Consider the following 72089-nt stretch of genomic DNA (forward strand, 5'->3'; position numbering starts at 1 on the left):
ATTGCAGTCATATAGATTAAGGGTTAGGAGGGCATTGGGACCAGATTTCGGTCCATAAGGTCCATTTAGGTCTGTAAAGTTGAAAGCCTTATAGCCAAGAGGTCTGGATAAAAAATGATTTGAAAACAAAGAGAATGAAGTCAGAGAAAAAGCCTGAGCCTGAGTGAGGTCAAGATCCAGGCCAAGTCAATGATGAGGGTTGGATGGGGAGAGCAGGAGCGAAGCCAGGCAAGGCTTTGCTTTGCTGCTGTCAGTTGGACATTCCACTCAACTGCCCCTGGCAGGCATTCCAGTCCACTGAGCATGCCCAGTTTGTGTGACTGACTTTCACCAAGTAGAACAATCAATAAGATCACCATAAAGGCTTTACCAACACCAGGCCAGTAAAGTGACCACTGAAAACCATTCCCAAATTTGTTCTCAATGGACCCAAGTTTAGGGAGAGGAATTCCTTTGGTTTACAAAAATGGTTTGAGTCCCAGTCTCTAACTGCTTCCTTCTCAGATACTCTGGTCTCCACCAAAGGGACAATATTCGGTGAGATGCAGCCATTTTGTTGGTCAGCAGGAGCTCAGAAGCAAGAAAATGTCATAGTGGTAGAATACAGCATCATCCTCCTCAACAGCAGCCCATCGCTGGAAGCTTCCAGATCATTGTGCCGATCAAGTGGAGGAGGGATTTTCATCTAGAGAACCTTATGTGAACCTTATATGAGAAACTGCCAACGTGCTTCTTCGATTTTTTAGCCTTACTATTACTGATATTTAGGTGCTGTCTCTTAGAGAGCCTGAAACAGCCAAAACAACAACTCAGGACATGGAGGAATCCATAGGTAAGCATCATCAGATCCCGAGCAGTTAGGTGTTTTGTCTGTGTGATCATATGCATAAGTCGGGTGGCGGACGGTGTGCGTCCTTGTGAGAGGTCTGTACACCTTAAAGTTTAATGAAAAGCTATGCTGAAGTAAGATTGTTTCTCTCTACTCTCCCTTTATTCCAAAAAATAAAATCACACTGATCGTAAAGGACCAATGATAGACTAGGAGGCTGACAGATGATTGTGCCTTACTTTCTTTAAAAACGTGTAGTCTGACCGAGGAGAATGTGGCTACAACACAAAGAAAGGCAGTTTCTCGTTTAATCTTAAATACTGGAAGAGTCCTTTGGAAATATTTTCCCTCAATTTTCATTTATGGTTGCCTTTCTGCTTTGCCGAAAGAGACTGTACTAAGGGGCTATGTTGTTTGATTTGGAGGCTTGTGGAAAATCACCACCTCCAAAATTATCTCTTACCAACTTACCATGTGGGCTGAAATTGCTCGATTCCTTTGACTCAAGTATTTTTTTCAGCTTTCCAGGGAGCTTTATTCAAATGCAAACATTCCTGGAAAGTGCAAGTCAAAAACATTTAGGTCATTATCAGAAAAGAGCAAGATTCCATGAGCATGAGACCAGAAGAGGGACCTGGCAGAGCCAGAAGGGAAGACGGAGGGAAAGAAGGTGTGGGAAAAGAGGACGGAGGAGGCATTGAGGAAGAAGTAGAAATAAACATAAATATCACACCCTTGCCTTCAAATGCTCAAGTCGGGTGTAAAGGATTCAGCTTATGGATTCTGAGAGCTGAGCCTTGCAACAGAGGATATATGTATAGGGTGATGCCTACATGACTGGAGGGATAAATAGGAACCTAGCATCTTTTATCTTCCCCTCCAAATTTAATTCAGATTTTGAAAAACATACTAAGCATCTGCTCTTTTCAAGTATGTCAAGTATATGAAGTACAAATAAGACACAGTTCCTGCCATCAAAGAGCTAGCAGTTAAGGAGGAGAGGGGGAAAGGTCAAGAAGGAATGGGAGAAAGAAAGAAGGAGAGAGGAGGGGGAGGAAGAGAGAGAGAGAGAGAGAGCTAAAAAGAAAAAACTTTTTGTAACGATTGCATAGTAATTAACAGGAGGGCGTTTCTGCACATACTCAATTCTTTTTCTGTGCATTTTAGAGACTTTTGGCGATATTAACCTCACTCTCAGCGTACTGAACAAGGAAGATAATATTAGCAAGGTAAGGGAAACAGAGAAAAAACCTCTTTCCCATTCACTTTTTCTGATACAGTTGTCGTAACATTTCATATACATCCTTCTTTGCTTCAACTTGCTCTTTTGTCTCTGGCTTCTTACGTGACACTCAATTTTGCAGAAAATGCAGTTATAATGGAAGTCATTATAATGTTTAAGCAGTGATATTTAACATTTGAGGGATCCGAGTATCCAGTTCTAGAAGCAGCAAAAGAATGTCCCTTTCCACAACTTTATACAGGCAGATGTGGAAAGAGAGGGAATGTCAGACTTACGACCATGTGGATTAGACTCTCCTCTTGTATAATTTGAGGGCTCTGGGGAAAAATCCCAAAAGATCTCCCCTTCTCATCTGTAACGCTCTTTCACAATTAGAGCTTTTTTCTCTGGGATTTGAAGCTTTCAGCAATCTTCTGTAAAATAAGAATAGTTACCCTTCATTGAACACTTATCTAGGAGGTAGAGAGCTAGAAGCTTTCCAAACAAGAGTGCATTGTGTTATATTCACTCCTCACAACTTTATGAGGTAGGTATCCCTATTTCCATTTGACAACTAAGAAAAGTGAGGCACAGAGAAGTTACATGACTGACTAACTAAGAATACAGGAGTACAGCCAAATGTAAGCCTGTCTGATTCCAAAATTATGCTCCCATTCATTATTTGATGTAGTTGAACGACGCTCCCTATACTTTTCTCTCTTAATCCAGTGGTTCTCCACGCTGACTGCATATTGGGATCCCTTACGCAAAGGGAGTTATTTCATGCCTTGAACAAGGGCACAGGACCTCGAGGTAGCAAGCTTGAGGCTGACGGAGATTTCAGATCACCAGTCTCTCACCTTCCAAGGCCATGTAGCCATCTAAAAGATTTAGAAGAGGCCCTCACATGCAGTGTCTGGTCAAGCCACACGATTCCCAGAGGCTGCAACTCTCTCTAAAAGAATTCACAGCTTTCTCTCCACAAAGGCAGGAATGAAGCAATGACCTATAAATCTCCCTTAAGATCTACTTGCATGGCTTAGCAGCCTCTTTGGGAATCACAGTGTGTTCCTTAATACCATAGTCTCTGCCTGGTGTAGGAGCAACAATTAGGGTGGTGGCCATTTCCATTCCCCCCAGTGCCCTACAACAGTGATTTTCGAGAGACTTTGATGTGTCAGGTAGTTTGCCCTTGCCTTCGATTAGATTTTGTCTTAGAAATGTAGTCAAGTTTATAGTTGTCAGAATAAACTTTGCTTTACATATAAGGCTTTGACTCCTAATGATGTATACCATGTTCAGGAAGCCCCAGTAAAGATATGTAAAATCCATTGTGTAGTAGAGGTGCATTGTTTAGTTTGATGGTGTTATTCATTTGGACTTCATCTGATTCTTTTAGTTTTGCAACTGAAATTTCTATGTATACCCTTGTGTGTTCACAGGAAGACATTTATAGTCATCTCACTTCTGTTATTCAGAATACTGACATCTTGGATGATGCAATTGTCCAACGGTTGATTTATTATGCTTCTAAGGACATGAGAGACAACAATGTAAGTTTGATTCTTGATGACGAATCAGTGTCGAGGCCAGCAACAGGGGACCCAGGTGCACCCATGTAGACATCCGTAAGCTTTTTCTACATCATTGCCAGGACCACAGATCACTTTTATTTGTTCTTCATGATAACTTAGATATTATCACAGTACCTATTATTTACGCCTTCACAGGAAACTGAGGCAAAGTGAAGAAAGACTTTAGAGATAATATTATCCAATCCACTTTTAGTTGAGGATGTCGAGGCTTGAAGAGATTTTTTTTTCAAAGTAACATAGCTATCTATTGACAGAACAAGCAACTAGAACTCAGCTTTCTTGGTTCCCATGTGAATTCTTATTGTTTCATATGCTTACTTATCATTGTATCTGAAAAATTATTTGTAGAAATAGTCTGAGTCCTAGGATAATGTTACTTTCTTCCAGAAGGAATTTTTCCTTGTGTTCCTGCCAAGGATACTAACAATCTATGGTTAATCTCAGGGCTTGAAATTTTGGGGGGGCCACTTTTGTGACTCAGAGTTGGACTACTGTCCACAGAGGGCCGATTGAAACTTTCATCTAAATGCAGCCCTTGGGAGCCTTAGACCAAAAAATGAAAGGTGGGGTGACCAGGGTCTCACCATTGGTTGGCCCTGAATTCTGGCTATTCTCACAAAATGCTGCAAAATAACCTCAAACGCAGGGCTTACTCTCTGGATTCCCAGTTTTTTCCAGATCTCAACTCAGTAATTCATTCCACTCTACATTGTGAGATCTTTGATGTTTTTATGGGTATATTTTTAATATCTTGTCCAGTTCTTTTTATTTTCCTCAGTAGTAAGGTTGATCAAATCTACCTAGTTGACCATTACCAAAAGGGGAAATCCTTCCCAATTTCTCCATCATCAGAGATATTAGATCAGGACAATACTAAAACCCAAAGCTTGAGACTCCTAGCCCCATTTTCTTTTCACCATTCTCTTCAGTCTTTCAACCACAGTAATTCATATCACTTAAATATAAAACATAAATCCTATGTTCATGGTGCCTGATCAATTAGCAAGAAAACCTGTATTGACCTCAAGTTTACAAGAACCCTATTGAAACCTAGTTTTACAGCGCATTCAAATTACCTGTGCTTTCCCAGGTACTGACACCTAGAGGCTTACACCCTAAGTTTGTAACAGCCTGTTCTCCCTCTGTTCCAAAGCTAGGAGAACTTACAGTCATGATGTGTTTCCCCTCTGCAGACTCACTCTGCTCTTCCTCTAGCTGTTATTGTTATTTTCTTTTCTCCCTCAGATCCTCAGAGAAATCAGAATGCTAGCTGGTGAGGTTTTGGTGTCTCTTGCTGCACATGATTTCAACTCTGTGATGTATGAAGTACAAAGTAACTTCAGGATCCTAGAGCTACCAAATGAATTTGTTGTGCTTGCCCTGGCTGAACTGGCAACCAGCTATGGTACGGAAGGAATACTCTCCACATTTTTCTGGGAAAAAACCACCCCTGACTAATTGTCTAAAACCCAAATGGGAGCAAACAGCAAAGGGGAGAGCATCTCTCTCTTCTGCTGTACTAGAGAACACAGATAGATGGATTTGGGCAGTTGTTTTTGACACAGATGAGTCTGTTGACCAGCCATTAGCCCAGGCTGCCCAAGTTGAATTTGGCTGGGCTCTCTCCTACCCTCACCTTCCCTTTCATCTGGCTTTGCGTTTGCAGAAGCACGTTTTCCACAAGGCATATTCTGCAAACCACTGAACACTTGCATGAAGTAAAGGTTTCTCACGATTTGTTTCTATACCACTTTATTTAACAAATATTTATTAACCGCATATTACCTGTGCTAGACCCTGGGGATACAGGCGAGTTCTGGTGGGAGGGATGAACATTAATACAATAATTACTCAAAAGAGTGATTGCTACTAAACAGCAGGTAGAGGTGGCTGTATTGCTAGTACATTACTTTAAGCCAACCCCTCCCTGGTTCTACATAACGCGACCGCCTGGCATTATGGGAGGGAAGGCATAGAGGAGAACATCTTTCTACGGCACCTCATCTGCCTCCCCTGAGCAGCCTTGAAATGCTTGCTGTTGACATGAGGAGGAGTCACAGAACTCCCCCTTGTGAGATGATAATTGCCTTTCTCCTCTCGCACCCCTCACTGCAGTGTCCCAGAGTATTCCCTTCATGATGATGACTCTGCTCACCATGCAAACCATGCTCAGGCTGGCTGAGGAGGAAAGGATGAAGGAAGCCTTCTGTGTCGGTGAGTATCCCTGTGGTTTCCTCTTTGTTAAGACCAGACTGTGAATTGAGCAGATGTCTTATTTTTCCTTTTACTCTAGTCATGTCCTTTCTAATAATAATAGCTACCATTTATTGAGTGCCTACCACATGGAGGGCCCTCTGCAGGGAGTTGTCTCTCAGTCCTCACAGGAGTTCTGCAAAGTAAGTACTATTAGCCTGTTTTACAGATAAGAAACCTAAAGTCATGTAAATTAAGGAATTTTCCCAAGGTGGTGACTCAGTCAATGAGATGTGGAGGTGGCATTCAAACCTAGGTTTATATGACCACACAATCTATATGCTTTCCACGATCCTATACAGCCACCATACCTACCAGCCTTTTTTAATTGGATCACACTTTCTCAACAATGATTATGAGGGCTTAACCAGCTCTTAGCAGTAGGCTAAATTTTGGCATCTCTTTATAATGCAATATAGTAATAATGATAAGTAAACAATCAAGTCAAAATGCAAACAATCATAAAATCAAAGAAAATAGGTAAACAAACTATGGTCACAAATCCCCTCTACCCAAAAACAAATACATCTACAGCAATCGAAGGTCTACAGAGAAGAAAATGCTCTGGAATTCCTAGGAAAAAGCATTGCCAGCATAGTGAGAGGTTTCTTGGATGAGTCTGGAGACCTGGACTCTTGTCTCTGATCATCCACTGGGCTATTAGGTGACTCCTCCCCTCTCTCAATCTCAGTTTCACCTCTAAAAATATCAAATAAAGTGATTGCTAATATCCTTTTCACTTCTAACATCTCAACTCTATTATTTTGAAATATTTTAAAGCCCATGCTGTCAGGAATGTCTTCTTTACCTATCAACCAAGTCTTTCGTATTCCATTTGCCCGTTTCCTCCTTGTTCTGTCATCAATGAAGGTAACATTTGTACCTGATACATACTGAGAATTTACAATGTGCCTGGGCACTGCCCTGGGTATTTTAAGATTATTATTTCATTTAACCCTCACAGCAACCCCATTTTACAGATGAGAAAATTGAGGCTCAAAAGGTTGAACAGCTTGGCTGTGTTCACACAGCTAGTATGTGGCAGAGCCAAGATTTGAACTATGACTCAAGGACTTGAGCAACTATACTAGATTAGCCCACTTTTCAACTTTTTTCTTTCCCTACTTACTATCACAGCTAACATTGTGTTCCTGCAAATAAATTTTGGTGCCTCTAATAGCATTTCTATCTCCAAAATTAACAACCAAGAAGGTAAAAGGAAATAAAATCAGAAATCATCATGGCAGTGAATAAGGGAATTCTCTGTCTTTGTGTTATAAAATTATCTAAATGCCCTTTGGTCCTAAGGCAACTTTTGCCTGACTGCCACTAAAAAAAGAAGTATACAATTTAGTAGCCATCCATCTATCCATTCATTCAATCAATCAACAAATAAGCAGATATTGTGTTTGCTACTTCGGATACCATCAGTGAACAAGACATCATCCCTTCTCTCATGTTGCTTATAGGCCAGTGCAAAACACACACACATGCACAAAAGATAATGATAAAGTTTAGCAGGAGATTATCAGAAAGAGAGTGGAGGGAATATGACTGAGCCAATAAATGGCCAGCTCTAAAGCCAAGATACTTGAGATCTTTTCCAGAGTATTCTTTGAATGTAAGATCTCCTCAAAAAACTAAACTACAGATTTTCTTTGTTACCTAATGAAAGGCATAGCATGAGGGCTAAAGGAAAAAAATAATATTATTTAATGCATTTAATGCAAATGGGTTAGTGGCCCAAATGATATTTTTGCAGGCCCAAGAGTTTTTAAAATTTTATTGAAGTAAGACAGACACAGGAAAACCTGCAAATCACAAGTGTACAGGTTGATGAGTTGTTACAAAGTGAACTTACCCATTTGACCACCACTCCACTCAATAAGTGGGATACCCCAGAAGGCCCCCTCATCTTTTATCCCAATCATCACACTCTCTGTCCTTTCCAAGGGTTACCCCAGTCCTGACTTCTAACACCAAAGATTAGTTTTGCCTGTTTGTGAGATTCATACATGTTGGTTTCTGTAGCTATAGTGCATTTTCATCTCTGTATACTATTATGTGCCTAAACTACAATTTATTTTCCCATTCTACCTGTTAGCAGATATTTAGACTGTTTAATGTTTGAGGCCATTAAGAAAAAATAAAGCTAATATGAACAATCTTGTACAAGTTTTTTTTTAGTGCCTATATGTTTGCATATCTAGTAACTATATACCTAGGAGTGGAATTTCTGTGTCCTAGAGAACACATATTCAACCTTAGTAGATAGTGCCAAGAGTTTTCCAAAACGTTTGTATTAGTTTGTACTCCCAACAGCAGTATGTGAAAATATAGGCTGTACTTTAGGCTTGTCAGCACTTGAAATTGACTGTTTTAAATTTTAGCCATTCTGAATAGTATGTAGTAGTATCTCATTATGGTTTGAATTTACATTTCACTAATGTGGCTGAACACTTTGTATGTTTATTTGGTACAGTCATAATACTTTATAGAAACTATTACCCATTTGCTGATCACCAGTACTCTCTTCTCAAATTATTTTATGGTCCTTCATATCTTTATATTTTTCTCAGTCTGTGGTTATTTTTAAAATGCAGCCCTTGAGAACTTCAGCAAGGCCATTTACGAGTATGTCAACCACTGGAGAGATTTCCCCTATCCCAGACTGGATGCCAACCGCCTGTCTGACAAGATCTTTATGCTGTTCCGGTATATAATGGACAAGTGGGCCCCCATGACCTCACCCATGAAAGTGAGTGGGGGCCTCAGCTAGCTCTCCTTTCATGCTGGTTCAACTCCCTCTTCTTTTTTTTGACTGGATAGTTAATCTCAGTTCTTTTGGAAAGTTAATGGGCTGTGTTTTATCAGGTTTATCAAATCTTTTTTCTTTCCTATTTCAAATCACTGTTTATTCATTCCTTCAACTAATATTTATTGAGTCCCCATGGCATGCTAAACACTGTTCCACATGCTGGAGATACAGCAAGGATTAAACAGACCAAAATCCCCACTCTCATGGAACTCACATTCCAATGTGTGGAGATAATAATAAACAAGAAAAAAGCAGTAAAATATATAGAATGTTAGCTATTCATGTCTTAAATATCATAGCCCATATTTGGGCTGAGTCATTGATTAGGAAAAACAACAGTCTGCAGAAATTGCCTGCATCTGTGAATATCACAGTGAAATAAAATAACATCTAAAGAATGTACTTGGCTGCTTCAAAATATTGTAATGCCTTATAAAGGATAGATTAAAAAGTGCATTCACATGTATGATCCCATCCTTGCTTTGCTCAATTGCTATAATTTTTTGAAGTAGGCTAAATTTTACTCTACTTAGATCTCTTTCTTGCTATATTATAAAATACTTAACACTTAGCTGCCTTCTCTAGTTCAGTTTCTTTTCTATACTTTAAGTTATTAAAGCATTTAATTTTTAACATGCTGGGGTAGTTAAATTATTAGCAAACATGGAACTTTTAGCTATCCTGTAGAAGTCTTTTCTTCAAGACACCTGGAAAACAAAATTCAGTACAAATTTGATGACTACTTTCCCAATTTCCCACAGGAGGAATTAGGCAAGTGACAAGAAGGTACACAAAGTAATAAAGGAGCACAGAGAGAGAAGCATGTAACTCCCGTAGTGAGCACTGGAAAGGCTGTGACATTGGAACTGAGCTTGCAGCCCATGAAGTTGTTCACTACAGGGAAGGAGAATTCTCTAACGAGGAAATAAAACCCATTGAAGCATAGGCTGGACATGGGATAACATGCACACTTGAGTTAGTCCAGTGGGAGAAAGGAAAGGGGAAGAGGAAAGGAGATATAGAAGCGGAAAGAAATGAAACCAGAAAGGTGGTCTTAGCCATACAATGAAGAGCCTTGAGTGCTACACAGAAAGTTGGACTTTTTTTTCTGAAATGAAACACCTTTAAAGGATTTTAAGCAAAGATTTGAGTATCAGAAAAAATCATTCTAACATCAATGTTAAAGGTGGATGGGATGTAGGGGTGGATTAAGACAAGACTATCAGTTAGGAATCTATAGAAATATTCTAGGTCATAAATGCTAAGGGGATCAAAGTATGTAGTATCAACGGTACTGGTCAGAGTCGTCAGATGCTGAAGAATACAATCAAGAAGTCTTGGCATCAATTGGGTGTTTATAATGAGGGAATTAGAGGCAGCTGGGATGACTCCTAGATACACAATTTGAATGATCTTGGGGCCATTAACCAAGATATGAAAAATCTGAGCTGGCCCAGTGGCACAGCGATTAAGTGCACACGTTCCACTTCAGTGGCCCGGGTTTCACTGGTTCGGATCCTGGGTGTGGACATGGGACCGCTTGGCAAGTCATGCTGTGGTAGGCATCCAACATATAAAGCAGAGGAAGATGGGACAGAGGTTAGCTCAGGGCCAGTCTTCCTCAGCAAAAAGGGGAGGATTGGTGGCAGATGTTAGCTCAGGGCTAATCTCCCTCAAAAGAAAAAAAAGATATGAAAAATAGGGGGAATAATACATTTAGGGCAATAAAAAAATGAATTTAATTTTAGACTTTTTGACTTGAATGTCCATGGGACATTCAAGTAGAGATATTAGTATGTTTGAGGATATTCAGGATTGGTGTTAAGAGAAAAGCAAAAGCCAGATACGTAGATTTGGATATCATCACTATATAAGTGACAACTGAGGAAATGGTTTGGGATGGAGTTGTTCAAGAAGAGCATACAGAGTGGAGATGTGCCAAAAGTAGACTTCCAGGGGCATCAATATTTAAGGAGAAGGCAAAGGGAGAAGAGCTCATGATGGAGAATTGGGAATATGCTGCTCAATGAAGAGGAGAACCAAGCAGAATGGATGTTAGAAAATAAGAAAGGAGGAATTTTCGAGAAGCAAAGAGACATCTAACAAGCCCATTGTTACAGTGCTCAAGCTAGAAAAATCTTGAAAAATGTCCATTGCACAGAAATCTTGTAGAGGCACCATCCAGCTGACACACGGTCTTGAGTGAAACAAATGGTTGTTATTACTGGCACTAAATTTTGAGGAGGTTTGTTGAATAGAAGAATTTAGGTGATGGATAAAAACTTATCATATAATATTAGGTAGAAAAAGCAGAATATAGAACTATACATTAAAGAATGATGCCAATTTTTAAGAAACTAAAATGCATACAAAATAGAAAGTTCAGAATAAATCAAATAAAGAAAGAACATATTAAAAATACACCAAACAGTGATTTTCTGTGAGTACTATGGGTACTATCTTTTCTTCTTCATCATAATTTTTGTGATTTCTAAATTTTTATAATCAATATATATTGCATTTGTATTTTGTGCTCATTCATTTTTGATGTCAACAAAAGCAGATTATAGTGGATTGAGGGGTAAATGGGAGGCAGGAAATGGAGATAGCGAATGTAGGCCACTCCTTCAAAAAGCTTTGCTCCAAGAGAAAGGAAAGAGAAACAGAACTGGGTGGGGATAATATGGGGCCAAAGTGACAGGGAATGAAAGAATTTGCTCTCAATATGAGGGAAATTTTTAATTTGTTAATATATCAAAAGAAAGTGACAGTTAGAGGTTAAAGAAATAGGAGAGAGGGGCAGATATTGAAATGAGTATCAATATAGATATAGATGTAGATACAGATATAAATTCTGCCTCATACCATGATTTTAACCTAAACATTTTCTAAAGTTGTTTGAAGAAATCTTTCCTGATTGAAAGCAGTGAGGAAAGTTTTGGGGGGTATCTAAAGCTCCTGTTCTTCTGAGAAATGTACCAAAGCATAATGAAGTATTAGAAATGGTATTTGTCTGCTGCCTCTGCAGACTTTGGCCATCATTAAGGCCCACGGCCCCACAGTGAGCCTGCTGCTCCATCGGGAAGACCTCTGTGAATACGCCCTGGGCCAGGTACCCTGGCTCCTGAACCAATACAAAGACAAAGAGACTGATTTCCATGTCACTCAGGTAAGAGCCACACCCTAAAGGAACTGATTTCAAAGAGTTGACTGGCAACCATCCCGGAGGATATTAAGTTTCAAGAGGGCCTAGGAACTTAAGTATCTGTTTGGGCAGCTGAATTTAAATACCTCTTGGGGAATATGCGGTAAAGAACGAAGAAGTTGGCATAGCTGGATGAGGGAAACTCCAGAAACGGATTGAGAATTTTCTTTTCAAGCTCCTGAGGCACTGAACAAGGTGGTGGAGTCAGAATCACCAAAGGAAACTGGTAACTGCAGGAAGGTTAGGGGTTTGCTCTCTTCCCAAAACATATTTGCCTTCCATATCAGGTGCTGCTGCTTCATGGGCAGCCTCAAAATAACCTTTGAGAGCTTCTGTTCTAGAGTCTAAAGCAAATATTGACTGCGGCAGTTCTTTATGATGTTGACCTTCCAAAGGGCTTGAGGAGAGCCATCTTTACCAATTTACTCCACCAGGTAAGAAGACCGTGCTGTCAAATCTGATTGTTTCATTTTCACCAGTTTTAACATCTACCCACCTGATTTTTCCTCCTCATTCATTCAGGTCTGCAGAGTTCCAGAACATCCAGTAAAGGAAAATGAAATTGAAGCTTCAAGCTGTTTTCTCATTCTAGGTAGGACCCAGCATCCAGATGCTTTGTAATAAAAATGTCTCCGAGTGATGATGATGATAACAATAAAGGGTGTGCAAAGTGTCCATTAGTTACTTTCACACACATGCCCTCAAAATGTTTCTTTGGCTCACAGTATTCTATGCCTGTCCCTATCCTACACGTTCCCAAGAGGAGCATAATAGATGAGGTGACCAATCATCCCGGTTTGCTTGAGACTAAAGAATTTCCAGGGAGATAGAAATTCAGATTCTAAAACCAGAAAAGTCCCAGGCATATTTTGGATATTAACCCCTTATCGGATATATGGCTGGCAAATATTTTTTCCCATTCCGTAGGCTGCCTTTTCATTGTGTTGATGGTTTCCTTTGTTGAGCAGTAGTTTTTTAGTTTGATGTAGTCCCACTTGTTTGTTTTTGCCCATACTTTTGGTGTCAAATCCAAAAAATCATTGCCAAGACCAATGTTAAGGAGCTTACTCTCTTTTCTTCTAGGAGTTTCACAGTTTCAGGTCTTATGTTCAAGTCTTTAATCCATTTTGCTTTGATTTTTGTATATGGGGTAACATAGGAGTCCAGTTTCGTTCTTTTGCATGTAGCTGTCCACTTTTCCCAACACCATTTATTGAAGAGACTGTCATTTCCCCATTGTATGTTCTTGGCTTCTTCCTTAAAAATTAATTGACCATATATGGATGGGTTTATTTCCAGGAAAACCAGAATGAGTTGGTAACCCTAAGGATAGGAAATGCTTTTTACTTGGTATCTGAGATTGTTTGAAATTGCGTCAAACTCAAAATCACCGTTTTTCCTCTCTGGTCATTTCTTCATATCTATTCCTTATCTTTCTCTCTCTCCTTCACTCTCTCCCTTTTCTTCTTGCTATCACATCACAGTCCTACCCATCATCTGGTTAGAATACCTGAGACAGGTTGTAGAGGAGCCATTGAGGTCCCAGGATCAGGATACAAAACTGTGTTCCAACATAGTCCCAGAGGACAAGGGACAAGAGCAATCTTACACCTCCCACACCCCCACCCTCCCCAAAATATGTCATTTCTACTACTTCATTACATGCCCTTCTATTATGCTCTGGTTCTCTCCTAACTGACCCCTCTATTTCTATACTTTCCGCTTCTCTATGTCCCAGCCTATTTAACTACTTCGCTTTACCTCTGACAGCTTGCAACCCAAACTGCTCTGCTCCAGCCAGCCCTTTCCTCACTCTTCCCTGATTCCTGCTCCACCTCTGCAGCTCTCTAGCTCCACAGCCAGTGAAGCATCACTCCAGTCTGTGTTCACAAGGTGTTCTCCCTGTGTCTCCTCTTCTTTTCTTATAAAGAAACCAGTCGTATTAAATTAGGGCCCACCTTAATGACCTCATCTTAACTTGAGTCCTTCTGCAAAGAACCTCATTTCCAAATAAAGTCACGTTCACAGACATGAACAGAAGTGAGCCCAGGTATAGAAAGCTCTCTTACTGATCAAACTGCTTCATTAATTCTACAATACTGAAGAAACACAGACATAATAAAATCTAATGACCAAATGAAGAGTGACGTTGACAATCCTCATAGAATTACCTTCTTCCTATTCACAAGTATTTTACCTAAGGTGAAAATGAGTTCTATGATCCCAATATTTCTTAAACCTGCAGCCCATTCCAATCCTGCAGACCTGATGGAATTTTTTGATGAACAGATGAGAAGTAATAATGAAGCCATTCGAATGGGAATCTTGACTTTGTTAAGATCAGCTATCAATGCAGACGGTAAGTGATAGGGATAAAGCTGGAGTGGTTTATTTTCTACCAAGAAGCACACTGAAGTCTATGCACTCTCTAATCCTGTCCTATGTCTTTGAGATATTTATAGAACATCGAATCCAAGCGAAGCTCTGTCTTCTCAGTCATCTACACTCTACTACTTTTAAACAGGCATTTTCAGTTACCTCTCTTCTTTCATGATATTTATGGATGCAGCCAGTTGAGAAGCACAAGTAGAATATTTGAGAATTGAATTTAGAAATTAGAAGATCTAGTAAGCTGGTTAATGGCCTAATAAAGAGGTGGTGAGAGGAATGCACAATATTTTAAAGATTAATATCTTTAGAAAAGAGCAGAATTTAATGAATTCTTACATTTTGTTAATTCCAAGAAGCCCATATTTTCATGACATTGGAATGCATCTTACAATTGATGGCATCTTTAATGATTATCAGCCACTATAGTTTTTTCTTTTTTGATGTGATATAAAATAATAAAATGATAATGCCTCATAAAATTGATAATATCTTGGATTTAAGAAAATATGAGAATTCATTTTTGCTCTACATTATTATAGTTTTTTAAAATTCAGTTAGCATTGGGGTTTACTGAAGAATCAGCAGACAAGAAATATGAAATAGTCTCACGAAATTTAAAACTGATCCACTGGGCATCATGCATTGAATCCACTTTGGAATCTAACATTTTAAACAAGATGAAACGAAATGTAATAGAGAGCAAAGAAAGCAATCAGCATCTTTAAACAGTTGGAAAAGAAAAGGGTAGGAGGGAATTGAATAACATAAAATGTTAAGGACAAGAGACTTGGCAATTATGCACCATAACTCTAACGGGTTTTCATCAATCCTAGAACATACAGTACCCCTATTGAATAGGGCCTCTCAACCACTCCCTCTGTCTTTCAGAGCCCAACTTGAGGGATCACATGACTTCGGTTGAAAGAACAGTCAAAGTCGTCATGAGTGACCACAGTATAAAAGTAAGAGAATGAATGGGGACTTTTATTTGGTTGATGATAGATTTAGGAATAAATGAAATGGTTTTGACTATTTAAGGATCTGCTTATGAGATTGCTTTATAAGGAATTCAGTGATCACCTCTATTTTTAAAATAACTTCATCTTTCTCCCCCAAAAAACCTATATCAAGGCAACATTCCAAAGTACATTCAGTTCAAGGGGTTCTCAGTAGAAAAAACAAATTTGCCCAGAGCATCACTATGCCATGCTCTTTGAATAGTTTAAAAATTAACTGTTAATTATAAAGATAATATATCCTCCTCCAAAAAATACTAACCCCTAAAACTTGTTCTGAGTATTGTCATCCTATTTTCCAACCAAAGAGCACCTAGAACAAGCCTTACACATAATAAAGTGCTCAGCATTTACTGACTTTTGATTAACGTATTCCACGTTAGGAAAGACACAGAACTTATGCCGGAACAAACAAGAAAATAACAATTGTATTTTTTGTATAGAAACCATATTTTATTTGGATCAAAGTCCTACAAAGAAGCCAGTGAAGGGGAGAAGATTCCCCTAAGATGCTTTGGTCACCAGTGACCCTGTTTAAAATAACAAAAACTACACAATAAACAATAGAGTGATTACATATAAAAACTTGACCCAGTAACTGGCCAATCCAATCAAAGAATTCATAGAAGATTTTAAGGTAGAATAAAAGAGTACAGAAACTTTAAGGAAGGCCAGCTCCTAGGCAAAAACAGAGAGAAGGTGTACCTCTTTTTTCTCACTTAAGGGGACTACTGGGTGCCTTTATGCTAATTACTGATTGCCACCATGAAGTCCTGCCTCCCTCTTCAAAATTATTTTTTTCTTCCTACCCTCCATTAAAAGACTCATTCTCTAAGGTGTTAGATGTGATCTTTCTACCCTCCAGGGAAGCAATCCAATAAACCAATTGAAGCCAAATTATTAAAAACTTATAACAGATTTATAACCCCTTATTCCAATCCCTAGGGCCAGATATATCTCAGACGTCACAATTTTTCAGATTTTAGAAAAATATTATTGTGACAGTAGCCCACAATCAGACCCATTAATATTTCTGCAAGAAAATGTATGCATATCTACACTGCATAGAATAAGTAAAGACTACAAATAGCTTTGAAATAGTTCAGTTCGGATTTTGCCACCAATGAGTTGGCACCAAATTTAAGAGACAAAATACAAATTTGCAGAGTTGTCTGGGTTTTGAATTTGTGGATAAGGGATTGTGAAACTTTATTTCAATGCACTATCTTTGATTGAGGATTTTAAAAGTGATGCAGTGTTTTGGCCCAAAGTTACCAATATTTCATAACATACAGTAATAGAGGATACATCTTGGGAGCTAGGGAGAAAGATTTTGGTTAAAGAGACTCTTTTCGGTGACCCTTAACTCATAACCTAGAGACTGCTTCCTGACTCATCTATTATAGTAACATCTTTCAATTTGTACTCTTTTTTGACAAGGTTCCTACTAAATGGTCCATGAAGGTTAAAGGATAAGATAAGCTAAATTTCCACTCTGCCCAACATACTAATATGTTGTGAATGCATTTTTCTTACTCTAGGTAAGGAATTCCACCCTCCTTCTCATTCAAACCATGTGTGAAAAATGCTACATTGAAGCCCGAGAAGGATGGCCACTGATTGATTATGTCTTCTCCCAGTTTGCAGTGTCCAACAGGAATCTGGTAGGAAGAGGGAACAGTTTTAAGCGCTGCATGGTGACAAGTGCAGTTGACTCAACTGAGTTTCAAAAGAAATGGCTGGGGTTACATTCAATAACTAATTGAGAAGTTACATTTCAGTCTTATCATTTTTATTGATAAATTTTTTCAGCCTCTGGTATTCTTGGCTCCCTTTCACTGATATCACTTCTAACTTATAAACAGAAGGTAGGTTAAACCACAGTTTTCCCCATGGAGGAGGCAACCCGGCCCCAAAGGTTTCGGGTGATTTGGAGAGGGGCGGAGAAAATGAATTGCTTACAGAAAATAAAAGACACCAATACTTGCTGCACTGGAGCTGGCTTCCTTTGGGTGAATAGCCTGAAAAGCAGGTGTGTAAGATTTCAATGATCTTAGCAAGTTCGCCACAATGGAAATTACAGTCCACTCCACTAGGAAGCAGGATATTTGAAAATTTTGCCCCAGAGAAAATAGTAAAGGCCTAAGGCAGAGAGGGAATATCTGTGATTCAAGGATCCTCACAATTTTTGCTTTTCTGCTTTAGCCAGGGATGATTTTTCTACCCTATTCCTCCAAGGAGCACTTTAAAATAGGGATTAGACACTGGAGACCAAGATCACTGGGTTCCATGAGCCCCTGCAGTTGAGTGACTGTGTCCTCCACCCCAGAGTCTGACAACACATCCAAGTAAGGTCAGAGGGGACCAACAGGAGGGATTACTAACAAGTCACCTGTTTCATCTTTCTTAAAGGAGAAACTAACAAAACCTAACTCCCATGAGGATGAAAAGGGAGAGAAATCTGTCCGAGAAACAAGCCTCGAGGTCTTGAAAACCCTAGACCCACTGGTCATTGGAATGCCGCAGGTAATTGGTCTTTTGTCACCACTTAAAGTTACTTTGATTACCTTTCTAAAGCTCTGCCCATTTAGGAGTAACGACATGAGTTCATAGTCCACATGTCACCAGCTTTTTATACTCTGACTAGAGGAAGTGTATTGTGATGCTCAGTGCCCAGCACACAGTAGTTCCTCAAAAACTGGTGTTGAACTAATTAATTAAATAATCTCTTCCATCTGGATAGCAAATGACAGTTTATGAGCACCTTGATATATTATTTCTCTCCTTTCCCTAACATACCTGGACATATTGTTAAGTAGTGAGTGGTGATTCTAATGCAGTGAATGCTAAACTTTCCCCATTCATCTGGAAAAGTGTTAAAAGCACACATTTCCAGACCTCACTTGAGACCTAATGCAATCTGAACCTCAAGAGAAAGAGCCTTGGAGTCTGTATTTTCCTTAAGCAAAACCACCAGAGAGAGGATTTAGTGGCCAGAGATACATGGCACAGCCAGGAGACAATCAACTTACCGATTTAAATGGATCAGAAGTTTTGTCTAGGATATTTTAAACTGTGGTTCTTGGATTATCTGGGATATTTATTTAAAATGCAGATTTCCAGGCTGTATGCTGGACATACTAAATCAGCATATCTGGCCTGCGGCCCATGAATCTGAATGCAAATAACTTCCAACATTTCTGATGCATACTAAGGTTTGAGAAATCCTGAACTAGCAGTCAATAATGAAAAAGTAGTCTAGGGCCAGACTCTGAAGAGACAAATTCTTACCTTGTGCTTGATGAGTCATTGAAAATTTTAAGGAAAGGCTAAACATTTAAAATGATAATTGCAGGAAACCATTGAACTGACGTAGGGGTAGGCTAAAAGCAAAGAGACTATAAATGAGACCAGATGGAACTCATAGGAACTGGAGTAGGATCATAATAGTAGGAAGGAAAATATGGAAGGGCATGAGAGATCTTACAGTGAAAAAAGGACTAAGCTTGGTGATTAAATATAGACAACAAGACAAAAGGAAGGGTTCATGTTGACACCTAGGTTTCCACTAGGACAAGGGAGTTTTCCAGGGGATGTGAAACATACTGACTATAGAAACTAGACATTCCAGGGCTCCAGAGCAATAAGATTAGCGTCTGAAGGGCTGGCCCCGTGGCCAAGTGGTTAAGTTTGCACGTTCCACTTCAGCGGCCCTGAGTTTCACCAGTTTGGATCCCGGGCGCAGACATGGCACCACTCATCAGGCCATACTGAGGCAGTGTCCCCCATAGAACAACCAGAAGGACCCGCAGCTAGAATATACAACTATGTACTGGGAGTGGGGGCCTTGGGGAGAAGAAGAGGAAGAAGAAGAAAAAGAGGATTGGCAACAGATGTTAGCTCAGGTGTCAATCTTAAAAAAAAAAAAAGATTAGTGTCTGAAGCACAGACCGTAACAGCAGCCCATCCGCTGTCCATTTCCAGTCATTCTCACTTGGGTAGTCCCATTCCAGTCTTGGAGTTCGTGTAAATATATGGGGCATTTTGACTTGTCACACTGACAAGGGGTTTACAGGCACTTGGTAAGTGGGGCCCAGGGTTGCTAGACTTCCTGCCATGTCTGGAACAGTTCCTCACAATGAAGAACTGTCCTGCCCTAAATAGCAGCAACAACCCCCTGGGGAAACACTGACCAACACTTACTCCAACCAGCACCTGAAAATGAATGTGCTATGCAGAGGTCTTATTTAATGATTTCACTTTGATTTGGCCTGAAGAGTAAAATAGTAACAAACGAGAGAAAATTTTCTAAATTGAAGGAAAACACACAGTGAGGACCAAGGAGAAATAAAGGAAAAGAATGAGCAATCCTTGCATCTTGCCCTGTGTTTTCCACAGGTACTATGGCCAAGAATGCTGACTTTCGTAGTACCTGCAGAATATACAGGAACTCTGGAATACTTGTTTAATATTATCAGAATTCTGATTATGGCAGAGGAGAGGAAGAAGAATAATGCCAAGGAGTCAACAGCACTTGTCATCTCCACAGGAGCTGGTTTGTACATTCAAAGACGAAGCAGGGGCCAGCCCTGTGGGCCAGTGGTTAAGTCTGCATGCTCTGCTTCGGCAGCCCAGGGTTTTGGCCCAGGTTCCTGGGTGTGGACCTAGCACCACTCATCAAGCCATGCTGAGGCAGCATCCCACGTAGCACAACTAGAAGGACCTAGAACTAGAATACACAATTATGTACTGGGAGGCTTTGGGGGAAGAAGAAAACAAAAAACAAAACAAAGCGAAATATTTCTCTCTTGAGAGACTCATTTCCAGAAAGGCAACAATGCTTTGATCATCTACCCAACCCCAATCTGGATTTTTTTAGCCCTCACAACAATAATGAAAATTGCTTTGTCTTTCTAGTGAAACTTCCTTCACCACAACAGCTGCTGGCCAGACTTCTGGTGAGTGAGTGATGAAAAGCCAATGTGGGATAAATTTAAGTCAATACAGATAATTCAGTTCCAAATAAATGCTAATAAAAATTACATGGATACTCCAAACCAAAAGAAACATGAAAATGGCATAACAAATGTTCTGCTATACTAATGACACTCATGAAGATTTATTATTGACAAGATTATCTTCTCACTCTGAAAAGCTTGTTAAATTTTATTTATGATCTTAAGCATAGACTAACTTTGATCCTTAAGTGCCAGTCAAACAAATTTCACATTTATCGTTTAGATTTCCCTCTCTTCTTTTGACCCCGTATGTATCATTTACTTAAGCCCTATTTTCAAATACCCTTATTTCATTAATAAATATGTCTAAGTGTTGGTACCTTCCACTTAATTTTGGTTGATGGCTTCCATATACTTTTTAACCTTTATCCTCAGAAGAAAATTGGAGAGTTTTACCTTTGCTCTAGAATAAGTAAGAATAGGCTGTGATGATTTGTTAAAAGATTATCTAATGTAGAATGCGAAGGAATCTAAGACAATGGTAAAAAGGAAAGGGTGGGTGGGCCTTTTAAATATCCCTGAAGTTGATGAGCATTTTCTCTTCCATCCTTCAGGTAATATCTATGCTCGCCAGTTTGGGGAAATTATGTGGGGCTGGTGCAATAGGACTTTTGAAGACACTGCCTGAGATCATTCACCCCAAATTGGTGGACCTATGGAAAACACGCATACCTGAGCTCCTGCAGCCTCTGGAAGGTACAAGGGAGTGGGATCAGGTCTTTATTCAAGGCGGCAAGAACATGAAGAAATGAGGCACCCACTTCTATGTCTAAAGTCATTATTATTCATTTTAGGCAATAAAAACAATGAACTTGATATGCAAGGGAGACAGCTATGTGTTTTTCCTTGACTCTGTATGTTCTATTTCTCTACCAAATACTTGTCCTACGAGACGACCTGGTGCGTAACATACTTAGCAGGAACTTTTACTTTTGTTCTGATCTTTTTCATGTATTTAGAGAAACTCTTTTTTGGCATTCTTCTAAAAAGTTATTATTCAGTCACGTTAGATATGAAAATGTGATCATTTCAGTAGTTACTGTTGAAATTCACAAAAAGTCTAGATGTTTTTGTGGATTACAGACCCTCTGTCCACCTGGCTAGCACTTTAAAGTTGGAAATACAGTCAGTTTCCTCTGAAATAACCATCCTGTGTAAGGAGAAAGCTTGAAATGGTACTCCAGCATCCAGTGGGGACCTGGCAAGGGAGAAATGGCATCTTGATTTTTTTTTTGCAATTATTGCATCAATTTCTATTTCTAGGAAAGAACGCTAGTATCGTGCTCTGGGAAACCATGCTGCTCCAGGTAAGGGTGGCTCCTTAGACTAATTGTTGATGATGGGGGTGATGAAATCACCTAAAGTTACCCGTCTTCACTAAAAGAACTAGATTCCCAAGGGTAGTAAATAACATTTCCTTTTCTTGAGGAAAGGACTAGAATGTTAGAAGTGATCACATAAGAATTACGCTCTTTAAATTGCTACAATTTGAACAATAATCTTTAGTTTTCAATTTGATAAGGAGTTTGATGACAGTTTTGCATATTTCACTTACTAATATTTTTCTCTATGTCTTTCTGAAATCTTCTCCAATTTTTAGGGTTTTTTCTTCTCCTTGCAATTGCATTCTTTTACCATCCACATAAAGAAACAGAGATTAACATAGTTTCCACTTCTATGCTCCTAAATACAGCTCTGTTTCCTTCTCTATCTGCCTTTCACTGTCTTTTTTCTGATTTCTAAAACCCAAAGGGCCACGTTGTACCCCTTCTCCAGAAAAGAATCCTCTTCTCTCATCCATAAACTTTTTGGACCTTTACAACTAAACAGTGCCACAGACGATGCCAAAGCCCCCAAAATGGTAAATTGCAGACAGGAGTTGGACAGTGGCTTTACAAAGAAGAGTTTGATTTCAGGAGCCCACGGGCAGGTAGCCTTTCATCTAGCAGGGTTTCAGTTCGTAAGCTACTTACATAGGGATTAACTATGGCTTCTTAAAAATGTCAGTTTTCAGTGACCTCTATAGAGCACCTTCATCTCCCATCACCACCTCTTCCAGAATCAGAACCTCTGGAAGGGGTACCTGAGAACTGATATGTTTTAAAGACTCGCACAAGTAATTCTTATCCAATATGGGGTTTGAAAGCGACTGCTCTACTCTCCTTGGTCCTTAATTTTAGGATCCACCTCTCCTCTTATATGCATGCTTCTTTTATCTCCTCCTCTCTCTCTCAAAATTTCTGCCTCATTTTCTCCTGGTATCATTTTTATTTTATTTTTTTTAAAGATTTTTTAAATTTTTTTTCCTTTTTCTCCCCAAAGACCCCCAGTACATAGTTGTATATTCTTCGTTGTGGGTCCTTCTAGTTGTGGCATGTGGGATGCTGCCTCAGCATGGTTTGATGAGCAGTGCCATGTCCGCGCCCAGGATTTGAACCAATGAAACACTGGGCCGCCTGCAGCAGAGTGCGCGAACTTAACCACTCGGCCACGGGACCAGCCCCTACCATTTTTAAATAAGTGTTCTTACTAGTAAAGAAGGTCCTTTCTCTAGAGGGAAGCCTTGAGAACAGTTCCTTTTCCTTTTCCAATCTTAAGTGTACTTCTTGACTTCTTTTTCCAAAGCTGTTTGCATGTGCCTTCTCCCCCTAAACTTCCAAGGTTATTTAATTTCTTCTCTTCAAAAGACCCACTGAATGAGTTCCCATTAAGAAAGTACATACAAATCTTTTCATTGGCTTTGACATGAAGTATCTTCTTCTAAGCTTAACGTACAGAAAATACAGGAGAAATAATAAATTTTAGAAATAGCAATGGATTTTGTCCTCCAAAAAGACAAAAACACCTTTTTATGCATTGTTCAATGAAGAAGGACATGGGTTCAGATGACTATTTGTGGCCTTAGCTCAGAACAATTGGTGAAACCGGGAATATTTAGTTACTAGAGTTGAAGTTAGCAAAATGTCCCTGTGCAGCTAATCGATTCTTCAAGACGTTTAATTCTTTATTCCAAAAATGTCCCCTTTTTCTTAGTATGTAATAAAACAAGCTAACATTGACAAATGGAGTTTTTCCAAATCTACTTAAAAGTTGAAAAATGTTAACTTCAATTTAAGTTTCAGATTGGATTAGTTTCTATTTTAAGTCTTTCAGTAATTTTTGCTCAAAAGGAAAAAAAGGCACTTACATGGAATTACTTCCATGCCCTGTGTATCTTATTCTTAACAAGAATTAGGGACATTGCAAAATATGGCTTTTAAAATAAACTAAGAGGAAGAGTTCCAAGGTAACCAATATTTTTATGGGAAAAGGTATAATCCATTTAGTAGATATTTATACTTTTAAAAGATAAGATAACAAAAAAGTACCAAGAAAGCGCATTAAACAGTCACTTTCATATCTAATTTTCACTTCCTACAATAGTTGCTCAAAGAATCTTTATGGAAAATCAGTGACGTAGCCTGGACAGTTCAACTGAGTCGGGATTTCAGCCAGCAAATGGGCAGTTACGGCAACACCTCCGTTGAGAAGGTTGGTTTTTCAGCTAAGGAATCTCAGCTTCTACGTTATGATCTAAAATGGCTGCTCGAGTTCCACCTTGTCTGTACTGCAACCAAAAGGAGGGAGGAGTCATCAGAAAAATGTTACCTTGTCTTCACCTTACATTTGACCAAAAGTTACTCACGAGGCTGCATCTGTCTGCAAGGAAAACTGCGAAATATAGTGCCTTTGAGATAAATACATGCCTGACTAAAATTCAGGGGTTCTCTTCTAGAGAAGGAAGAATGATGGATACTGGAAGGCAAATAGTAGTCCCTGGCATAGCACTGGTTTAATGTCAGCTTGTGTCTTCGTTTCCACTGGGCCAATCTTGTGGGCTGGCTAGGAGAAACAATCTACTACAGTTTAACAAAATCTTAGAGCTAAAAGAATGCTTGAAGGCTAGTTCTTTCATTCCTCTGCCTCCAAATGGTCTCTACCTAACCTTCCACATTGTAGTCATCCATTCCAAAGGGAGTTTGAATCCAGTCTCTTCTACTTACTGCTATGTAGCTTTAGGTAAATTACTTAACCTCTCTGGAGCCTCAATATACTTTCCAATAAAATGGAAATTATACTCATCTTTGAGAGTTGTAGTGTTATGAGGGTGCAATGAGGCGAAGTGTATAAAGCCCCTAATGAAGTGCCTGACACAAGGCACGTGCCTGATAAAAGTAGATCATAGTTATCCTTATGGTTATATCATTCCTAATTTTTTTTCCAGGAAAAACATTTCCTAACTCATCAGTTCTAGTATGAAGTGTCTCTTCCCACAACTTCGTTATTATCAATTTACAACTCTCATATGTAATTTTCAAAATTCCCCCCACTGATTGACTCGATTTGACACAGAGTACTGATTCTCCAAACTGGTCTATCAAGCCTGCAGACACATCTTCTTAGACGTGAACAAGCCTTGTGCATCTCATGTAATACCATTCATTCCACAGCTTCCAGACCCATAAGATTAGTCCAGGATAATGGTGGCATGGGTAGGCAGAGCAATTCAAGCAATGAGCTCTCAACCATTACACTTAACACCAGAAAAGTAAGAATGTACCAATGAGCTTTAGCTGCATAACAAACTACCCCTAGTGGCTTAAAATAATATCCACTTATTTAGCTTACAATTTTGTAGGTTAGCAATTTGTGCTGAGCTAAGCTGGGCAGTCTTATGATCTCAACTCGTTTCACTGGGGTACACCAGGGATTGACTGGTCTGGGATGACCTTAACTAGGACAGTTTTTTTCTGTTCTTTTCAGTCTCTCATCCTCCAGCAGGCTAGCCCAGGCTTGCTCGCATGGTGGTGGCAAGATCTCTAGAGGTCTAGGCTCAGAATAGGCACACCATCACTTCTGCCACATTCTTTTGGCCAAAGCACGTCACAAGGCCAGCCCAGATTCTAGGAATGGAGGAATACATTCTTCTTGATGGAAGGAGCTACATAGCAAAAAGGCTTGGATAGCAGTGGCGTAGAAAGGTTGTGGCTACTTTTGCAATTGACCACATTTGTTCTCAGTTCTGAGTTCCTGATTTCTGGGATTCCTTGCCAAGCCCCAAAGTAAGAATGCACTACACGCTGAATCTGTCCAAATTCAGCAGAGAAGCAACAGATCAGCACTACTGAGAGGCACTGAGGCTAACCCTTTACACACAAGTCACATTTTCCCCTTCGTTACATCAATTTTTTTCACAGTGCAAGACTTTTCCAGAATCTTCCCTATCCTTCTTCCAAGCTGGAGGTAAATAGATTCTAGCAGCTTTGGCCTTAACTTTACTCCAGTGTTGTAATCAGTTTCCTCATTGTCATTCCATTATTAGAGGAACCTCTTGCCTGGACAACCAAGAGAAGTGTCAGATTGTCACTCTGATCAAGGCCACTGTCACTCTGGTAGTTGATCCACCTGTATTATCACCTCATGTCTCCCTCTTACCCCAAGTCAGGCTGACCTGTACAATTGCTCCTAAAGGAACTAATTCAGCTCCATCTGTTACTACTAGGTTTTCTTTTCTTCCTGTGCCATAGATCCCTTCTAATCAATAATGACCACTCAATAGCTCCATCCTTTGAGGTCTGCCAAGTCTTTGGAGTGGACCTCCAACTGGCCAGTTTTCTCTCCTGTATGTGACAAGGAGGCCATTCTAAATAAAAAGTTGCCAATCTGGTATTATATAGCTGTATAGATGCACATATACATATTTACATCCAGGCATGTGTTGTGGTGGTCAAACATAAGCCACAGCTGGGCTACCCCATTCCCCTTGTCATGCCTCTAAACCTTGCATGACTTCTAATGAAAGATAAGTGGAAACCATGTCTACCTACTTGCTTTTTCTCCATCCTGACACTGCAGAAGTAACCAGGACAAGGTTAGCATGACGAATTTGATATTCTTACCTCCTCTAAGGGAGATGGAAGCCACACAATGATTCCACACATTCTCTCTCACCAATGTTCGCCCATTGGGTGCTTTCCCTCCCCAATGTACTGAGAGTTCCCTACTAAAGACATGATGTGTATGCATCAGTTCAGACGTGACTTTTCTTCACCCTTAACACCTTTCTGACAGCACTTCTGGACCACTTTCTCTACTCCTGGGAGAGAGATAACAGTAGAGTGCACAAAGTATTATTTTCAAAACTGTTATAGGTTAAATCTCCTAAACCATAAACTAAGTTGATATACTTTGGAGGTTGAGAATATATAATGGCATCTTCAAAATAACCCTATTTTCATTGAGCATGTTTATTCAATAAGCATTTATCAAGCATTTATTTGCTACCAGTGACTGTATACCGGAGCTAATCAATAAGACCATCTGCTACCAAGGACTGAAATTCTGAGCATAGAGACAAACAGGAAAGTAATAAATTACAAGAGGGAGCGAAAGGCATTGCAATGGCGGGGCACAACCATGGAGGTGTGAAGAGGAGGGCACAGGTAAAGGACAGAGCCTGGGGGACAGGACACTTTCAAGAAGAAATGATACTTGAAGTGCACGGTTATTAAGCAGTCATTAAGTCACCCCAATTTCTTTCCTTTGGATGACTGTTTTAACTCTCCACTTTTCATTAGAGTCTTGCTTTCCAGTCTTTAACATTCTGGTGCTTGTCTTTTGTTTTCTAGAGATTCCTTTGGAAAGCCTTGGGAACCACCTTAGCATCCTGCCAAGATACAGACTTTGTAAGCTCACAGATTAGGGAATTTCTGATTTCTCCCAACCAACTGGGAGACCAACGACAGGTGGGACTCCTTTCTCTCAATTTCCTCTTAGGACAAAGAGAATTCATTCCACCCAGAAAACCTCTGACAGTTCTTATGATAATGTCTCGCTTATTCAAAATTATCCACAAATACATTCAGAATAGTCCAACAGAAGTTTTCAGGAAAACGACACTTTCCTGTTTAAATATTGATACTCCATTATTTAACCAGGTTTGTGAAAATATTGAAAAATGAATTTCAATCCTTCTTACTCAACATGAGCATCTTTAATATATTTTGGCATTGGCTTTATAACTTAAGAGTATGATCATAAACATCAAAATCATTGAATTTACAAGCCAAAGGTAATCTTATAATACCATTGGTTTTCAACCTAGAGTAAAAATAAGTGGAACCTGGAGAGCTTTGGCAAAGCCCTTTTACCTATTCCCATCCTAGCCTAGACTGGAGAGGACATGTGAACGTGGAGGAGGGAGAGGATGTATATTTGAAAAAAAACGAAAAAGAAAACTCCTCAGGCTAATAAAGGCTGCCTAGTATAAAATAAATTATTTTATTTAATGCGTTGTGTTACATACTCTCCTCAGAAATTATGAGGTGTTTAGGGTTCTTTCTCCAATAGTAAATGTCCGGAAACCACTAAACTTACTGAAGTTTTGAAACTGCTCTTGTATGGCTATTGTTCCTTCTTTTTCTTGTCAAATATTCACTTGTCATTTATTGCTCTTGGTATTTCTAACACCACTTTCCCCATCCAAGTTGCCCTTTTACTTCTGCTATAGGATAGGAAACAAAGTACGTTTATTTTAGATATGAGCACACAATCAGACTCTCATTCAAGGTCTGAGGGTTTCACAAACTTTGTGACTTCCATTTGAGTTTTTCAAATTCCTTTTTCATTTAACTTCACTTCAAGTTCTCGAGTGTGTCCCCCACACTGAGTCACTTAGTAAATGACTTCTAGGTGGGTAAGGTGTTAATACGCAACTTTCTTAATCTCATGAGCCCATTGACTTTCCGTCTCCTAAGCATGGCTCACATAACGCCGGAGCCCAGATTCTGGCATCAGACTAGCTGGACTCAAATCTTGGCTCCACAATATACTATCTGTATTCCTCAGGTGCCTCCAAAGTAAAATAAGGGAAAATAGAACACTTCTCGAAGCTCCTATTCCTGGAGAGGGCTGAGTGAGAAGTTTCAGGGGAGGAAATTTAAGATTAAGAATGCAACTGTGAGAAACTGGAGACAGAAATAAGACCAAGGGAAAGTGTGCAGATTTGAGGGCCAAGTTGGGGTTGAAATCATCTTCTACCGCTACTGATTGTCTCTGTGGTGTCACTTGTTCTCTAGCAGCATCCAGAAGACCAGGTGTGGGGACAGATGATCAGTAAATTAGAGAGTCAAATTTACCCAGGGCTTGGGTTTTCCCAGACTTAAATGACAGAAGGACAATGGGACACAGATCACAGAGTGAAAAAGTTGGGGAAGGAGACAAGAAGTTAGGAAGATGAGTTGAGAGAGGAGAAACACAGAGCATTATGAGGCGGGAGCACAAAGAGGATAAAAGATACAGACGGGTTTGTATCTTAAGCCATGACCAAGGAGCACAGCGATGTCAGGCCACAAGCCTTTAAGGAATTCTTCCAGGCATCTTCTGGTGACAGAGGATGTGTGGCCTGACATCCAAGGACCAAGAACAGTGCTGGTTGAGACCTTGGTGACAATGGTCTAGTCCCTGAGTTCTCACAGTGACTCTAGCGGGGTTATGCAACCAAGTGAAATTTAACAGTTTTCATGAACAAACTGCCATGTAGGTACTGTGGTGAAATCAGCCTGGGGCTAGAGAATCGGAGAGGGGACAATGTGGGTAAGGAGAAGATAACCTTAGAGAGTGCAACAGGAGCTACCAGTGTTCAAAAACTTAACTACTTAAGATATAACAAAGCTTTAGCAGCAGAGTGATCCTTTGTAAATGTCAGTCAACTCTAGCTCAAAAAACAGCCCTGGGCTTTCCACCAATCTAAGAAAAAAAATACAAAATCTTGAATGCAGTCTAAAGGGCCCCACTCAAACCAACCCCTACCTCCTCTCTGACCTCATCTTGCACTGCTCTTCTCCTTGATCATTCACTTGGTCTCCCTTGGTGGACCTCAGGGCCTTTGCACTCACCTTCTCACGGTTTGGAACTGTTCTTCCCAGATAGTCCAATAGCTCATTCCCTCACTTATTTCAGGGCTCTGCTAAATGTTACCTGTTAATGAGGCCTTCTCTGCAAGCTCCCCCAAACCTGCAGTCTCTATTCTCTTTTCTTATCTCCATAGCACTTATCAGTATGTAACATTCTAACATACATTTACATGTTTACTGAATTGATGGGTTTACTTAATGTCACTGTCACACACTCCACAAGGTTGTACACTCCACAAGGACAGGGAGTCAGTGTGTTCTGTTCACTATTGTCTCCCCGGCACCTAGAAGAGTGCCTGACACACAATAGGTGCTCAATAAATATTTGTTGCCCGGTAAAACTCAAAATCTCATATCTTTTCTGATTTTAGGGAATAACATCAATTTTAGGCTACTGTGCCGAGAAACACTTTGATATTGTTTTAAAAGTTCTTAAAACATTCCAAGATCGGGAAAAGTTTTTCATGAATCGATGTAAGGTAAAAAGAATAATCTTCCACTCCAAAGCACTAGGTCGTTGCAAGAACGAACACCGATTCGCTCAATGAATATCCCTTCTCCGTATTATGCTTATTCTTGCCCCCAGATCTTCATTCCAGGTCAGAACTGTCTGAGCCCAGGCCCTGTAGAATGACCAGCTATATAACAAGTTGACTCCATTTCCTGTCACTAATGCTGACCTGGAAGGGCCTAAGGAACCCTGTGTGTGCCTAGGTTTGTCCCTCTGCCAGCTGTTCGGGCCTCATGGACCCTTTCCATTGCATACACTCTACTTCCCTGAAGGAGAGGGACTCAATAAGTAAAAATTAACTCAAGCTTCTCACAGATACCTCTGTTAAAGCTGGAGAGCTCCACAGCACAATCCTAGGTGTTTCAATTTGGACAAGCAAGAGCATCAGTTTTAGACTAATTTTAATCATCCCTGTCCCACTTCTTAATCTCAGTAGTGGTCCATAGGATTAAGAAAAAACGTGAGCGAAAAGGAAACTCCTTCAGTCATAATTTTCATCTCTCTTTCCTCATCTTCAGGGTATTTTTTCTGGGAAAAAGAGCCTGACCAAGACCGACGTCATGGTGATCTACGGAGTGGTGGCCCTCCACGCTCCCAAGACTCAACTCCTCACCAGGCTCGACCAAGACATTGTATCCCAAGTCCTGTTTCTTTATGGCCAGTGCTCTCAGGTAACGGCCAACACAGGGCTGCCTCGTTTTCCAGGTTGGAGTATCCAAACCTTGGAGGGGCTCAGCTCTTGGGAATTTTCATGCTCAAAGGATACAGGCCAAAGGAAAGATAAGATCTGGTATGTTTGGAGGATGAGAACATACGGGAACAGAGAAATTTATTCTGAAACAGGGTTAGGTGGTTTGCTTCTTTCCTAAGACCTCGGGCAGTTCATGTCTTCCCACTCCAGGATGCCTTCCTAGATCAGTTGTACCCATAGTGGTCTCACCGCCTTTGAACTGAAAATAATCATTCCTGCACTACTGTAGGGCAGCTGACTTGTTACTTCCCTGCAATAGTCTGCCTGTAATAGTTGTTTAACCTTTTACGTGGTAATATTGATAAACCACCTAAAACAGTGCCTCACAAATGCTAAGTGCCACATCTATGTTTTTAAATGAATAAAATACGTCATATATCAATCTACTCAATCCACCTCATGTTGTGCTATTTTCCCCCTCCACACTCATCCCAGCCACCCTGAGCATCCCTGATGTTCCTCAGACATGCCAAGAACGTCCCTGCCTTGGAACCACCGCATTGAGTTGGAATTCCTCTGATCATTTCTGTCTCCCATAGGACCTTTCTGTATCCTTAGTAAAGTGCTTTATACCTATTGTCAATTCAGCCATTTTGCTGACAGTACCAAGTTAGCCACCTAAGAGTCACCTAGGGATCAAGCGTAAAGTATAGCTTCCCAGAGTCACTTTCTATGGAAGTTGATTCAGTAGGTCTGGGATGGAGTCTGACATCTTTATTTTTAAAAGATTTACGAATGATTCTTGTCCACAGCCAGGTCTGCGGAGCTTTCATTGATTACGTGCACATCTGCTTCCCTCATTAGATTGTCGGCACCTTGATGCTAGGGACTGTACCTGACGCTCCCTTATCTCCTCTTCTGTGCCCTCCTCAAACCAACCATTGTATAAATCTGTGCTCTTGACATTTATTCACGTGTGTATGTGATAAGAATGGAATCCTAGGGAGCTCACGATATCGTAGATCTAAGTATATGTTATTGGAAAGTGGAGGGCAGTGACCTGCACACTTCAGTTTCATGAGAATTACCTGGAAAGTCTATTAAAAATAGAGAGCCCTAATGAATCACCATCGTCAGAGATGGATCACTTGTATTTTTATCACGCTCCTTGAAAGGTGATTCCGATGTACCCAAAATTTAATAAGAACTGATGAGAACCGAAAACATCATTTAAAAAAGATGTTTTACGTTACATTAATTTTAGTCCATCATTGAGAAAAATTATGATAAAAATAAAGGAAAGAGATAAAGATGTTTTAAATAAAGAAGAATGTATACTTTCAAGGTACAGTCAGTTCTGCTATAACACAGGAAATGCACAAGATAGTACAAGGAAAACCATAGAGATTATGGGGGAACGAAGTGAGAGGCGCAACTTTCAAAAGACCCCATCAATGACATATTAAAAAGACAGGAATCTAATTTTAAAAACAATTTTTAAAAAACTAATTAAGAAATACAAAAATGCTATAAAAAATTGTGGCACTTTTTCTTGAAAAACACTTGAAGTCAGTTGTGAAAATTGTGAGTTCTTATGAGATGGTGGCGGGAAGGAGGGTTACCTGAAATCTGAAGGACAGTTGTAAGGCCAGATTTGGATGGGAGTGGCTCATAACACACACATGTCTGAAGTCGTGCGTGTGTGCTTGCGGGTGTGTGCGCTTTGAGTATTCCTACGCGGCTCAGTTCAGCTGCTGCACCTTCTTGCTGTCACAGAAAAAAGGGTGCATGAGAAACACAAGCTCAGTATATGCTCAAAGCGTTCCCTCCTATATCGATTTCCTTGGAACAGATTTGCATTTTCAACACAAGTGTTACAGCAGAACTGACTGTATTCTCAGTTCCAAAGTTAGCTGCCCTATTAACTTTCATTTTGTAACTTTTCACTGCTCTTTCCCCCAAGAGCCTTTTCCCTTTTTCTTACCAAAGTCTGGCAGAACCTCTTGAAACTGACTGTGAAGGCTGAAAACCCAAAGCCTTGACATTTTGATGCTGCCTTCTGTAGCTTGGTCATGACTCACTTGGGGGAAAGGATCTGCGAACGTACAAGGTCTCACTTTGAAAATGGAGGAGGAAGCGGACGGCCCCGCCCCTTGTCCTGCTTCGCTGTTGCCCTTCAGGCTAGTGGATGGGTCTTTCTGTTGGGGTGAGGGAACTCTAACTGCTGCTCTAGTATCTGTTTTCACTTTGGTGTTTCAGGTCCTGGGCATGTCTGTGATGAACAAGGTATGCGATTTATTTAATATATTTGAATACATATATTTGAATATAAATATATTTGAATATAAATCATGCTCCCTGGAAGGCGAGTAAGCATAGCTATCCTCTTGATTTGATTCCCGAGGAAAGGTTCCCAGTCTATAACAAAGTAATCCAATTCTGAAGCCAGGATCCCTGAGCCTAGTCTAGGACAGAACAAGGAGCTGTATTTGGTTTCAGATGGTTTGGAAGTTAGGCTATAAACTAGAGCAGTGTTTTCAGAACTGTAGGTTGTGACCCACCAGTAGACCATGAAATCAATTTAGCAGATCTAATAGATCACAACCAGTAAATGTTTTGTAATGAAATAAAAGGAAATAGAAGAGTACATTGCATATAGTGATAAGTATCACAAAACTTTTATTTCAGTTATACATTATATATATTTTGTGCATGTAAGTACTGGGTGGAACTGTAGACTGTTTACTACTGTGGTTTATGGTCACAAAAGTTTGAAAGCCGTTGCTGTAAAGAAACCTCGTCCATGAGGGGAGGAGGTGGTTAGAGATTGACCTCTGTTTTTCAACGTCCCTGAAACTTACGTCTTAGACTCAGGTAGAGATGGCAAAAGGAGCAGAGATTCTTGCTCCTATCTGGGCACGGATTTCAACCCTAGGTCAAGTGTTTATAAAATCAGCTGTGGTGCCTAAGACCTTGGCTTGCACCATGAATCATTTTCCTTTAGGACATGGATGTGCAAATGAGTTTCACAAGAAGTATCACTGAGATTGGCATAGCTGTCCAAGATGCTGAGGATCAAGGGTTCAAGTTTTCCTACAAGGAGGTCCTGCTGGGTTACATGCTGGTGAGTGTGCAGAGAGGACACCGGCAAGGCCCTGAGAAGTCCATTACCAAGAGTACAAGGCTCTCTTTTAAAATATGAGTTAAACTACTTGCCAGCCCCAAGGAACATATCTCTGCCGTATTTCTGCCATAGGACACCCAACCATCCCATGAGGTTGCAGCTGCATCTAGAAGCTCCCCGATCCTTTCTGAGACACTTCACCTCCTTGTTTGTATTGCAGGACTTCATCAGAGACGAGCCCCTGGATTCCTTAGCTAGCCCTGTTCGGTGGAAAGCCTTAATCGCCATCAGATACCTCAGGTAGAGAATTGCTGTGGTTCTCATTGAAAAAATGTTTCCTCCCCCATATCCGCCTCCTGATGAACTGACTTACCCGTCAGCACCCCCTCCCAGAAATGAACTCAGTTCATCAATGGGTTATTTTAAATAGGGGCTTTTTCTCTTTCCGGAGTTACAGAACTGCCTGAGAGGCTGATTATTTGATGACTGGCAGGGCCTAAGGAGCTACTTAATGAGTCAGATTTATTGATATATGAGAACTGAAATTTCTGTGCAAAGGGAAATTTCTCTTCCTAGGTCTTGGCCTGGAGGCAAATTTTGCTCTTCCCATTAAAAACTTATGAAAGCTTTAATCACGTCCTAGTTGGCTGGCAGCAACAAGCCTGAAGGAGAAAATAAGTTGAAGCAAATTTTTAAAATAATATTTTCCCCTGCAGTAAAAAAAAAAAAAAAAAAAAAAATAGAAATTCACTGTTAAAACTTGGAAACTATAGAAAGTTTTTAGAAATAATAAAAATCACCCTAATCCTCCCCCTGTTGTCAACATTTTGGTATATTTCCTTCAAGTCTTTGCTTCTGGTCTTCCCTCCTGGTTACAGAGTTGGGGTTCTACTCTGCATATGAGTTCTCATCCTGCTTTGTCTCATTTTGCCTTACATGTTTCCACATTATTACCAATTCTTAACAAACGTTATTCTTTCCCCATTAAAATTTTTTTAATTGTGGTAAAATACACATAACACAAAATTTACCATCGTAGCCATTTTCCAGTGTACAGTTCAGGAGTGTTAAGTGCATTCACACTGTCGTGCGTCTGATCTTCAGAACTCTTCATTTTACCAAACGGAAACTCTATATCTGTTAACAACAGCTCTTCATTCCCTCCTCCCGTCAGCCCCGGGCAACCACCATTCTGCTTTCTGTCTCTATGAAGTTTATACTTTAAGTACCTCATGTAACAGACATCATACAATATTTGTCTTTTGGTACCTGGCTTATTCACTTAGAATAGTGTCCTCAAGATCCATCCATGTTGTAGCATGCATCAGAACTTCATTCCTTTATAAGGGCAAATAATATTTCATTTTATGTGTATCCCATATTTTGTTAATCTATTCGTCTGATGGACATTCATCTGATAGGTTGTTTTCACATTTTGGCTATTATGGATAAGACTGCTATGAACTTGGGCAGGCAAATATCTCTTCCAGATCCTGCTTTGAATTCTTCTGGGTATATACCCAAAAGTAGGATTGCTGGATCAGATGGTAATTTGATTTTTAATTTTTTCAGGGACCACCATACTGTTTTTTATAGCAGTGGCACCATTTTCCGTTCCCATCAACAGTGCACAAGGGTTCTAATTTTTTCATTTTCTTGCCAACACATTTTCTGTTTGCTTTTTTTAATAGTAGCCATCCTACTGCGTGTAAGGTGGTATCTCATTGTGGTTTTAAGTTGCATTTCCCCAAATGATTAGTGACTTTGAGCATCTTTTCCTATACTTACTGTCTATTTGTATATCTTCTTTGGAGAAACATCTATTCAACTCCTTTGCCCATTTTCGTATCAGTTCTTTACTTTTTGCTGTTGTTGAGTTGTAGGAGTCCTTTATATATTCTGGATATTAGCCCCTCATCAAATATATGATTTGCAAGTATTTCTCCCATTTCAAAAGTTGTCTTTTTACTCTATTAATTATGTCCTTTGATGTACAGAAGTTTTTAATTTTGTTGTAGTCCTATTTGTCTATTTGTACTTTTATTGCCTGTGCTTTTAGTGTCATATCCAAGAAATCATTGCCAAATCCAATATCATGAAGAGTCCCCCCATGTTTTCTTCTAAGAGTTAAATAGTTTTAGCTCTTACATTTAGGTCTTTGATTTATTTTGAGTTGATTTTTGTATATAGTATAAGGAAAGTGTCCAACTTCATTCTTTTGAGTGTGGATATCCATTTTTCCCAAAACCATTTGTTGAAAAGACTTTTCTTTCTCTCATTGAATGGTCTCAGAACCCTTGTTGAAAATCACTTGACCATATATGCTAGAATTTTTTTTTCTTAGAGATTGGCACCTGAGCTAACATCTGTTACCAATCCTTTTTTTTTTCTTCTTCTTCTCCCCAAAGCCCCCCAGTACGTAGTTGTATATTCTAGTTGTAGGTCCTTCTGGCTCTGCTCTGTGGGGCACTGCCTCAGCATGGCTGGATGAGCAGTGCTAGGTCCACACCTGGGATCCAAACTGGTGAAACCATGGGCCTCTGAAGCAGAGCGAGTTAACTTAACCACTTGGCCACGGGGCTGCCCCCTATGCTAGAATTTATTTCTGGGCTGTCTATTCTATTCCACTGGTCTATATGTTTGTCAGTTCATGCCAGTACCACACTTTTTTGATTACTGTGGTTTTGTAAGAAGTTTTGAAACCAGGAAGCATGAGACCTCTAACTGTGTTCTTTTTCAAGATTGTTTTGATTATTTAGGATCCTTTGAGATTCCATATGAATTTTAGGATGGATTTTGTTATTTCTGCAAAAAGTACCATTCGGATTTTGATAGTGATTGCATTAAATCTGTATATTGCTTTGGGAAGTATGGACATCTTAACAATGGTAAGTACTAGAATCCATGAGCATGGAATGTGTTTCCATTTCTTTTTATCTTCTTTAATTTTCTTTAGCAAAGTTATGTGGTTTTCAGTGTACAAGTCTTTCAATTCCTTGGTCAAGTTTATTTCTAAGTATTTTATTCTTTTTGATGCTATTTTAAATGGAATTGTTAATTTTCTTTCATTGTTCATCATTAGTATATAGAAATGCAACTGATTTTTGTGTATTGATTTTTGTATTCTGCAATTTTGCTGAATTTATTAGTTCTAATAGTTTTGTTGTGGAGTCTTGAGGGTTTTCTATATATAAGATCATGTCATCTGCAAACAGAGACAGTTTTGTTTCTTCCTTTCCAATCTGGATGCCTTTTATTTCTTTTTTCTTGCTTAATCACTCTGGCCAGAACTTCTAGTACTATGTTAAATAGAAGTGGCAAAAGCAAGCATCCTTGTCTTGTTCCCAATCTTAGAGGGAAAGTTGTTAGTCTTTCACCATTGAGTATGGTGATAGCTCTGGGCTTTTCATATATGATCTTTGTTATGTTGAGGTAACAAATATCATTCTTAATAGCTGCCTAATAGTTTGTTGTATAGGTACACCTCATATTACTTATCCAAACTCCTTTTGCCATATTTAATTGTGGCTTGTTTCTAAAAACTATAAATAATGCTTTAGTGAACACCTTTGTGCAAAAAGTGCCTTCTCAACTTTTAATTATAAAAGTTGACAGTTGGTTCAACAAATAGTATTGAGTTGCATCCATGTATCAGGCATTGAGCTAGGTTCTAAAGGATAGTGTTGAACAAAATGTGGCCTTGCCCTGAAGGAGTTTTGCCTACTGAGGAAAATAGATGCAAAACACATCGACGTGATTTCTCTAAAATATGGTAAGAAGCAAGATAAGGGAAGGCACAAGTTGCCATATTTGTAAAGTTGAGGGAGGTTTGAAGAAAACTCAAATAAATAAACTTTGAAGATGAATTAAGAATTAACCAGGCTCTTGAACAGTGTTGTCAAGTAGAAATATACTACAACTCACATATGTCATTTAAAATTTTTCTAGTAGCCTCTTTTAAACATGTGAAAAGAAATAAGTTAAATGAATTTTAATAATTATTTTTTAATCTAATACGTTCAGTATATTGTTTCAACATATATTCAATATTAAAAAGTAATGAGACAATTTATATGATTTTTTATAGCAAATCTTCAAAGTCTAGTGAGGTTTATAATTACAGCATACCTTAAATCAGACCAGCCACAACTCAAGCGTTCAGTACCCAGATGTTGGTAACGGCCACCCTCACTTGGATGGGACACCTATAGAACTTGCAAACTAATTTCTAATGATAGAAAGCAAATCAGTGGTTGCTTGGGGCCAGGGTGGAGGGAGAGAGGAACTGCAAAGGGGCAGAAGGGAAACTGGGAGTGATAGGAATGCTCTGTGTTGAGTAGAGTGGTAGTTTTATGGCTGTAAAACTCATTTAATTGTACACTTTAAATGGACGTAGTTTGTTGTGCATCAATTATACCTCAATAAGTTGATTTTTTTTAAAAGTCAGCCATATAATAAGGATGAGAAGACTGTTCAGCATATGTGAGCACATTTAACATTTTCAATGGAGTTGTCCAGTTGGTACTGAGTTTTACTCTCCTGTGAGAGAACCAATTTCACCCTGCCCTGACAGTGTCATCATTTTTATTTTCTTTGCTAATTTGTTCACTGACAAGTGTTATCGTATTCTTAATTTACATTTAATAACAAATGGGGTTTTTCATGTTTATTGAACATTTTTATTTTCCCAAGTTATGTCCAAGTTTGTTTATATCCTCATGATGTCACTAGTAAATGTCAGGGAGAAAGAAAGACAGAAAAAGAGAGAGGGAGAGAGGGAGGGAGGGAGGAAGGAAGATTCCAATATCATTTATTCAATTGTGCATTCATAAGAACCTATAGTATGTGTGACACTACATATAACATGAAAGAACATATGAAATTGATAAAACTCACTGCTCTTTCTCTCTCTTACAAACACACACACGCGCACACCAAGTGTGGAAGAAAGCAAGTAGGTTAATGTTACCACAGATCATATAATAAAGGGTTAAGTAATGCAAAGCAAGTAATGACGTTTATCATTCCAATAAGTTAGAACTGAGGCATGTTGACTGTGCTCACCAGTACAGTCTGACTCCACGTCCCCAGTCTCTCTCTATTCCTGTCACTACCTCCCTCGACATCCCAACAAGTCAGAAAATGTATCTGACCCCTTCAGATGTGATTAGCAATTCTTGGGAACTCTAGTGGGTTATGTTTTGTTTGTCATCATAATATCCATCCCTCCACGTGGTTCTCGTTTCAGTAAACTGAAACCTCAGCTTTCACTAAATGACAATCTTAATATTCTTGAAGAGAATGTTCGGAGGCTGCTGCCCCTTCCACCTCTGGAAAAACTCAAAAATGAGGGCGAGACAGACAAGGACAAGGAGCGCATCACTGTATGTGGGGGTGAGGCCCGAGGAGAATAAAGAACCGCAGGGAGCCTTCACTCTCTCACCTCAGCCTGACACTCACACTCACATTTGATTTCAGTTTCTCTATGAACGATCGATGGACGCTCTAGGGAAGCTGCTGCGGACCATGATCTGGGATAATGTGAAAGCAGACGACTGTCACGAAATGTTTAACGTGAGTGGGGCCTCCGCTCAAACTGATTCCCATATTCCCTCATCTCTGCGGCTCTGCTCCAAACCCTACCTCACCCTCTTCACAGGGAGACGTCCAGCCTGACCCACTTAACCCATCCCATAGGGCCAGTCCACTTAAAAAGTGTGTGGGGGGAGGTGAGCACCCTGTTACTGAAGAGGCAGGGAGAGAGCAAGAGCGAGAGAATGTGAATGACTGAATATGAAGAATACTAAAGAAAGGATGTTTATTCTTTGACCAACAGCTTCTCCGAATGTGGCTTGTTTCACAAAAAGACTGGGAAAGAGAAAGAGCCTTCCAGATCACTGCACAAGTGCTGACAAATGATATTGAGGTACGTAATTCCTTGGAATGAATAGATTTCACTGCTTGCTAACAGCAGGGATCTCTGAAGCCTCTGGAATCCCAAAGCCCTGCGTGATGGACCTCCAGTCCCAGAATGGAGGGCTTTCCAGAGAACCACCCAGGAGGTCTCCCCTAGCCCCAGGAGGCAGCAAGTACTCCTGGAGTGAGCTATTTGGTTGTCTTTGCATGCTTGCTTGCTTTTCCACTGCCCTTAAAAGGAAAGTTCAAGATTCAATTTCATTCTAAGGACCTGCAGGGAGAAAACAAGGGGCTTAGTATCCAGTGTTGGGAATATCCTGGGATCTCATCAAGCCACCCAATCACCTTGGGGGCCCCCCCTTTGTCCTGCAGGCACCAGAGGAGTTTAAAATCGGCTCGCTCCTCGGTCTCCTGGCTCCTCACTCCTGTGACACCCTGCCCACCATCCGTCAGGCAGCTGCTAGCTCGGCTATTGGTCTGTTCTGTATAAAAGGTGAGCAAAAGATGAGAAACACACAAATGAAGAAAAGATATCTCTTTTCTTTTGTTCTCACTTTTTCTCCTTATACATCTATGTCTCTCTCTTTCCTCTTCTCTCTCTCTCTCTCTCTCTCTTCCCCTAGGCCAGCCATTTCTGAGTTCTAATACCTTAATTATATCACAGAATTTGTCTCTGTTGGGTCTTTTTTCCTTGGTAGCTCTGTTTTTCTTTTTTTAAAATAAAGATGATAACACCAAAGCATCATAAAGATCCATTAAAGCTGGGAAAATGTTTTGAGAGTGTCCGATTTAAATTGCTGAGCAATTGGGCATATTAGCAATGCTTCCTCTATTACATGGTTTTCTTCAGGAAGAAATTGCACCATTATTCCGGTGCTAAGTGACTTTCAAAGTTCTCTGAAAATAACGTTGTGGAGATTTCTCCAGCTTGCCTAACAGGACCTCTGTCTGCTCTCAGAGTAGGTGTGAATAACTGTCAGCATCAGTAAATGTAGGGAACTTTAAAACCTCAGTCTCAGGCTGAAACCTGGCCTCCTTCTAGCTTAAAACAGCAGGTGTCTCACCAAGAACAGCTCTGCACTGTGGTTCGCCCAGTGCAGCCAGGAGCCCTCGGTCTAGCTTTAATGCCATCTCATACCTATGTTCAGCTCTTCGTTCATTTAGGTACTCGGAAAATATTTACTGAATGCCTTTCCATGTGCCAAGCACTGTTCTGATGCTAGGGACGCAGAGCTATTACAAGCCTAAGATTCATAGAAGAAAAACGTGTTAAAGCCAAAAGGTGGGATTTGGTTGGGGATGTGTGGTAGTCAGTCAAAAAGAGAAAACCATTCTGCAGCTCTAGAATAGAGATGGAATAAGTCTGCATTTAAAAACTGTATTGACGATCACTTATGCAGTTGCTGATGCTCCTATTACAATAGTTACCTTTCCATTTTCCCCAAAGTGTCTCACCGCAGAATGGAACTCCAACAAAGAGAGCGGGATGGCAGAGTCGTAAGAGCCTGGGCGCTGGTATCAGACAGACCAGGTTCAAATTCCAACTCTCCTGTTTTCACTCACTGCATGACCATGGCCAAATGGCTTCACGTCTCTCTGCCTCAACTTTCTCATCGGCAAATAACGGGAGAGTCTGCCTCCAGTGATCTTTATGAGTAATAAATGAGATCATTGTATGCAGAGTATTTATATTTAGTATGGTGCGCAGCGTGTAAAAACTACTCAATACCTGTTTGGTCTTATGCTCACCATCTCATCAGACAGGCTTTAGTGTGTTTGTTAAAGGCGTCCAGCAGCTGAATTAGCGTCACATCAAAATACAGCCAGCCTCCTCAGCCCTTATCGGGTCTTTGAACTCTTACATCCGTCTCCCTTCATTGATTTTAGGCATTCGCCTGGAAGTGGAAAGACTGCAGGGTTTGCAGGAAGGCCTGCAAAGTGATGATGTGCATGTCCAGATCAAGATTTCTTCTAAAATAGCAAAGGTAATAGATACAGAGGACTGGCCAAGGGATGTAAAGATGATCCTGGGTTGGTTTTCAAATGAGGAAGCTGTGTACTCACCACTACCGAGGAGGGCAACCGTCTAGCCATTCAAGTTGAACGAAAGAAAGACCTTTGTTCTGTCATTTATTGACTCCGGGCACAAGGGCCCAGTCAGCACCTGCTACTGATCATTTTACACTCTGGGAAATGTTGTGAACCAAAAAGACCTTTCCGGGGTGAGGGAGGCGGTGGCATGGAGTGGAAGGAATAATAGCCTGGAGTCCGTCAGATAAGCTCTCGTGTGTTCTTCTTGAAACTCAGTCTCCTAATCTTCAAAAAAATGCCTAACTTACTTCTCAGAGTGGTTATGAGGATTGGTTGACCAATTCATTCATTTATTCAATCATTTGTTCACTCACCTAATGTGTCCTGTTCATCTACCATGTGCCAGACTTTGTTCTAGGCTCTAAGAATAGAAAAAGACAAAATGCCTGCCCTCGTTCAGCTTGCATCCTAGTAGATGGAGTCAGCCAAAGAAATAACATATCAAGTAGTTATAATTGAGAAACATAAAGTTAAGGGAATAGAGAGTAAGAGTAGGATAATCCCCTGGAAAAGCCTACTCTGAAAGAGAGAACCATGGAGACATCTGGAAAAGATCATTCCAGGCAGAGGAGAAATAGCAAGTACAAAAGCCCTGAGGTGGAAAAAGAAGTGGATAATGAGACCCAAGTGGTAGCCAAGGGCTGACTGAGGTGCCTTCCAGGCCTTGTGAAGGACCTTGGTTTTTACTCCAATTGAAATCAAAAGCCAGCAGAGGGTTTTGATTTCAGGCCCACTACATACAACTATGCCACTTGTGAAACACACAAGGGCACTCTCATGTGAGGTGGCATCATTCCTAATGTAGACATTGCAGATTTATAAGTGCATTATGGCAATTATCCACAGATGGCAGGAAAGGGTCCAACAAAATCAGTCATCATGACAATATACTTACAGAGAGAAGTGGACTATCTTGAGGTCAGGGTGCCTTTTCCTAGTTTTCCAAAACCTTTGTGAGCTGCTGGTGATTCTGCAAGGAGGAACATGATTGGATTTACATTTCTGAAGGGTCATCTGGCTGCTGTGTTGAATATAGGCTGGCAAAAAGTGAAATTAGCGAGGTCAGTTTGGACAAAACTAAAAGAATCCAGGCATGAGATTAGGTAGCTTGGACTAAGGTGGCTGCAGCAGAGGCAACGAGAAGGTGATCAGAATGTGGGCAAGAAGCCAGTTGGGAGACAGGAGAGAGCATATGTCAAATGCCTAAGAAAGAGTCTGATGCATGATAGGTGCTCACATACCTGAGTTCCCTTCCTTCCTTCCTCCCTTTTTTCCTAAATCAACATCTACTCCAATGTGAGAAACCAACAGATAAACTTTGAGCTTGGACCCCAGACAGGCATTTGGTGTTACATAGAACAGACGCGGTGGTAAGTCTGATCTTGGAACCATGGTAACTCAGAAACTGGCTGGGATGTGCAGCTACTCATGAAAAGGAACCATTCCTCTCGAGAATAGTTCAACCAAACATCATCAGGCCACTTAATACGGGGGAAAGTCAGTTGTGGATAGGAATGTCTTCATACCTACAGACTCATGTTCGTGACCATCTTGCTTGGTTAAAGCCCTAGATAATGCTCCTGGAATTCATTTAAACTGCCACGTTTCACCTCTCTGCCTTCCTTTTCAATAAGACACGCACACAAACATACACACTCATACTCTCACAGTGCTATCAACCACACGTTCTGTATAGTTCTTGTACTTAGAGACCAAAATTGAAAAGTTTTTAAATTCTTGAACTTTTATTGACTACTCTTAATATTGAAACATGGAAGAACAAAAGACAGGGCTCATAATAATTCATGCTGAGAGGCATCTGGTATTTAGTGGGGCACTAAGTCTGTGCAATAGATTTTCCTGAATTCTCAAGTCTCAGCTATTCTTTGGCAGATGAGAGACATATTTCTATGATATATGAAATGTATATGAAAGTATTTAAGAGCATATAAATTGCTATATAAATATTATGCATTATTTTTGCCTTACTATGTATGCTATAACTTTAGATTTGGAGAGGAAATTCCTTGGCAGGCTTGGGGTTCAATAAATATGAAATCACACAAACCAACTCCAGGAAAAAGTTGCTTAGAGTTAATGTCATTTCTATGTCCTATTTCAGTATTTTCACTAGTTTCTATGGTCCCAGTCAATAATAACTGTTGGGAAAGCCCAGTGGTTTCTAATATCCTGAAACAAATAGTAGCAGCACATTTCAGGTGTCCAGATATGAAGCGAAGTAGTTGATAACGTGGGTCTTTCTGGGTGCATTCTCAGATTGTCAGTAAACTCCTCCCAAGTGAAGAAATTCTGATGTTCCTGGAGGAAACCCTGGATGGTCTGGAGAGCCTCAACCCCACGTGTACAAAGGCCTGTGGAATATGGATGATCGCTGCCCTGAAGGAGCAGGGAGCTGCTTTGGAGGATCAGGTGAACTGACAGCCAGTTTGACAACTGAGCGATTTCTAACACTTCTGAAATGCCAAGTCTGTCGCCCCTTCTCACTTTGTCCTCTGGTGGGCAATAGGCAAGAGCGTGCACAGCCTCAAGAGGCCTCAGCAGAGACCCAAGTTGTGTATTAACAGCCAGACTCATCTTGAGTGTCTGTGTCAACCTGTCTCAATGGCCTCTTTAGTCTGTGATCATAACAGCTTTCCAAACTGTTGCTCTCTGGCCAGAGGAAGTAGCTCTGACCCAAAGGCACTTGGATTATGGAAAACTGGATTCTTAGATCTGCAAGGATGAGAGTGACCACGTGAATGACTCTGAGATGGCCACTCAGGGCCAGTAGAATTTCTAATCCCACTGCCACTCTTGAGGCTGCTCTTCTACACCCCTTAGGCTTTATTTTCTGGTAAGGAAGGCTGTCATTGGGGAATTGATTGGGGGAAAGTCCTTAATCCTTCCTGCCAACTGGAGAGGTAAGCAGAATTAAATTCAGGAAGCTTGGTTAAGAGTTCCCTATGGTGATGCTCTGTCCTCTCTCCTTGAAGTCAGGAACAGAATACAAGCAATTCAAAGATGAATAAAGTGGAAAAGTTCTTTAACTCAATGAAAGCATCTCAAGAAGAACAGGGGAAAGAAGCTATGATCCCCACTACCCAGAGCCAACCGCCCTAAATTACTCTCCAAAGCATGACTTTTAGAAATGACCTCTGTGCTGATTACTTTCCAATTAGTTTCTTCAAAAATATTTATTGAGTACATACTATGTGGCAGGCACTGAGCTAGGCATGGGAGAATCAAAGGTTAAAAAATTTGGAATGTCCATGTATTTGTGTGTTTGGTATAAAAGGAAGTTATTCACACAATAGGTAAAGGCTTACAAAAGGGACTTAAATCCTGTCCAAGAATCATTGAAATGAGACTCTGTGGTAATCATGTCATGTTTAACCTAAAAATGTCTGTCCAAAATATGTGAGAACAATATCTACTAGAAGTAGATACTTTAGCATAGACATGCCCTTCTCCATATCAAAAATCCAAGTGTATAATATCATTCCCTACTGCCCACAGATTAACACCCAAATTCAGAAAAGTGGCCCTCAGTGACCTCTAGGATCTGGCTTCATCTTCTCTGTCAAGTTATCTTCCTGTTATTGTCCTCATTCTTTCTGTGCTTCAAACTGGACCATTCTCCTATTCCAGAAATCTTTTCTGCATTTGCTTGCACTCATACCATCATGCTATTTTTTTATGTAGATTTTATTTTTTAAAGCCATTTTAGGTTCACAGCAAAACTGACCAAAAGATAGCATTCCCATGTACCTCCTGTCCCTGCCCATGTACCTCCTCCCCCACTGTCAGCATCCCCCACCATAGTGGTACATTTGTTACAATTCTTGAACCTACGTTGACACATCATGCCATCACCCAAAGTCCATAGTTCACATTAGGGTTCACTCTTGGCGTTGACGAATGTATAAGGACATGTATCCACTAGTGTAGCATCCTACAGAATAATTTCACTGCTCTAAAAATCCTCTGTGCTCCACCTACGCTCATGCTTTTTGATTTTACATCTTTACCTGTGTTCTTTCTGATGAGGTCATTTTTCCCAACATCTCCACCTTGCCTTTTGAAATTGCTATCCAGCCTTCAAGACCCAGACCAGATGTCCCTCCAAAGTGACCTCAGTTACTTCTGGATTCCTCTATCGGTCCTATATACGTCCCGTATACCATACACTGCCTTGTGCACAGGCCTTTGGGTTTATGGCTGATATTCATTATTAGACCACTCATTCGTTTGGAGAAAGGACTACACCTCATTCATCTTTGGTAAATTCCCCACAGTGCTTAGTGTAACACCTGGTATAATGCAGCCTGTCACTAAATATTCACTACATTGATTTGAGAATAAACAGTCAATTCATCAATAATCAATAATCCTCCCAAGAAAGAGATAGACCATATGAAGAATCAATTATTGTTTTTAACGTTATTTATAATTTATCAACCACCCATGCATAATATGCTGACCGTACATGTCCTAAGTCATTTGTGTAGAGGGAAAATGGAAATTTAATGTGTTGTTTGGCTTTTTCTTTTTAGCTGCTGGAGATCTTAGGCATAATCTACCATCACATGCCAGTCCTCAGACAAAAAGAGGAAAGTTTTCAGTTTATGCTGGAGGCCATCTCCCAGATAGCCAGCTTTCACATGGATGCAGTTGTTGCCAACCTTTTACAGAAGCCTCTGCCCTTTGACAGGTAGACTCCCTTTTCCCAGGAAAGGCCACCCTACAAGGCATTGGGGAAGAATTTGTGATTTGAGAGAAAGATAGCAAGCAAAGGTTGAAAACATCTTACCGGAATAAGATGTTTCTATCTTGATGGACCTTAATAAACCTCAGTAACCCAAGGTCAGGATGCTGGATTATTTAATAAAGCATCCTTATTATCCCCAGGCACATGACACGTCCATCTCTCCTTAAAATTTTGATTAGACATAATGTGGTTTTATAGTGGATCAGATGGAAAAGCTCATATTCCAAGGAGTTGTGCCTTATCAGCTTCCTGTCTTATCACCCTAGGGACACAAAGACACTGTGGAAGTCTCTGGCTGAGAACCCAGCCTCCAGTGGTAAGCTCTTGCGAGCCTTAGTAGACAAACTGGAGAATGGATTAGAAGATGACCTAGCCGAGATGGATGCAATTTCAGTGAGTTGAATAACCTGTCACATGCCTGGAATTGTGCCCCACTCCATGACCTGTTCCCACCTGGAACTTGGTGACATAACATTAATCACGCTTCTTTCCCTCCCATACTCTGATTTTAAATTGGCTCCAGTTCATATTGGATAAACATGGATCTAATTTTGTCTAGAGTTGGTTACTTTTAGAAGCAAATTTCTCATCAGCCCAAAGAAAATCTGTGTATCTATGTTTCCAAGTTAGCTTTCAAGATATCCAAAGCACCCTTTTTTGTTGAAAGACCCCAATACTGGAAAAGATTTTATTTTACCCAACCAGTGCCCCCTGGAGTTTAGAGTCACCCAACATGGCAGTCCTGAGAGAGAAACACAGTCTGAGTTTCCAGACAAATAAACCATCTCTTTTCTATGTGTTTTTACCATGACTGTGGCCAACTTGGAAAGCAATCGTTTGGGGAGAAAACAAACTTGAAGTCAGCCCAGAGGGAAGATCTCCGTGGAGGAAAGGAGCCTACCTGACCACAAACTCCTTTCTTCCCTCAGGTGGCCTGTGCTATGAATGAGGTGGTGTCAACAGGTACACCTGTCGCAGGCTTGTACCCAGAGCTGTTCACTCTTCTCCTCAAGCTGGTCAGCTGCACACTGGGCCAGAAGATGCCCAGCTCTACTGTGAGCCACAGGCGGCGGGTGATGCAGCAGGGAGAAAGGCAGCAAAATGCAGACCCCTGCAGGTAGATGGAGGGCAGGGGGGTCCTTCCAAAACGGTCCTGATCCCAGACTCCAGGAGAGGAATATGGAAGCCCAGGCCTACGCCTTCTGGCCTGGCCTCAACTACCCATGAGGAAAGGAGGCTCCGCCATCCTCAAGCCTTGTAGCTCTTCAACCCACTATAGTTGCCCAGAATGGTCACATAACGATGAATAAGCTGCCATGTCTTCTTCCCTAGGGGCCTGCTCTATTTCCTTTGTTTTCTTTCATTGAGACCTTTCAAGGAAAGCTGGAATTCTGTGATATTCAAGGCCACCAGGGAAAGAAGAAAAATAAAAATAAATACCTTATTTCATCAAGGCTTCACCAATTGAAAGAAGCAAAACCATTTCATGTGCCATTGAGAAAGAAAAAAGACTCCCAATTAAGCCATGAATCAATGATTTCTTTACTTCCAAATTTTTATTGTATATTTATCCAAAGAACTCTTTTAGGATTATTAGTTACAGATCTTTATCCTATATCACATTGCTGTGTTTCCCTGTTGTTGTGCATAACTTTCATTCTAATGTCAAATCAACCTTTTAAAAGACATTTTAAACAGAAGTTAGGTTCAATACATGTACTTCCAATAATACGTGTAACTTTACTCAAATGACGACAGTACACAGAGCCATACCTATGTCCGTGCATGTCCATGTGCTTGCACAGACAATAGCGACTACATCACAGCTACTGTCTGGCCAACAGTTGTAACACACTACCCATTGCAAGATGCATCCTGATTCCCGAGGTGCTGTTTTAGAATCAGTGAAATACAGTATTTTGCACTTGCCATACTAAGGGCTTTATTTTCTCATGAGAAGTTGACAGGATTTTGTGGCATTATTTACCGACTCAAATCATCTCAGTGTCCCCTTTGACCCCAAAACTAAAGAGTGGGATCAGGCTGCCTGTTTTTTCCTTGCACAACATCCACTAATCTAGGAGTGAGGGTGCACTGTGGGAACAGGAGTGAACTTGGGAATTCAGAATTCCCTGGGGGGGGGTGGGGTTGACTGGTTTTGTGATGCCGACTGTGTCCTGCAGGCTCTCGATCACAACTCTGAAGTGTGTGCAAGCCCAAGCCATGAAGGAAGGCCTTGCCAAAGAGTCTGATGAGGGCGACAACTTATGGACCCTACTCAGCAGTCCCGATACCCACCACATAGGAGTATGTGCACTGGCCAGGTAATACACAGATATTCTAGAACTGGATACAAAGGATAAAACCAAAAACAGAGTAAGAATGCAACTGGGGCAACTTCACTGAGAGCAATTATTCACTGACCGAGGACTTACAGTCCAGGAGAACAGGGAGGAAAGAGCAAAAGGGGTTGGGAAGAGATGGTTGGATCAGCCCAAAACTCACTAATCCTTCAAAAAACAGCAAAACAATGAACAGTTCTAGGCAAACTACACTTAAATTGGGCACCTGGGTAGACTATTTTAAAGTTTAATCCTTGCTGCTCTTTCATTGAACATTCTTTTTTCAATCTTGTATTTTCCTGATAGAGAAATAGACTAAAATTTCCTCCACTGTTTAGAAAGAAAAAAGTCTCTGCTACAATGGGAGCCTTGCATTTTCTAGGAGTATGGCGGTGTGGCAACATGGAGTCATCCTGGACATCATGGAGCAACTGCTCTCATCTCTCACTTCCTCCTCCGAGAACTACCGGATTACTGGCACAGCATTCTTCTCTGAGGCAAGACAGAGCAGCCGTCACAGCAGGCTCTCTGGGTCCCCTTAGGGTATTTCTCTCAGGGTCAGGAGTTGTGTGGGTGCTGGAACCACAGAAAAGGGACCTTTACGGGAGCCTTGGTAGTGGAGAGATCCAGCTACTGCCAGAGACACAGTACCTGAGCAGGAAGTGAAAGAGGAAGAGGAACCCCCCCCCCCTTCCTGGCCGGTAGTGTACGGAAGTCAGCCTCCTAGGACAGAGAAGAGTGGAGAATAAATATGAGAGGGACAAAATAAAGAGTAACCAACAAGTCTATTACTGTCTCTTCACACTCTGGGATAAAGGCTGTCCCAGCCAATCCAGAGAAGGAACGTCATCAGTATCTCCTGTTTTCCTTGCCTCATTTTTCCATTTAGAGTAGAAACGTCTTCTTAGCTATGTGTTCTGGTTCTCATTACCACGTGATCTTGACTTGTGAGCTGCTCACATCTACAGCTTAGTTCCTGCAAGACTTGCTAATTCACCCGAGGGCTTCTTCCTCTGCTCCACACAGCCAGGCCCTCCTCTAACTAGAGTTAGGATGCCTTCGGCACTATCCTGAAGGGAGGCCCCTCCTTAACTAAAGGGTCCCAGTGTGTCATTTTCAGCTCATGAAGGAGCCGATCCTTTGGAAGCATGGGAATCTACGCGACGTGCTGATCTTAATGGATCAGAGTGCCTGGGACTCCAATGCCATCTTGAGGCAAATGGCCATCCGAGGGCTCGGTAATACTGCTTCTGGAGCCCCTCACAAGGTAAAAGGAGTTTTGGGGGACAAAAAAATAGTTCATTTAAGTAGAGTTTAAATAATTATTTACTAACCCACACCTTGTGGTTGCATAAAAATTAAGTAAAAATACAAATAAATTGCTGAGTTGGTGGCTTTTGGGTTGAAGGACATGTGACCCTAAGAGAATTTCAATCCCCTTGTCTGGGTCTCCTACCCTATTCCAGATACACATAGAACAATTTTCGAGATTAAGAGACCTTGTTTCAAAATAGGTGAAGAAGCATAAGCAGATAATATTAGAATCTATCATCAGAGGCCTGTACCACTTGGCCCGCACTGAGGTCGTCTGTGAAAGCTTGAAGGCTCTGAAAAAGATCCTGGAGCTGCTCACAGACCGAGACGTGAGCTTCTACTTCAAAGAAATAGTGCTACAAGCAAGAACCTTCTTTGAAGATGTAAGTGAGCCTGTTCGGGAATCTTCCCTCCCCAGGAGAAGTGAGTGAACAGAAAGAGGTTCAGATAGGACTCGAAGCAGACAATGTCAGTGTCACATCCATATTTCTTGGCCAGCCCCAGAGGTCACCTGCACAGAGGTCACCTGTACAATTCCTGTGCAGGCTGTTGGCTTCCTGTGTCTCTCTGCCTGAGGGTGCTCTCTGACCCGGGAATCATGATTGGTCTGAGCAGGGTGGGCCAGCCTTGTTGGGGAAGGATCCTCAAATAATAAGAAACAAGAGTTTATAGATGAACTCCTGAGCTTCCTCACCCCTCAGAAGGATTGATCTGCCCTTGCCCATAAGGGTAAAACCCTCAATTTTCCCTTCCATAGCTTACCTCTCTTCTCTATCTCATTCCCACTCCCCCATCATGCTTCTTGGGCTCACTTCTCAAATAAACTACTTACGCCTAAATCCTCATCTCAAAGTTTACTTTGGAGGGAACACAAATTATGACAGTACTCAATATAGGGCTAGGGTCAACTAAAGACATTGTCACCTCCCCACTATCTTTTCCACATCCAAGATTCCAAGACTCAAAATGCTAGTGTGGTTCATTTCCTCCAGGAGTCAGTATAAACTACAGCTCATAGGCCAAACCCAGCCCAGAGCATCTTGTTGTAAATTAAGTTTTGTTGGAACGCAGCCATGCTCATTGGTTGCATACTGTCTATAGCTGCTTTCACACTTCATCTGCAGAGTTGATTAGTTGTTACAGAAACCACATGGCCCGCAAAGTCTGATTTACTGTCTGGCATTTTATGGAAAAAGTTTGTCAACCTCTGATCTAACCCATAGCTCTAATTTCAAATAAGATCATTCCATGATCCTAGGCAGAAAAGGGTCATTTTCCTTTGTACCTTCTGGGAAACAAGATGTTATTACTTATTTTTGGTTTATTCAGTATCATCCTTGTAAAAATCTATATCACGTCCAACTTATATCTATTTTTTGTCATCTAAATCTGTTTCCTCGTGTGGTGTTGTCAGAGGAGATGGAAGCCTGCTGGTTGCCTCCCCTAGTGCATCCTTCTTAAACATTAAGACTTGATTAAATTACCTATTTACCTTCTCGTCTGCAGACTGAAAAGTCTTCGTTTCCTTCATTATTCATCATAAACCTAATTTTTCAGCTCTTTAAATATTTTACAAGCCAGTGACTGTGTTGTATCTCTAAATGAGACCCGAGGAGTAATGAACAGAATCTAAGAAAAATTACCTCTCAAGTCCAATCTTTTGCTATTTATTCATTCCATTTTTTTTTTTAATCTTGCCTTTTCTTCCTGGCTGTTTGGCAATTTATTAACCATACAGCCCTCTGGATTTTAGTCTGAGGTATATGCCCACAGTCAGTAATGCTCCCGTTCTGTATTTTTCAGTTTCCCTTGTTTATGTGCTAGCCTAAACCTGGCCTTTGAAAGCAGCTTTCTGCTTGTTTCCAACTACTTTCTCCAGTGTTTCAATGTCACATTATAACAATATTGCAGTATAACAATATTACAAATTAAAAATATATTTTAATTGTCATCTTATCCTCAAAAATGCTTACTTGGCTCTCCTTCAATTTAGTATCTTCTGTAAAACAACAAAGATGTTGTTTTTTTTTTCATTGCACAGATAAGTAAGAACAATCTTTAACAACAAAGGGCTGAAGTGATGTCACCCCTATTGGAGCCCCACCTGTTTGTTAGGTTTCCCTGGATGGTTGTGGAGCCAATGAGAATAATTCCCTTGGATCTGAGCGTCCAGTATTCACAAGTCCACCTACAAGTGTTGTGGTCAAGATAATGTTTCTCAGCCTTATTGCAGAAGAAAAAAATCTAAAGTCTTGCTGGGTGTTGGCTTAGATCTTTCTCAGTCCTAATAGATAATGAGAATTGATACGAAATGAGAATTTCATTACATTTTCATAAAAGGAGAATTTGATAAAACTTGGGTGTTAGTAATGGCATGATATTTATTCTCTAGTAATGCTCTCTTTCTGCAATTATATTTAATTAGACTTTATGATACTTTGCCCCTACAGTTTTTTATAGATGACACATACAATTCTGTAATACTCAAATTTCCCCCTTTTTTTTCAATATTTAACTTCTTTCTTGGAATTCTCAAAACATGGCGACACTTCAGTGAAATGGTAGAACAGGAAATACGGCTGCTGTCCCATGCCCCAGGCCCTGCTAGCTACTATTTGTCACGCTGTCACCCTGAGCAAGCACCTTACCCTCTATGACTCCATTTTCTAGACTCAAAACAAGGTCATTAAACTGTAATATCTCTCCCAGCACCCAAAGCACTTTTGCCCCTTCTCTTTTCTGCTTTTTCACCATCCCAATTGGTTCATTCTTCCTTGAACTATCATTAGGTCATTGATTTTGGAAAATTCAGAAGATTTTTCAAAAAGTAAATACCTCTCTACCTTTTGGGTACTTTGTTATTGGTTTGCTTTTTTTTCCTAAAAATAGACCATTTAAAAATATATCCTGACCTCATTCCTAGTACATTTAAAGAACGTTTTTACCTCCATTTCCATTATAGGAGGTCACATCTGATGTATTCATTTCACTTTTCTAGCCTTTTCCCAACAAGCCATCCTTATTTTTTCTGAAAGATCTTTATTAACTATGTTTGTCATGGCATTTTTGTTTGTGTGCTCACTTCTTATACATTTTATTTTGCCATCAAAATTAACTCCTCTATCTTCTCCCCCTCAGATTCATGGGAATGCTTTTTGTTGGCCCTTACTTGTTGCTAATCTAAATGATATTCGGCTACTCAGGACAACTTTTCCTTTAATCCCTATGGCTTCATGTGGGTATTTTAAACTAGTTTTCTAGACCTTAAAAAAAACCTCCAGAAAACTCATCAGAGTTTGTTAGAACTCTGAACCATATCAGCAAAGTATCTGAGACAATAGAAGGCCATCTTTCTCTCCACCACCTTACCCTTTGCTTCTTAAAATCATTGCCTACCATCCTGGATAGCAAGCAAGAAAGCTCCAGAACTTCACATCCACAAGTGTAGGATTAGGTTGTTTGTTTATCCTCTCTCTCTCTGAGACCCAAGGCTAAAATTTCTGAGCTGCCTTTACAAAGCATTTGGGATCTTGGAGAAGAGTCCTAGGTGTTGAGCAATTTAGATTAGAGGCCCCATGATTCTAGGCTAATGATGCAATCAGGCTAAATTGTTTAAAATACAAAATAAGCAAGACCTTCCCTGGCCTTCTGCTGCCAGCACTGTCTGTTTATCATTCTTGTGATCGCATTTTTCCATTAGCTACTCAAAGGCAGAAACCAAGTCTCCAGCAATATGGTATCACTTACATCCTAGACCCGTGGTCATTGCAGCTCTTGTAGTGTGGGTAGAGAGCTTCTGGGAAAAGAGGAGCATTCTTGGAACACACAGCAGGTGTGACAAGAGTGCATGCACCCATTCCTGGGTTCCAGCCTTTTTTTGCTGAAGTGGGCAGGGCAGGGTGGGGATGAGGCCTTGTGAAGAGGACTCACCCACAACATGCATCTGTCGCCACAGGAGCAGGATGATGTGAGACTGACCGCCATCTTCTTATTTGAGAATCTGGCATCCCTAACAGGAAGAAGGTGGAAGATTTTTTTTGCTGAAGAAATAAAAAAGAGCATGATTTCATTCCTTCTCCACCTCTGGGATCCCAATCCCAAGATTGGAGCTGTAAGTGGCCCTTGCACAGAAACCTGCACCTCGCCCTCTACCCATTGCCTACAGCTGCCAGTAAACCTGGTCTAGCTAGACTAGAAGCCAGGTCTGAGGTCACTACTCTCAGCTGAACCTCAAAACCACTTCTCCAATCCCAGGTTCTTTCTTGCCATATCTTCCCAAGTTTGCTCTTCCATCCTTGCCACTGGGAATGTGCCAGCAGCACTGACTAGAAAGCCCTTCACATCACTGACTTTTACTGCTCCTTCCTCAACACTGGTCAGCATTTCTTCCCTTCTGGAAGGGGATCCAGCTTCATGGACTGTGACGCAGAAAACTCTGTTTTTTAGGCTTGCTGTGATGTCCTGATCATCTGCATCCCTTTCCTGGGCCTCCAGGAACTCTATGGGGTGTTAGACCATCTCCTTGATGGTCAGGACCTACCAAGGGCCAGGGATTTCTACAGGCAATTCTGCATGAAACTGGTGAGTGTGTAGTAAATGTTGCCTGCAAAATTCTGAGAAGAGTCCAAGCAAATCCCAGAAAGGCAAACAGCTTAGTGAGGGATCTCTGGCCAGAGCCAGAACTGTCTTGGAAGGATAGCAATGAGTCTTTGTATCCTGCCGCAGTCCAAGTCCTGACTGGGATCTGTTCTCCTAGATTCCTGAAACACAGCTGTTGATTAGTGCCGTAAGCCCCAGCACCTTTCTGATTAAATTTAGGTTGAAATAGCCATAAAGGATCTTCCAGTAGAATAATTAATGGCTGGGTGAGTGTTTACTTTCCTTTCGATTTATTTCCCTTCTTAGGACCTATAGGGCTGAGTTTCATAAGGGGTCACTTCCCAATTGGCCTCTTTGTAACGCACATCTCTTCTAGGCAAAGAAAAACCAGGAAATCCTGTGGATCCTCCACACACACTCATTCCCTTTCTTCACCAGCAACTGGGAGATGATCAGGAGTGCAGCCGTCAAACTCACAGGTGAGGGCACGTCCACGTTCCCCACTCAGATACGGCTGTTCTTTTCCATGTAATTTTGCTTGGACTGGAAGCTATTCCAGTGTGAACACTGGTATGACTGGATGACCAAAAATTAAACAAAAGGCCAGAAAGAAATTTGCTTGATGTCTTGCAACATCTTCCCTCAAACAAGCATGTTCTTTTTTGCAAATGAAAGCTTACAATATCTTCTGACTTGCCGACCTTCCCTCTCCTTCCGTCAGACCGTTCTCCCTACTGGGCCCTCCATGCTACTTCTGGTTCCAAGTTCTCACTCCGTCTTTTCCCCAAGCCTTTGCTCCAAGGCTTCTGCCCCTGCCTAAATGTTTTCCTTTGCATCACCCATTAACATAAAACATAATAAACCTTCTAAGCTCAGTTCAAGCTGAGAGCTTTACCAGAAACACGATACAAGTAGAAAGTGTGTTGGTGTGGGGGCCACAGACCTCAGCTCTGCTGTGTGATTCTGGACAATTCACTTAACTTCTCTGTGTTGCCTCTTTGTCTGATCTATAAAACAAAAGAGGAAACTAAGTGAAACTCTGAGGATCCTTCTATCATGAAATTCTAAGTCTTATCATGAAGCCAGTTCCATTAATCCAGCCCAGAGTGAACAGGCCCACTTGCTGGCCACCTTTAAGACTGAGTTAAAACCTAAGAATTCCTTATTGGATCATGTATATGATCCCCCCAACTACACTGGAAACTTTTTGAAGACAGGGACCATATCTTACACACATTGAGACCCTGACAACAGGCACCCCCTGGGAGGACACTGTGTGAGCTTTGCCGAATACACGTTGGGTGAACGACCACTTCCAGACATGGCACTCAGGACCCAGCAGACATCATCCTCACATCATCCTAGGGGTGCACAGAGAGTCATATAGTTCACTCATTCACTAGCCAGACCATTTAACTTCTGACGAGGTGCAGATTCTGACCTGTCTCACTTTTCACGGCCTCTTCTCCAATAATGAAATCAGTGCCTTTTTCTCCTGTTGACTTTAGATGCCATTGTTCTTAATTTGACCAACCAATACGTGGAGTTATTAGACAGAGAAGAACTGACCACACGTGAGTACCAACCCTAGTTTCTGCACAGCACATTGTTAGATTCTTAGAGAAAGAGAAACTAGTGCTGCTCCAAGTACCACATTAGCCCAGAAACTGAAAATCGTAGCACCCCTTTAGTGTTTCTGATGCTCCCTAAGTACTGGAATTTCTCCAGAGTATAAAGCAACCCCCAGCTCCACCCCTTTGCAAGCATTGTCCCCAACAGACTACGGTTTTCCAATTGTCTGTAAATCTACTCATCACAAGGTCAGGATCTTCTCTTCCCTTCTACCAGTGTTAAAATAGATTCTCAACTCACGGTGCCAGAATCCTATGTGTTAGAGTAAAATGTGAGGATCCCACGAAGGGCTGACCCTCAGTGGGGAGCCTCACAGGGCTGAAGAGCTTGGGCCTTGGTTTTCCTCATTCACTGAACGTTGCTATTCTTTCCATTTCAGGGCTCCAAGCCCTTCGACAAGACCCCTGCATCAGCGTCCAGAGAGCAGCCGAAGCTGCCTTGCAGACCCTCCTGAGAAGGTGTAAAGAGATAAGCATCCCTCTGTAAACCACCAGGAAATAAACTGCTAGCCTTTTTCTATAACTGATTCCTGTCTTCTTCCTCAAAGCTCACAAACTTGTAGCATCTTGGGGAAAGAGATGGTGCCTAGGATGGGCATCTTAAGTGGTGGTATATGCCTTACCCTCCAGAGTCTCCCTGGGGTTTTCCATCAGTAAAAAGTAAACTCTACAAATTCACTTGAGGGATAACCTGTGGTTTGAATGCTGAAAACCACATGGCTTTGCACAGGCTAGCCCTCTATCTTGGGAAACTTAAATCCCAGCAGACGTCAAAAAATGACAGAATATCAAACAACTCTGCTGCCACTGAGAAGAGGGCCACTGCAGGCCAGCCCCAGTGGCCTAGTGGTTAAGTTTGGCACATTCTACTTAAGCAACCCAGGTTTGGTTCCTAGGCGTGGACCTACACCACTCATCTGTCAGTGGCCATGCTATGGCGTCGGCTCACGTACAAAAAGAGGAAGATTGACAGCAGATGTTAGCCCAGATCAAATCTTCCTCAGCAAAAGAAAACAAAGAAGAAGAAGAGGGTCACTCCTATTTTCCACACACAGCCCTTTCCTCATATCTTTGCCAGTTTTGAATTACTACCTACACTCTTTTCTTTCTAAAAAACAGTCTTATGATAAACTTCAATCTGTCTGTTCTTTCTCAGGTTGTAATTTATGTGTCGAGACCATGCCAGGTACTTTTCTACAGAAGTCCCTTTCTGATATTCTATTAAATCTCATGGTTTCCTTTCCATTTTTATCCCAGAGCATCTCCCTTTGAATTGTGTGTGTGTGCACACACATTTCTGTGTGGGTGTGCATGCATGTGTGCATATGTTAACCTTCTTCATAGCATCTGAATCATAACTCTTTACTCTGTTTCACATTGCATACCCGAAAGATTGTATGCATGAAATTATGTATATAAGAAGAAGTTTCTAGCACAGAGCCTGGCACTAATTTAACACCACCACCATCACGATCCTTCATTAGCAACATTATTAAATTGCTGTATCCCTTCACAAATTCCTATTACCTATATTCTAATCGCTTCATCCTCAAACTCTTTGGGGAAGCATCATTTGTTCCTACAAACCTTCTAGAGACCAAAGGAATCTTTTAGATCAGAGATTTTACTCCAGTGTCTATTTATTCATTCATTTAACAAATATTTACTGAGTGCATATCATTTATCAGGCACTGTTATAGCTACTGGGGCTACAACTATGAGAAAAAAAATAGTAAAATTCTAGCCTCATGGAGCTTTTATTCTACGAAATCTGTGTATAAATTCTAGAGGACAGATCCAGCCTCCAAGATGGCCACCAACGATGCAATCAATATGGTCGTTCAGAAATGATAAAGTGTGACTTGCAAGGCAAAGTCATAAGAGGTATTGCACTCTCTTGAATCACCCACTTTGAGGGACCAGCTGCCATGTCATGAGAACACTCAAGCAGCCCAAAAAGAGGCCCATGTGGCAAAGAACTGATGTCTCCTACAAACAACAAGAGCTAACTTGCTAGGTATGTTGAAATGAATCACCTTGGAAATGGATCCATGAGCCACGTTAATGTCTTCAAATGATTGAAGCCTCAGTTGACACATTGACTGGATTATGAGATAAAATACAGAATGCCCAATTAAATTTGAATTTCAGGTGAACAATGAATATTTGCTTAGTTAAGCTATGTCCTGATTATTGCATGGGACATGCTTATACTAAAGAATTATTTATTGTTTATCTAAAATTCAGATTTAACTGACCATCTTGTATTTTTATTGCTAAATCTGGCAACCCTAGTGCAATCTAATGAGAGTCCTTGAGCCAGAATCACGAAGTTAAACTGCTTCTAAATACCTGAACCACAAAACTATATGAGATAATAAATCTTTGCTGTTTTAAGCCACTAAGTTTTGAGGTAATTTGCTATGCAACAATGGGTAACTATTACAAGAGTCCATGATCCCACCAAAGTTGTATGGAAATTTATGTGTATAGTTGGATAGGTGCATTTTCTGGGTAATAGCGTTAGTTCAACTCTTCATGGAGTCAGAAGCTATTCCCAAGCATAACATATATGAAACAGAGCAAGAAAAAGAAAGCAAGAGATATGGGTTTAGTTGACTTCTTTTGGCAGATTATTTTAAGTCAAATGACTTCACAATAGCACTGTCCAATTCTGCAGTGATGGAAATGTTCTATGTCTACACTGACCAATGTGGTAGCCACTAGCCACATGTGGCAACTGAGCCTTTGAAATGTGGCTGTCTATCTGAGGAATTAAATTTAAGTATCTATATGTAGCTAGTAGCTATAGTATTGCACAAGACAGTTTCAGAACTTGGGGCAAAGAGTCATTAGAATTTGGGCTGAGGCATGACAGAATTGTAGGATATTCTCAACAGGAGTATGAACTCACTGACACAAAACCCTGTTTGACTGTTCTTTATATATCTCCACTACTACTCTCCACTCATTCTAGCATCCAACTAAGAGCCTTCCTCATCATTGATTAATGCAAATAGGTAGAAACATACATTACCACGGAACCTTTATCTGTCCAAACCCTAATCTTAGAAGAATTCACTCTGGCAAGAATTGCCAAAACTCTTTTTATTACATCCTGGCTTCACCCCTTACTGGCCCTGTGACTTGGGGGAGACATTTAACCTCTCTTACATCAATTTCAACATCTGAAAAATTAGGATAATAATTATCTACCTCATGGTGCTATTATGAGAGTTAAATATATTAATGTATATGTAAAGCATTTAGAAACCCGGCACAGAATCATTGTTAAGTAAATGTTAACTATGCAATATAAATATTAACAATAAATTTATAAATAGAATCACAAATATTAACATAAACTCAGTGATTGGTATATAAAGACAGCTGATTATCCCTCCCCCATGAGGCCATGTTCCTGGTACTGTGAATGTTGCCGCCCTTCTTGGAAGGCTGAAGATGAGCAGCCCCTCTAGTCAGAAGATTCCAGCTCAGCAGCTAGGACTCCTGCTCTGGCTGCCTCATGCCACTGCCATACCCCGTCGAAACCTTCTCAATTGCTGTATAAGGCTATGTGACAGGAGAAACTTGCATCTATTTGCTCTCCCCAACAATTATTCCTTCTAACCCCTCCCAATCGCCACTATTTGCTCTCAGAGAGTTGCTGCTAGCCCTCCTTCATGCCTCCCTTCCCAGGCAGCCCTCCACTGGCCTCTGCAGTGCATCTCTATGGTTCAGACACAGACATGTTACCCAAGTGAGAAAGGCTTCTGGAGGGTCTCAGGGAAATAGAGGTACAGAGGAAAAACATGTTCAAATACTATTGAAGAAATTACAGATTTCTTTCAGCCTCACTCTTGTTGCTTCTCTCACTATTATTTGCACGTATAATTATTTTTCAACTTGTGTTTACTTTAGGATAGAGATTCCGTGATGTTCTCAGATTGCTTAATGGGCTAGCACTGCTTTGAAGCACTCTGAATCAAGTTATTTTGCAATTCAGTACTTTGTCCTTTAACCCAACAGTGGAAGCCAGTGTTCTGCTGGTAAATCAGTGACGTTTACCTTGGCTGACCCTGCTAAGAAGGCAGTTTTACCAGAAAAGAGGAGAACAAAGATCACAGATGGGAAGAAAAAAATAAGCTTCCAGAGAAAGAAGCCAAGGGAATTGCTTAATTGGACTTGTTCTTGCATGGTCATGGTTTTAAAGGATAAAATACAAGACCAGGCTCTTCTTCTGGAGCCCTCAGAAGACTCTGAGATTATAGCAAAGATTTTCTAGTAGTGTTGTACTATTACTTGATTTGGTCCCAAACCTCACCATTATCGTTTAGATTACCTGAGTATAGAACCTGAGAATGCATGATCAATCAGACACCGTAGTAACCTGTGAGTTCATCTGGAGCTTTGATGTAGGCCCCTGACAGACAGTGACTTTCTGATAAGCATTTGTATATAGCTGCACTCTGGGAATTGTCATTTCTTGGAATTTCTCTTTCTTACTCCTTTATTGCAGGTATCCTTCTGAGCCTGTGTTTGTCATTGGAGCTGAGATATGTTTCCTGGTGGCAGCATATTGTTGGGTCTTGTTCTTTAATCCATCTTGCCACTGTGTCTTTTTATTGGAGAATTCAATCCATTTATGTTTAGGGTAATTACTGATATATGAGGGCTTAGTGCTGCCATTTTGTCACTTGTTTTCCAGTTCTCTTGCATTTCTTTTGTTTCTCAACCTGTGTATTTTGGTCTACCAATTGAGTTATGTAGTTTTTATGTTGTGTTTCTTTGTTTTCTCCTTATTTATTATTGTATCTCTGTTCTGCTGTTTTGTTTAGTGGTTACCCTGAGGTTTGTATTGAAAAATCTCATGGATAAGATAATCCCTTTTCTGATGGCCTCTTATTTCCTTAGACTAAATCACTTCAGTCACTTTCCTCTTCCCCTCCTAAGTTGTTTTTCTCACATCTTATTCCATCTTGTGTTATGAGTTTGTGGTTAAAATGACAAGATTGTCTTTTTTTCTGGTGTTTTCCTTCCCTTTGTCTTTAACGCTATACTTGAGTATTTGCTGTCCTACTCTGATCCCGTCTGCCTATTTATGTCCTTACTCCATGCTTTGTAACCCCTTTCTCCCTTTTTTTTTTTTCAGGTATGAGGACCTGCTTGAGGATTTCTTGTGTGGGGGGGCAGGGGTGTTCTCATGGTTACAAACTCTCTTAGTTTATGTTTGTCTGGAAAAGTTTTTATTTCTCCATCATATCTAAAGGATATTTTTGTTGGATAGAGTATTCTCGGGTGAAAGTTTTTGTCCTTCAAAGATTTGAATACATCATTCCAGTCTCTCCTAGCCCGTAAGGTTTCTGCAGAGAAATCCTCTGAAAGCCTGCTGGGGGTTCCTTTGTAGGTTATTTTCTTATGCTTTTCTGTCCTTTGTATTCTTTCTTTGTCATTCAGTTTTGCCAGTTTCACTACTATATACTTTGCAGTAGGTCTTTTTACATTGACATATTCAGGAGATCTGGCAGCCTCTTCCACACGGATTTCCTTCCCTAGGTTTGAGAACTTCTCTGCTATTATTTCTTTGAACAAGTTTTCCACTCCATTCTCCTTCTCTTCTCCTTCTTGAATAACTATCATTCTAATGTTGCATTTCTTAATTGAGTCGGATATTTCTCAGAGACTTTCTTCATTTCTCTTTAGTCTTAGTTCTCTCTCCTCCTCTATCTGGAGCATTTCAACATGTCTATCTTCGATTATGCTGATACGCTCCACTATGGTGTCCACTCAAGCATTCAGGAAATCCGTATTTTGTTTTACTTCTTCCATTGTGTCTTTCATCTCTAATATTTCTGATTGAGTCTTCTTTACAGTTTCAATCTCTTTTGCAAAGTAGCTCCTGAACTCATTGAATTGTTTCTCTACATTCTCTTTTACGTTGTTAAGTTTTTTAATGATAGCTGTTTTGAATTCTTTGTCATTTAGATTACATATTTCTGCATTCTCAGGACTGATTTCTGGGTACTTGTCATTTTTTCTCGCTGGTCTGGAGGTCTAATATAATGTTTGATATTGCTAGAGGGACTGGTTTTATTTTTTAGCATCCTCGTGTTATTTGGTTGCAGTTACCACCTATCACCACTGGGTGGAGGTCAAGAGCTATGTATTCTGAGCCCTCTGCCTTCAGCAGAAATCCTAGGGGCTGGAGCTGCACTTAGTGGGTGGGGAGTGGGGCACTTTCTCCTCTGAGCTCTCAGGATTTTCTCCCTCTGCTCTCACTATCTGCTCTCCTAGGTGTGGGCATGATAAAGTCACCCCCCATGAAAGCTTTCACCCTGGTAGAGGGCTTCCCTCTAGGTTGCAAGGACCCTCAGGAGTCCTTGTTGTTACTGGGAACAAACGTCCCCTCCCCCCTTCCTTCCCTCTTGGAGGCCTCCTGTGGTCCCAGATTGCAGTCCTTAGGGAAGGGAGCAAAAGTTTTCTCTTACTTCATTCCACCTCTTTTGACGGGGGCTCCAGCCTCTCCAGCCTCCATCATATGGCTGCATGGTTCTCTCCAACATTATTTGTGTTGTGTTTGGATGTCCTCTGTTGGAGTGCAACTGACATTTTCATTGTATATTGGAAGGAAAGATTACTGGAAAGACTCACTCCACCATGAGGCTTACATCACTCTGCAGGTATCCCTAAAACTGAGACAGGTGGATAGAGTCAAGAGCAACTTGAAGGAAGGACAGTGGGATTCATTACAAAAATGTGTACTGTGTTTGTGTGTGTATAAAATTATCAGCTCATGGCCTGAGAAATGACATTTGCTTCTTACTTCTACTTTGTCAAACTTACTTATCCAACAAAACATACTTACTTATTTGTATTCCTTCTGGAAAAACTGTACTGGAATTTATTTATTGAATTATGTGGTTATCCCGGAAGCAAGATAAATTTGGAGAACACAATTTTATAAATATATGTTATTCATAGCTTCTTTTTCAATTCAGGAGCAACTGAAAAACACAAAATAATAAATCCTTCCTTCCACAGTTGCATGAAAAGGTGCTCAATATCACTAATCATTAGGGAAATGAAAATCAAAACTATAGTGACATATCACCTTACACCAGTCAGAATGGCTGTAATCACCAAGACAAAACCAACAAATGTTGGAGAGGATGTGGAGAAAAGGGAAGCCTTATCTTCTGCTGGTGGAAAAGCAAACTCGTGCAGCCACTATGGAAAACAGTATGGAGATTCCTCAAAAAACTAAAAATAGAAATGCCATCTGACCCAACTATCCTGCTACTGGGTATCTAACCAAACAGCTTGAAATCAACAATCCAAAGTAACATATGTACCCCTATGTTCATTGCAGCACTATTCACAACAGCCAAAACATGAAAACTATCCAAGTGCTCATCGAACGACAGTTGGATAAAGAAGATGTGGTAAATATATACAATGGAATACTACTCAGCCATAAAAAAGACAAAATCATCCTATTTGCAACAACATGGATGGACCTGGAGGGTATCATGCTAAGCAAAATAAGCCTGACTGAGAAAGACAAACACCATGTGATTTCATTCATATGTGGAATATAAACAAACACCTGGACAAAGAAAATAGTTCAGTGGTTACCAGGGGAAGGGGGGATAAGTGTGGACACGGGATGAAGGGGAGCACTTGTGTGGTGACAGAGAAGAAATAATGTACAACTGAAATTTCACAATGATGTAAAATATTATGAATCTCAATTTTAAAAAGTAAATAAATAATAAAATTTTTTTTAAAAAGGAAATCTTTCTTTGAGTGACATCAGCATCATGGCAGAGTGAGTTTTCCCTTAGGTTATCCCTTTTACGTTACAACTAAATGGACATTCATTAACCAACAGAGGATTTACCACACAGCACAATAGGACATCTGAGAGATCCACACAGCTATACATCTGAAGGTGGAAGAACTGGATCCCCAGGAGGCAGTGGAACTAGGTGAGCACACCCCTCTCCCTCCCTGGTGGCAGCAAGCCTGGTCACAGATCCTCACACAGTGGCCAGCATGACTGTAAGAGGAGGTGGGGACTGCTCAGCCTGCATGAATGCTTTCAGAGTTGCAGCCCAGCCCGTTGGAGCAGCCTCCCACAGGAAAGTCCACCATGCCATGGTGGCCCTGCCATGGGAACACTCTACACCAAGAGTGCAGCTCAGCCCCTGCAAAGGCACCCACCTGCTGAGCACAGTGCAGGCAAGAAGGTGCCCTGCCCACTCAGAAGGTGCCCACCAGAGAAGGACAACAACCCATGGGATCCACCAAGTGGATCCCATGCATAGGTGCTTCTCCTATCTAGCACACAGCAAGTCAGCAGGTCCCCTGCCGAGCACAAAGGCCCCAACTACAGTGCCTGACCCACCTTCCCAGCACAGAGCCCCTGCCCATGTGAATGCAACCTGCAGAGTGGCTGCAATCAGCCTAGGCAAACGCAGAGTAGCCCTACCTGCACAACTTCCAGCAGATGGGGTAGGATCAGACAACACAGCTCCTGCTCTGCCACAGCATGGTAGGTGAAATCTGTGACCTGATACTACCATAAATGGGCCGGAAAAAAATCAGTTCATCAAACAACATGAAGAACTACTGTAACACTTCAGAGAAGAAGGAAAATGACAAGTCTCTAGAAATCAATTCTGAAGTCACAGAAATTTATAACTTAGATGACACAGAATTCAAAATAGTCGTTATAAAGAAATCCAATGAGTTACAAGAAAACTCATAAATAAAGTTCAATGAGCTCAAGAATAAAATTAATGAGCAGAAGGAATTTTTCACCAAAGAGATTGAAACTCTAAAAACAAACAGAAATTCTAGATATGAAGAACACAATTAATGAGATTAAAAAAATAATCTAGAAACCATAAAAATTAGACCTGATGTTATAGAGGACAGAACTAGTGCATTAGAGGACAGAACTATAGAAATGGTTCAGGTAGAGGAGGAACTAAAACTAAGATATTTTTAAAAATGAAGAAATTCTTTGAGAAATATCTGACTCAATTAGGAAAAACAAGATAAGGATTATAGATATTCCAGAGGGATTAGAGAGGGAAAAAGAAGCAGAGAGATTGTTCAAAGAAATAATAGCTGAGAACTTTCCAAACCTCGGAAAAAACTAGACTTACAAGTACGTGAAGCCAATAGAACTACTAATTATATCAATGTAAAAGTACCTTCTCCAAGGCATATACTACTAAAACTGGCAAAAGTCAAAGACCAAAAAAGAAAAATTAAGGGCAGCAAGACAGAAGAAAATAACCTACAAAGGTTATTTATTAGGCTTTCGGTGGATTTCTCAGCAGAAACCTTATAGGCTATGAGAGAATGGAATGACAGATTCAAAATACTGAAAGACAAAAACTTTCAGCCAAGAGTACTCTAACAAATCTATCCTTCAGATATGATGGAGAAATAAAAGCTTTCCCAGATAAACAAAAGATGAAGGAGTTCATCACCACTAGACCTCCCTTAAAAGAAATGATGAAGGAAGCCCTCCTACCTGAAAGAAAAGGCAAAGTTTTACAAAGCTTTGAGCAAGGAGAAAAACAGACAAAATCATAAAATTGCAGCTGTCTATCAGAACAGGTCAGCAAACACTTAATTATAACATAAAAGATAAAGGGAATGAAAGTGTGAAAAATAACTGTAAACACTTCAATTTAGTCACAAATTCACAACACAAAAAACGACGAATTTTTGACAACAATAACTCAGAAGAGGAAGAGGAAAGGGATGGAACCTACCTAGGCTAGTGGAGATAAGAGGCTGTCATAAAATGGACTATCTCAACTATGAGATATTTTATACAAACCTCATGGTAACCACTAAACAAAGAATCAGAATAGAATCACAAATCTCAAATAAAGTTAAAACAGAGAAAACCATCACAGAAAACCACCAAACTGAAATGGCAGTCAGAAATACAAAGGAAGAGAAACAATGGAAATATAGAACAACCAGAAAAAAAGAGATAAAATGACTGTATTAAGCCCTCATGTATCAAGAATCACTATAAGTGTAAATGGATTAAGTTCCCTAATCAAAAGACACAGAGTTGCTGGATGGATTAAAAAACAAGACCCAACAATATGCTACCTCCAGGAAATACATCTCTAAATTCAAACATAGGCTCAGAGTGAAGGGATGGAAGACAATACTCCAAGCAAATGGCAAGCAAAAGAAAGCAGGTGTTGCCATATTTACATCAGACAAAGTAGACTTCAAGATAAAAAAAGACAATGAGAGACAAAGAGGGCCGGTATATAATGGTAAAAGAGACATTCCACCAAGAAGAAAAAACACTTATGAATATATATGCACCTAATACAGGAGCACGAAAGTATATAAAGTAACTATTAACAGACCTAAAGGGAGAAATTGACAGCAGCACAATAATAGTAGGGGACCTCAACTTCCCACTTACATCAATGGATAGCTCATCCAGACAGAAAGTCAACAAGGAAACAGTGGTCTTAAATGAAACACTAGACCAGAAGGACTTAATAAATATATAAAAAACATTCCATCCAGAAACAACAGAATACACATTCTTCTCGAGTGCACACGGAACAGTCTCAAAGATAGACAATATGTTGGGAAACAGGGCAGGCCTCGACAAATTTAAGAATATTGAAATCATGTCAAGCATCTTTTCCAACCACTATGCTATGAAACTAGAAATCAATTACAAGAAAAACCCAGGAAAGCCACAAAATATTGGAGAAACAACAATGCTACTGAACAACCACTGGAAAATGAAGAAATCAAAGGAGAAATCAAAAAATACCTAGAGACAAATGAAAATGAAAATACAACATACCAACTCTTATGGGATACAGCAAAAGTGGTTCTAACAGGGAAATTGATAGCAATACAGGCCCACCTCAACAAACAAGAAACATTTCAAATAGGTAATCTTCAACTACACCCAAAATAATTAGAAAAAGAAGAACAAACAAAGCACAAAGTCAGCAGAAGGAGGGAAATAATAAAAATTAGAGCAGAAATAAATGAAATAGAGATTTAAAAGACAGAAGAAAGGATCAATCAAACTAACACCTGGTTCTTTGAGAAGATAAACAAAACTGACAAATGCTTAGCCAGATTCACTAAGAGAAAAAGAGGGCAGGTTCAAATAAGTAAAATTACAAATGAGCATCCAGCCCAGTGGCACAGCAGTTAAGTTTGCATGTTCTGCTTTGGCAGCCCAGGGTCTGCTTGTTCAGATCCTGTGTGTGGAGCTACGCATTGCTTATTAAGCCATGCTGTGGCAGGCATCTCACATACAAAACAGAGGAAGATGGGCACAACTGTCAGCTCAGGGTAAATCTTCCTCAGCAAAAAGAGGTGGATTGACAGCAGATGTTACCTCAAGACGAATCTTCCTCAAAAAAAAAAATTAGAACTGAAAGAGGAGAAAAGACAATGGACACCACAGAAAACAAAGGATTATAAGAGAATACTATAAAAACTATATGACAACAAACTGGATAACCTAGAAGAAATAGATAAGTTTTTAGACTCATACGACCTCCCAAAACTGAATCAAGAAGAAATAGAGAATCTGAACAGACCAATCACAAGTAAAGAAATTGAAACAGTAATCAAAAACAAAAGTCCAAGACCAGACGGCTTCTCTGGAGAATTCTACAAACATTCAAAGAAGATTTAATATTATCTTTCTCAAACTATTCCACAAAATTTAAGAAGACGGAATGCTTCCTAACTCGTTCTATGAGGCCAACATTACCCTGATACCAAAACAGATCAAGAACAACACAAAGAAGGAAAATTATAGACCCATATCGCTGATGAGCACAGGTGCAAAAATCTTCAACAAAATATTGACAAACCAAATACAGCAATACATTAAAAATATGATACACCATGATCAAGTGGGATTATACCAAGGACACAGGGATTGTTCAATGTCTGCAAATCAATGTGATACATCACATTAACAAAGTGAGGAATAAAAACCACATGATCATCTCAATAGATGCAGAGAAAGCATTAAACAAGATCCAACATCACTTCATGATAAAACCTCTGAATAAAATGGATATAGATGGAAAGTGCCTCAACATGATAAAGGCCATATATGACAAACTCATAGCCAACATCATACTTAACAGTGAAACACGGAAAGCCATCCCTCAGAGAACAGGAACAAGACAAGTGTGCCCAGTCTCACCACCCCTATTCAACATTGTACTGGAGGTTTGGGCCAGAGCAATTGGATAAGAAAAAGGAGTAAAAGATATCCAAATTGGAAAGGAAAAAGTGAAACTCTGGCTGTTTGCAGACCACACGGTTCTTTATATAGAAAACCCTAAAGAATCCACCAGAAAACTATTAGAAAAATCAACAACTACAGCAAAGTTCCAAGGTACAAAATCAACTTACAAAAATCAGTTGCATTTCTACACACTAATAACAGACTAACAGAAAGAGAAGTCAAGAATACAATCCCATTTACAATTGCAACAAAAAGAATAAAATATCTAGGAATAAATTTAACCAAGGAGGTGAAAGACTTAGACACTGAAAACCGTAAGACATTATTGAAAGACATCAATGATGACATAAAGAAATGGAAAGATATTCCATGCTCATGGACTGGAAGAACAAACATAGTTAAAATGTCCATATTACCTAAAGCAATCTACAGACTCAGTGCAATCTCAATCAGAATCCCAATGACGTTCTTCATGGAAATAGAAAAAAGAATCCTAAAATTTGTATGGAACAACAAAAGACCCTGACTAGCTACAAAAGAAATCTGGAGACATCACAATCCCTGACTTCAAAATATACTACAAATCTATAGTAATCAAAACAGTATGGTACTGGCACAAAAACAGACCCACAGATCAATGTAACAGAATCGAGCCCAGAAATAAAACCACACACCTATGGACGGCTAATCTTTGACAAACTAGCCAAGAACACATAATGGAGAAAGGAAAGTCTCTTCAATAAATGGTATTGGGAAAACTGGACAGCCACAGGCAAAAGAATGAAAGTAGACCATTATCTTACACCATGCACAAAAATTAACTCAAAGTGGATTAAAGACTTGAATATAAGACCTGAAACAGTAAAACTCCTAGAAGAAAATATAGGTAGCACACTCCTTGACATTAGCGGTAGCAGCATCTTTTTGAATATCACATCTACTCAGGCAAAGGAAATAAAAGAAAAAAACACATAGGACTACATCAGACTAAAAAGCTTCTACAAGGCAGAGGAAACCATGAACAAAATGAAAAGACAACCCACCAGAATGCAAACTGGTACAGCCACTATGGAAAACAGTATGGAGATTTCTCAAAAAGTTAAAAATAGAAATACCCTATGACCCAGCCATCCCATTACTGGGTATCTATCCTAAGAACCTGATATCAGATATCTCAAGAGTCCGTTGCACCCCTATGTTCATTGCAGCATTATTTACAATAGCCAAGACGTGGAACCAGCCTACATGCCCAGAAACTAATGATTGGATAAAGAAGATGTGGTATATATACACAATGGAATACTACTCAGCCATAAAAAAAGACGAAATTGGCCCATTCACAACAACGTGGATGGACCTCGAGGGTATTATGTTAAGTGAAATAAGTCAGTCAGAGAAAGACGAACTCTATATGACTCCACTCATAGGTGGAAATTAGTATATTGAGAAGGAGATCTGATTGGTGGTTACCAGGGAAAAGGGGGGGTGGGGGGAGGGTACGGAGGGGGAAGTGGTGTACCCACAACATGACTAACAAAAATGTACAACTGAAATCTCACAAGGTTGTAATCTATCATAACATTAATAAAAAAAAAAAAAAGGAAAAAAAAAAAAAAAAAAAAAAAAAGACAACCCACCAGCTGGGAGAAAATATTTGCAAATCATATATCCAACAAGGGGTTAATTTCCAAAATATACAAAGAACTCATACAACTCAACAACAAAAAACAAACAACCTGATCAAAAAATGGGCAGAGGATATAAACAGACATTTTTTCCAAGGAAGATATATAGATGGCCGAGAGGCACATGAAAAGATGTTCAACATCACTATTAGAAAAATGCAAATCAAAACTACTATGAGATATCACCTTACATCTGTCAAAATGGCTATAGTTACCAAGACAAAAAATGACAAATGTTGGAGAGGATGTGGAGAAAAAAGAACCCTCATACACTGCTGGTGGGAATGCAAACTGGTGCAGCCACTATGGAAAACAGAATGGAGATTTCCCAAAAAATTAAAAATAGAAATACCATATGATCCAGCTATCCCACTACTGGGTATTTACCCAAAGAAAATGAAATCAACAATTCAAAGAGATTTATGCAACCCCTATGTTCATTGTAGATTATTCATAATAGCCAGGATGTCCAAGCAACCCAAGTGCCCATCAACTGATGAATGGATAAAGAAGATGTGGTGTATATATATACAATGGAATACTACTCAGCCATAAGAAAAGACAACATCATTCCTTTTGCAACAACATGGATGATCTGGAGGGTATTATTATGTTAAGCGAAATAAGCCAGACAAAGAAAGACCAACACCATATGATGTCACTCATATGTGGAAGAGAAACAAACACATGGACAAAGACAACACATTAGTAGTTACCAGAGGGGAAGAGGATGGGGCTAAAAGGGTAAAAGTGGTAAAGGGGCACATATATATGGTGACAGATAAAAATTAGACTATTGGTGGTTAGCATTATGCAGTCTATACAGAAACTGATATATAATAATGTACACCTGAAATTACACAATGTTATAAACCAATACGACCTCAATGAAATAATTGAAAAAATAAATAGAAGCAAAAAAAAGAAATCCTTCCTTCTACGCTATCTACTGTTTCCTCTAAATATTGTCAGAGGTAAAGCCTGAGGGTTAAATTGACCAGTGTCCTAACACCTTGTTCTTATCTGCATGTTCTTAACTGTGCATGTTCTTAACTGCACAGTGGTCAAAAAGAGGCTCTATCTTCACAATGGAGAGCCTGGAGAATCACTTATTATCCTGCAGGACAGGTTAACCAGGATGTTTTTAATTTTTCAGAGCAAGTAGTGGGGAGCTGAAATTTATCTTTACCCTAATTTCAGTGAAATCATAAGAATATCATTAATTACCCCATATCCAACCCTCAGAGGCTTTGCTCAGGATTGGGATGATGAGAACGTGCGAGGTCTGTGGATGGGGGTAGACAGGTCTGTGGGCAGGGCTTGGGGGATGGCCATTTTCCTGTCTGTCACATTTTCTAGAGGATAGAATGAAGCCCCATCTGACTATAGCAAAAAGGTTTTAATAAGAGATAGAGATGACTAAATAGCAAAGGGCCAAATATTGAATGACAAATCAAGTTACACTGTATCTAGAAGACAGTGGGTAGCCAAAGGAGGTTCTTGATCAAGATAGCGAAATGATAAAATCAGTACTTTAGCATGTGATTAACAGAGTAGATAAACCAGTAAATCAGACAATAGGTGACGGGCTTTTATGACTAAGGAAATATTATAAGAAGAAATGACAGGGCCAGAAAGGAGATTGAATCAGTAAGCAAAAACCTCCCAAGAAACAAAAGTCCAGGACCACATGGCTTCAGTGGTGAATTCTACCAAACAATTAAAGAGTTAATACCAATCTTTCTCAAACTCTTCCAAAAAATAGAAGAGGAGGGAACTCTTCCAAACTCATTTTACGAGGTCAGCATTACCCTGATAGCAAAACCAGAC

The 72089-nt window shown here is 40.2% G+C and overlaps 1 protein-coding gene across 2 annotated transcripts; it reads left to right on the top strand.

Annotated features, from left to right (window-relative positions):
• The first annotated feature begins 256 nt into the window (after positions 1 to 256).
• On the top strand, positions 257 to 56808 carry MROH2B (maestro heat like repeat family member 2B). 2 transcript variants are annotated; one of them, XR_011530344.1, is made up of 43 exons: positions 257 to 832; positions 1997 to 2058; positions 3494 to 3604; positions 4892 to 5051; positions 5762 to 5860; positions 8503 to 8657; positions 11746 to 11886; positions 12264 to 12356; positions 12445 to 12514; positions 14168 to 14281; positions 15202 to 15275; positions 16871 to 16993; positions 17742 to 17855; positions 19728 to 19884; positions 20247 to 20287; positions 20902 to 21043; positions 21611 to 21654; positions 23771 to 23878; positions 27016 to 27132; positions 29673 to 29780; positions 30331 to 30483; positions 32763 to 32789; positions 33508 to 33627; positions 33848 to 33927; positions 38876 to 39011; positions 39106 to 39201; positions 39464 to 39553; positions 39916 to 40036; positions 41431 to 41528; positions 43912 to 44064; positions 46188 to 46345; positions 46669 to 46795; positions 47332 to 47519; positions 48586 to 48726; positions 49127 to 49241; positions 49865 to 50011; positions 50259 to 50441; positions 54014 to 54169; positions 54505 to 54639; positions 54815 to 54923; positions 55034 to 55136; positions 56166 to 56231; positions 56669 to 56808. XR_011530344.1 is itself a non-coding variant. In XM_070586902.1 (42 exons), exons 1-42 carry the CDS (start codon positions 817 to 819, stop codon positions 56773 to 56775), a joined length of 4749 nt encoding a protein of 1582 aa, XP_070443003.1. In that variant the 5' UTR covers positions 257 to 816; the 3' UTR covers positions 56776 to 56808. The 2 variants fall into 2 exon arrangements, 1 of the variants encoding a protein (XP_070443003.1); XM_070586902.1 differs by lacking the exon at positions 54815 to 54923.
• The last annotated feature ends 15281 nt before the right edge of the window (positions 56809 to 72089 follow it).

This window comes from Equus przewalskii, chromosome 20 (genome assembly GCF_037783145.1).
Source record: "Equus przewalskii isolate Varuska chromosome 20, EquPr2, whole genome shotgun sequence".
Lineage (NCBI taxonomy): Eukaryota > Metazoa > Chordata > Mammalia > Perissodactyla > Equidae > Equus > Equus przewalskii.

What these genes read in the sequence shown, in the direction of transcription:
- MROH2B (XM_070586902.1), top strand. An exon ending in TGAGTGACCACAGTATAAAA is followed by an intron (nt 15,276 to 16,870) that starts GTAAGAGAATGA and finishes TTCTTACTCTAG; the next exon opens with GTAAGGAATTCCACCCTCCT. An exon ending in CTTCTGGAGCCCCTCACAAG is followed by an intron (nt 50,012 to 50,258) that starts GTAAAAGGAGTT and finishes GTTTCAAAATAG; the next exon opens with GTGAAGAAGCATAAGCAGAT.